Source organism: Lolium perenne, chromosome 7 (genome assembly GCF_019359855.2).
Source record: "Lolium perenne isolate Kyuss_39 chromosome 7, Kyuss_2.0, whole genome shotgun sequence".
NCBI classification, from domain to species: domain Eukaryota; kingdom Viridiplantae; phylum Streptophyta; class Magnoliopsida; order Poales; family Poaceae; genus Lolium; species Lolium perenne.
Window position 1 is genome coordinate 155,097,486 of NC_067250.2, and position 72,089 is coordinate 155,169,574.

General features: G+C 45.6%; 2 protein-coding genes across 3 annotated transcripts; both read right to left on the reverse strand.

Moving 5' to 3' along the window:
- Window positions 1–12,200: 12,200 nt before the first annotated feature.
- LOC127300941 (ribonuclease E/G-like protein, chloroplastic) lies at window positions 12,201–31,358 on the reverse strand. 2 transcript variants are annotated; one of them, XM_051331135.2, is made up of 14 exons: window positions 31,057–31,358; window positions 30,021–30,124; window positions 27,517–27,701; window positions 20,804–21,110; window positions 19,487–20,709; window positions 18,226–18,543; window positions 18,073–18,114; window positions 17,545–17,669; window positions 16,898–17,045; window positions 15,668–15,740; window positions 14,579–14,691; window positions 13,631–13,750; window positions 12,634–12,789; window positions 12,201–12,533 (listed from the first exon to the last, which is right to left on the reverse strand). In XM_051331135.2, exons 1-14 carry the CDS (start codon window positions 31,215–31,217, stop codon window positions 12,357–12,359), a joined length of 3,252 nt encoding a protein of 1,083 aa, XP_051187095.1. In that variant the 5' UTR covers window positions 31,218–31,358; the 3' UTR covers window positions 12,201–12,356. The 2 variants fall into 2 exon arrangements, with proteins under 2 accessions (XP_051187095.1, XP_051187097.1); XM_051331137.2 differs by lacking the exon at window positions 27,517–27,701 and having other exon boundaries at window positions 31,057–31,197.
- Window positions 21,254–27,473, reverse strand: LOC139833073 (uncharacterized). Its single transcript, XM_071823225.1, is given in 4 exon segments — window positions 21,254–26,119; window positions 26,121–26,146; window positions 26,148–26,639; window positions 27,465–27,473. Coding segments are annotated over 4 exon segments (900 nt in total). The 3' UTR covers window positions 21,254–25,746.
- Window positions 31,359–72,089: the final 40,731 nt, after the last annotated feature.

Sequence of the window (72,089 nt, forward strand, 5' to 3'; positions counted from 1 at the left end):
ATCAACACCGTACGTGTGACCGAGTGTGGAGGTGCTGCCCGATTGTGCCACCGTCAAGATCTTCTACGCACTTTTGAAAGCGACAAGTAATCGACTACATCAACCATGAGATTTATCTCGTTAACGCTTAGCGATCTTCGAGGGTATGTTGATCTTCGCCTCGTTGCTACCATCTACTAGATTAGATCTTGGATTGTTATTCGTTCTTGCGGTAGGAATTTTTTTCTATGCTACGAATCCCTACAGCAAGGGGCTTGTCCTTGCTCCACTTTGGGCGACCACGACCTCACTTCATTGGGAACAACACCGAGTCGGCAGTGTCACCCGTCACCCCATGCGCCGGGTCCCTGGAGCATGAGTCCATGGACGCGGTAGGTGGAGGCGTGGTCGCGAGGAGTGTGAATAGGGAAGTGGAGATGGATGACGGCAAAACATGCTGGCGAAGAGGCAGAGTGAATGACGTGACTGTGCACCCGTCAATCTTTATGAAGCGCAGAGGTAGTTCCCGAGACGACGGATTGGACTTGACGGTTCCACGACCGAGGAGGATCCGACGGTCTGTCCCGATGGAGGCCGTTTGGGATTCACGGCTGAGCTAGGAATAACTTGGGCGATCCGACGCGAAAAAGCGTGTCTTGACGCATGCCACCACATGGACCCGCAGCTTGTTGGGTCCATGACCCTTCGTTGTTGGGCTCGTGCGGGCTAGGCCCCTAGGGGCTACTGTCGATGTTATGGAACCCAGAGTACCATCTACACCTGTTGTTGGGCCCCCGCGGCGGCCCTCACTAACAGAAGACAAGGAGCACCTCTCCAAGAGATAGGAGGTCTCCACGAGGGGTGAGACATCTTGTCAAGGGACACCTCGCGAGGAGTCCATGACTTAACCGTTTCGAGGCTACCATAATGCCTCGCAGAGCTTTCCTCCGCGAGAGGTATCCGAATATGTCGTCCAGATGCCATTACAAGCCAGTCGTGTAGGAGAAACGCTAGTGGAGGATGACGCACACGGAAGAGGAGTGAAGGTCCAAGTTTTCCCGCAAAAAGCTAGCTGGTCGTTGCCCCCTTTCCAAAAGATACGGGTGGACGGTGCAAGTACAACAGGGGGTGTCGACATCGTCCAAAACCACCCCCTGTGAGATGAGCCGATTGGTGTGGCCATGGACCAAGCCCATGGTTAGGTTAGGGACAGTTGTCCCCCTCCTTGGGCCATCCTGTGGTTTCCCCTCTGCCAAGTTTTCTTGGGGAGGAGGGCCAAGGCCACTATAAAAGGAGGGACAACTGCCCAGTAGTAGAGGTCGATCTGATCCTGAGTAGACTCCCCCATCTGATCCTCTTCAGATGCTCTCTAGATGCCATCATCTTCCACCTAGAGCAGATCCCACCTAGATCTAGGGAAGAGAAGGACCACCACCTTGTACATTAGACTCCTCTTGGAGCAAGATCAGTACAACTCCGAGGCAGGACGTAGGGGTTTTACCTCACCACGAGGGCACTGAACCTTGGTAAAACACCGTCTCTCTCTCTCTGCTGTGTCATTCTCACGCTGCTCTTGCCCCGCCATGTCGATGTTGAGCTCTGGGCGTTTCTTCTAGACTCTGGTGGTCTGATAACCTCAAGGGTCTCAACGAGGTACCTATGTTCTTCTCGGATACCGAAACCCCGACAGAGGGTCAGGATATAAGACCACAACTATGTAACGTGGAGGCCATCAAATGAACAGAAGTGTATTGCTGTCTCACATCCTTGGATCGTCGAATGTGCAAGAGAGGAAACATCCCTGTGGTGCAAATTCAAGTGCAATGGGGAAAGTTGGCACCTGCAACTGCTACATGGGAAGACTATGATATTCTTCGTCAATGCTTTCCAACTACACCAATCTGGGACGGGGCTTCATCTCAAAGGGGTGAGCAATGTCACACCTTGTACTTTGTCAGATACTGATAACACATGAGCTTGTATAGTGTGTCATGTAAACCAAGCAAGTGGGCCATGGGCCTTGCAAGTGTGAGTGGCCTTGGGCCGTGTGTGGGAGGGTCAGGATATAAGACCACAACTCTGTAACGTGAAGGCCATCAAATGAACAAAAGTGTATTGTTGTCTCTCATCCTCTTTCTCTGTTTTCGCCCTCTTGCTTGCTTATTCTCACCTCGTACTCAAATTCTCAAACCCGACTTATACTCTTTCTGGAAGCCTCTCCCATCCTCTCCCACCGCCTCCTGTTTGAGAGTCGAGCAAGCGAGCATGGCTCGCTCTCCTTCCTGCTCGGTGGTGCTGTCGGTCGATGTAGCGAAGGGAGTGCAGCGCGGTTGCACCTTGTATTTTTTTTAAAGGATACGTCATGGAAAGACGTATCGGAATCAAGAAGAAAGGCCAGAAGGCTTGAGATACAACGCGCTCGGGGCACAGACGCCCGCGCAACGCAAACCCCACTACCCTCAAGGGGCAGCACACACACCAAACCGGAATACTCGCGGCATCTCCACTTATCTACTGGCGCAAGAGATCCTCTGAAGATCCCATCCACTCTCCACAGCTCCGCCTCATTGGCGATCGATGAGAGCACCGCAGCCTTGGAAGGTGCGACCCTTTCGAACACAATGTCGTTGCGATGTCGCCAAAGACACCAACAAATGAGGGCTACTCCTGTCCAGAGGTCGCGATCCCCTCCTGGTCGTCCACGCTTATCCTGGAGCCAAGCCACGAAGCAAGAATCCACATGCGGCATCCAGGGCAACTTTCCCCACCAGCGCTGGCAGGTTGCCCAAACTTCCCGGGACAGCACACAGCCCATGAGCAGGTGATCCAGCGTCTCCTCACTCTGATCACAGAAGGGGCATGCAGCCGGGTGCGGAAGTCCCCGCCTACTCAATCTGTTAGCAGTACAACATCTGTTCCTGCTAGCCAGCCAGAGGAAGACTTTGCAGTTTGGTGGGGCCCTCGAGCACCAAATCTGAAGCGCCCCTGGCATATCCACCCTAGCTCCAAACATTGCTCGGTAACCGGAGCGCGCAGACTAGGAAAGATCTTTCTCCCAGCCCCATCTGAAACTGCCATCCACGCCCTCGTTTAGGGCAACATCCTCAAGTCTATCTGCGACGAGAAATAGCTCCTCGATTGCTGGTGCATCAAGATTAGGCGGGACGTCATCCAGCCAAGCACCAGCCAGTCCTTCTCGCACCTTGCGCATACACAACCAGCGCTTTGGCACCGCCTTCAGCAAATTTGGTGCTATATCCGTCACCCGGCCTTCAGGTAACCATCGATCTGTCCATAAGAAGGTGGACGCCCCATCTCCTAGCACCGAGAAGGTAGCACCCTCGAAGAGCTGTCGCACCACTTGTGGGACCTGGATGTTCAGCTCCTTCCACGGCTTTGAGTCATCTACTCATTGAAGCCACAGCCACCTGGCCTTCAAGGCAATGTTCATGTACCGGAGGTTGGGGACCCCAAGCTCCCCCCATTCTTTTGGGGTACAAACTTTGTCACCAAGCAGTGGCCACCTCTAACATCCTTGCGGCCCTTCCACAGGAAACCTCTGATAATATTTTCAATGGTTGTGAACATCTTCGCTGGGATGTCGAGGGACATCATAGAGAAAATGGGGATCGACGAGAGGGTCGCTCGAACAAGTTCAAGGCGCCCACCCCTGTCCAGAAGGGAGGCCCTCCAACCTGGCAGCTTGTTGGCCACTTTATCCACTAGGTACTGGAGTTGTGAGCACCTTGTAAATAGTATGATTAGATCGAGTCCCATGTCCGCTTTTGGTCTAGGTGTTGTTGTGTCTAGCGTTATGTCGTTGTTCTGGAGTGAGTCGTCATCGCAGACGAGTAGCGATCGGCTGCGTTCGATGGCGCTGTTTTTTGCTGGTGGTTGCCGTATGCCAATACTTCAGCGGGAACAAGCCATCGACATCTCCCCCAATAAGCTCGTCCAGATCCATGCGCTGGAAAGAATCTGCTTCCCCTTCTTCTACCGGCAAGATCGAGGATTTCATGGAGCAGAGAAGACTAAAAATTCTAGATCAGGTTCGTGTCTAGTTGCGGTGGTTTCTTGGAGAGGCCTGGACAACTGCAGATGCGGTTGTTGCCTAGCCGCATCCAAGTTACCGCTGAATTTGTTGGGCGAAAGGCGGCCTTTTTTTAGCTCATCCTCACCAGATCTTGGTACAAAGCTACGCCGCTCGCTTGGGGATCTTCGCAACGATGGATGGGCGATCTTTGCCGCTCCGGTGACTCCTCTAGCCGAAGGGCGTCCTCGCGCGGCTACGGTTTCCTCCGACCGCAGCTGATGTAGCCCTACCCAAGGTCGACACTACATCAAGACCGACAAGCCCTCCTCGTGGCCCAATGACACGAGCTCGAGCCCAAGCCATACACCAAGAGGTGAATTCGCACCTTTCCACGTATACATTTGATACCTCTTTGGATGGCATGCTACTTCATGCAAATACCTTGTGTTCAATCAGGTACATCGGTCAAGACGCAAGCCATGGAGACCGAGCCAATGGAGAGGGAGCTGGAAATGAAGAAGATGGAGCTACAGCGCCCCAGCCGGAACTTCCGCCCCCCAGGACCGGAACTTCCGGACAGATGCCTCCCAGATGCCTTCCAGCGCCCAGGAAAAAGGATCCCGCCGGAACTTCCGCCCCGAGCGACCGGAACTTCCGGCCACCGGAACTTCCGCCCAAGTTCCGCCCTAGTTCCGAAAATACGCCAAAACGTCCCGGGATGTTACTGCAAGGAAATCGGACATTTCCGGAACTAGGCCGGAACTTGGCCGGAACTTCCGCCCCGACCGGAACTTCCGGCCTCCAGGACCGGAACTTCCAGCCTCCAGGATCGGAACTTCAGCCCGACCGTAACTTCCGCCCCCTAAGGCCGGAACTTCCGCCTACCCGCGTTTCAGCACCAAAATTGGCAGATTCAGCATGTAACTTACCCCTTCGCCCCACCAACTATAAATAGTCTTGTTGGCTCAGATCCGAGATCCAAACTTGATGTAAGAGAAAACATGAGCTTTGCTGCTTCCTGCGGGAAACCCTTCTAGATCTACCAATCTACGAAATTATCTACTCTTCTACGTAGTTCATCTCTTCCATTCTAGGAATTCTAGTGTTTTGGATCTTTTGCTTTTGCAATTCTATCTATTTGCACTCTTTTCCTCTTTGAACTCTATCAATTGATATTGCCAATCTTTTGTGACAGATTCTACTCCTTGTGGGTCTTTTTCTTGCAATTCCATTGGGTTGGTGTATCGGGCCAACGAAGAACAACCGGTTGTGTGTGTGTGTGTTGCGTTTGTATCTTCGATCCACCCCGCCTTCCACCCGTGTTCTTCGTGTTCTTCCACCTCCCCCACGAATCCCATCCAAATCCGTGAAGATCGGGCACACCCTTGGGCTTAGCCCTTATCATATGGTATCAAGAGCACCTTGGTTGCCACGGATTTTACCCCCACACCCCCAAAAATTTTCTTGAGAAATTTTTCGAAAATCCCAAAAAATAGCCTCAAATTGGTCTTGGTTGGATCTCTCGATTTGTTGAGTTTTTGGTGGTTTTTATCCAATAGAAACTTGTCTTTGGTGTTGATCTACAATTCCCCCACCTTCCCAGAACTTCTAGTGCCAAATTTTCCGCGAAGTTGAAGATTTTCGGCCCGGAATTCCGCCCAAATCGATGAACAGCCCGCAGATCTGATTGCGACCGGAAGTTCCGCCCGGAAGGACCGGAAGTTCCGCCCCCAGAGACCGGAAGTTCCGCCTAGCCGAATTTTTCATAGCTAACTTCGTTTTTCGCATTGGTGCTATCCCTTTTGTGTTTGGACTTCGGTTTGAGTGCCATACAGCTACCACAAAGCTTCCGCAACATCGACAACGACGACGGCACCCCGAAGATCCAAGCGGTTCATTTGACACCTCCACCACCATAGCAAGTTCAAGGTCGTCGGCCACCATCATCAAGTGGTATAACTTGCCTCCTAACTTGTAGCCCTAGCCTCTTTTGCGTACCTTTCCTATCGAGAGTGGCTTTCTAGTGTTGCGAATCATTGCGCAAGCGTCCCGACCGTGAGGGTGTGCGTGTGTTGAGCAAAGCTACGAAGCAAGCTCGTGTGAAAAGATAAGCAAAAGAAGTGTGACATACTTACATAGATAGTATTATCCTTACATAGTGAGAAAAAGAAAGAAAAATACAAAAAGGAAAAAGTGTGTGAGTGACACCTATACACAAAAGAGTCCAAAGCTTTTAAGCAAAAGAGAGAAAAGAGAAGAGAGGCGTCTTGCGCAAATCTTGTTGCTTCTCAATTTTGCAACCAAGCCACGGTCTCTCTTGAGTTAGCGTGACATCGAGCTAGTAGTCTTCGTTAGGACCATTTTGTTCGTGCTCATTTCCTAAGTCACGCTAACCCCATTTTATCCCACGCATGTGTTCCACATTGTGTATGCCTTTTGTGATCACCGCTTTTGACTTGTGCCTTTTGGATCTTACCCACTTTTGACAATAGAATTTTCGTTCGGTTCTTCCATTTGGTTTTCCACATCCATACCTAACACCATATAGAGTTTTTTTTTTGTGTGTGTAACCGGTTGTTCCTCACCTTGATACATCTTTCCAATTTTGTTGTGAGTCTTTGACTTACTTGTGAGTTTTCCTCTAACCCTCACAACATAGTTCTTTTTTTAGTTGTAACCATGTCTAGTGGAGAGGGGAACCAACTACCGATGACACGGCACCAACATTGGATAGCTACTCAAGCCGTCAACAAGAGTATCCATGACCTTACGGCAAGGATCGATGAGACCGTCGCACGCTATGAAGAACGAGCTCAAGTGCAAAGAAGGGACCTCAATGTCCAAGTGCAAGACATCCATGACAAGCTTGATGCTCAAGGCCATGATATGAGGGAAACACTCGCTACTCAAGGTCAACAAAACATGGCGAGCATGAGAAGGCAAGAAGAAAGGTTGGCACGCCTTGAACAAGCTATTGCCAACATCGCCAACAACCGAAGCCAACACTCAAGGTCTTCGCGCTCTCATAGTTCAAGACACTGAGCTTCATCTCCGTCTTTCCATGGTTCTAATGAAGACCCACACCACCATAATGTGGATGCTCAAGTACTTCAACAACAAGCTCGAGATGTGGAGCAAGCACGTGCTCAACTTGAACAAGAGAGACTACAACAAGCAAATCGCCAAGCTCAATTCCAAGAAGAACAAGAACGTCTTTGTCATGATCAAGCTCTCCTTCATGCACGTGAGCAAGAACGTCTTCGCCATGAACAAGCGGCACGTCAACAACAAGGGCAACCTCGCCCATCTCAAGTGGCCAATGCTCAAAGGAATCCACCTCATGACGCCGAACAAGAAGTGAACCAAGAACTCCAAATCATCAATATTGATGCTCCGCAAGATGATGGCACAAGAAGAAACAATATGGACAATAGAAGACACGACCCTCTCAATTATCGAGCTTGTCAAGCACCTCATGCTCATCAAGGTGAAGCAAGGCACCACAATGAAGAAGACTCCTCAAGTGAAGCTAGTGTCATGCCACACCCTCGGCAACCTCATGGAAGGCGTCCTCCTCTTCCAAACCGCCACAATGGAAATGAGGATCAACCTCAACAACCTCGCAACCATAATGAGGATGAAGATGATGCAAGACCACCTCCTAGACGCAATGACCGTAATGAGGAAGAAATCTTTGGGAAGCTCAAATTCACCATGCCCAAGTTCCAAGGAGAGGAAGACCCCGATGCATATTTATCTTGGGTACTCAAGGTTGACAAGATCTTCCGCATCCACAACTTCTCCGAAGCAAAGAAGGTGGCTATGGCATCACTTGAGTTTGAAGGATATGCAAATGTTTGGTGGGAAGAAGTAAGATGAGAGAAGTGCACCACAACCAAGAGTGAGATGAGAGAAGTGCACCACAACCCATCCACCAAATTGCACTATGTGCTCATTTGCAAGGGGCCACCCTCGGAGACTAACAACTTATAAACACTTCCTTCGTCTTTGTTGTCTCTTTTGAAGGATTTCCAAGATGTCTTCCCCGACGAGCTTCCTCATGGACTACCACCTCTTCGAGGAATCGAGCACCGCATCGACCTCATACCCGGTGCTCCCCTACCAAACCGCGCCGCCTACCACACCAACCCCGAAGACACAAAGGATATTCAACGCCAAATCCAAGATCTCCTCCAAAAAGGGTATGTACGTGAAAGCTTAAGCCCTTGTGCGGTTCCGGTGATTCTCGTTCCTAAACCGGATGAGTCGCAACGAATGTGTATGGATTGTCGCCCCATCAATGCCATTACCATTCGATACCGCCATCCCATTCCGCGTTTAGATGACATGCTTGATGAATTGTGTGGTGCCACCATTTTCTCTAAGATTGATTTACGTAGTGGCTACCACCAAATCCGCATGGCAATAGGTGATGAATGGAAGACGGCATTCAAGACTAAACTTGGTCTCTATGAATGGCTTGTCATGCCATTTGGTCTTTCAAATGCTCCATCTACTTTCATGCGACTTATGAATCACATCTTGAGACCTCTCATTGGCAAGAGTATGGTTGTTTACTTTGATGATATTCTCATTTATAGCAAAAATCTCGAGGACCATGTGCAACATGTGAGAGAAGTCTTATGCATATTGCGCCGCGAAAAGCTCTTTGCAAATCTCCCCAAGTGCACCTTTGCACAAAGCAAGTTGGTTTTTCTTGGATTTGTGGTTTCCTCCAATGGCATTGAAGTTGATTCTTCCAAGGTTGAGGCCATCCACAATTGGCCCACTCCTACCAATGTTGGTCAAGTCCGAAGTTTTCATGGACTTGCCGGTTTCCATAGACGCTTTGTGAAAGATTTTAGCACTATTGCTTGCCCTTTAAATGAGCTTACAAAAAAGAATGTTCCGTTTGTTTGGGGAAAGGCACAACAAAACGCTTTTGATGAATTGAAAAAGAAACTCACCGAAGCACCACTCCTCATTCTTCCCAATTTTTCCAAAACTTTTGAGATAGAATGTGATGCGAGTGGACTTGGAATTGGTGGTGTCCTCATGCAAAATGGAAAACCCGTGGCATACTATAGCGAGAAGTTGGATGGCGCACGCCTGAACTATCCTATATATGACAAGGAACTTTATGCTTTGGTTCGTGTTCTTGAAGTTTGGCAACACTATCTTTGGCCAAAATAATTTGTTATCCACTCCGACCATGAGTCTTTGAAGTATTTGAAAAGCCAACACAATTTGAACAAAAGACATGCAAAATGGGTTGAGTTCATTGAGTCCTTTCCATATGTAATCAAATACAAGAAGGGCAAGGACAATGTTGTTGCGGATGCTCTTTCCCGCAAGCTCACCCTCTTACTCACTCGTTTGGATATCCATGTTTTGGGTCTTGATGAAATCAAAGACCTCTATGCCTCCGATACCTTCTTTGGCCCAATTTTTGCAAAGTGTTCTAGTCAAAGGGGCATTGATGATTTCTATTTGCACCAAGGATTCTTGTTTAAAGCTAACAAACTTTGTATACCCGAGTCTTCTCTTCGTAAGTTGCTTTTGCAAGAGTCACATGGCGGTGGTCTTATGGGACACTTTGGGCGAGACAAGACGCTCTCCTTGCTATCTACCCATTACTATTGGCCAAGAATGAAGCGAGATGTGGAGCGCCTATGCAACCGTTGCACGACATGTTTACAAGCTAAGTCTACAACCAACTCTTATGGTCTTTACACACCGTTGCCTATTCCTTTTGCCCCTTGGTCCGATATAAGCATGGATTTTGTGCTACGATTGCCTCGAACCAAATATGGTCATGATTCAATTTTTGTAGTGGTTGATAGATTCTCCAAAATGGCTCATTTTATACCATGCTCCCGAACGGATGATGCTTCACATATTGCCTCCTTGTTTTTTAGGGAAATTGTGAGACTCCACGGTGTACCAAGAAGCATTGTTTCGGACCGAGATGTCAAGTTCATGAGCTACCTTTGGAAGACACTAATGGCCAAGTTCAACGTCAAGCTTTTGTTCTCCTCATCCTCACATCCACAAACCGATGGCCAAACCGAAGTGGTGAACCAAAGCCTCTCCACACTACTACGAGTCCTTGTCAGGAAGAATTTAGAGTCATGGGAAGATTGCATCCCACATGCGGAGTTCGCCTACAACCGTGCTGAGCACTCTACAACAAGGAGAAGCCCATTCATGGTGGTCTATGGGTTTGAACCACCTATGGAGATCGACCTACTTCCTCTTCCGCTACATGAACAAGTAAACATGAACATCGACAAGCGAGCCAAATACATGAAGAAACTACATGAAGACACAAGGGCAACAATCGAGGAACAAGTACTTCTTCAAGCCACTAGACTCAACATGAAGAAGAAGGCAAGGATCTTCAAGGAAGGAGACTTAGTGTGGTTACACCTTCGCAAAGACCGCTTCCCTCAAGAACGAAACTCCAAGCTCAAGCCTCGAGGCGATGGTCCCATCAAGGTCCTCAAGCGCATCAACGACAACGCCTACGTCATTGACATACCAACGTCCAAGTACTTGGTGAGCAACACATTCAATGTGTCCGACCTCTCACCATACCATGAAGATGAAGAGACCATAGAGTCGAGGACGACTCTTTCCCAAGGGGGGGATGATGTAGCCCTACCCAAGGTCGATAGTACATCAAGACTGACAAGCCCTCCTCGTGGCCCAATGACACGAGCTCGAGCCCAAGCCATACACCAAGAGGTGAATTCGCTCCTTTCCACGTATGCATTTGATACCTCTTTGGATGGCATGCTACTTCATGCAAATACCTTGTGTTCAATCAGGTACATCGGTCAAGACGCAAGCCATGGAGACCAAGCCAATGGAGAGGGAGCTGGAAATGAAGAAGATGGAGCTACAGCGCCCCAGCCGGAACTTCCGCCCCCCAGGACCGGAACTTCTGGCCAGATGCCTTCCAGCGCCCAGAAAAAAGGATCCCGCCGGAACTTCCGCCCCGAGCGACCGGAACTTCCGGCCACCGGAACTTCCGCCCAAGTTCCGCCCTAGTTCCGAAAATGCGCCAAAACGTCCCGGGATGTTACTGCAAGGAAATCCGACGTTTCCGGAACTAGGCCGAAAGTTGGCCGGAACTTCCGCCCCGACCGGAACTTCCGCCCTCCAGGACCGGAACTTCCGCCCGACCGGAACTTCCGCCCCCTAAGGCCGGAACTTCCGCCTACCCGCGTTTCAGCACCAAAACTAGCAGATTCAGCATGTAACTTACCCCTTCGCCCCACCAACTATAAATAGCCTTGTTGGCTCAGATCCGAGATCCAGACTTGATGTAAGAGAAAACATGAGCTTTGCTCCTTCCTGCGGGAAACCCTTCTTGATCTATCAATCTACGAAGTTATCAACTCTTCTAGGTAGTTGATCTCTTCCATTCTAGGAATTCTAGTGTTTTGGATCTTTTGCTTTTGCAATTCTATCTATTTGCACTCTTTTCCTCTTTGGAACTCTATCAATTGCTATTGCCAATCTTTTGTGACGGATTCTACTCCTTGTGGGTCTTTTTCTTGCAATTCCATTGGGTTGGTGTATCGGGCCAACGAAGAACAACCGGTTGTGTGTGTGTTGCGTTTGTATCTTCGATCCACCCCACCTTCCACTCGTGTTCTTCGTGTTCTTCCACCTCCCCCACGAATCCCATCCAAATCCGTGAAGATCGGGCACACCCTTGGGCTTAGCCCTTCTCAGCAGCTCTCAACCTTAAAGCTTCATGCCCATGTGGCGGCCATGTTTCTTCTATTTGGAGGCCAAGGCTGAGTGCCATGGCATCCTCCCCGCCCCAAGTGGCACCAAACCCGGTGGCGACGCGGTGGACCCCAAGCAGAAGGATGGACTTGATCGCGTTTCTGGTTTCCAGCTGAAGGTCCATTCTGTCAATGTCCAAGGACTTGTTTGTAATTTCTTTTATGTAATGGGCCCTGTTGTAATTCCCTGTGTATCACCGCTTCCCAATTAATGCCGTGGTCCTTCGGGACACTTGTTCAAACAAAAAAAATTCTCAAACCCAAATCCCAGTTCGTGCTATCTATCTGGTTTAGGTCGTCACAGAACATCACTTGGTATGGGTTGGATTAGGTGCGGCCTTTGCCCCACTCTCACCTCGAGTCGCAAGCTACAAAAACAACAAAAGTACTTGTCCAAACTAGAGTCACATAGACGTGAATATCCGGTATTTGTGATCGCCGTCCGAAAAAAGCAAGGCCCACAGAAAATCTGCTCTTACTGATCTGGGAATTTTTAGTTCAGTTCGTTGCAAAAACAAAAAAATACACTCTTCTTTGCAAGAAATTCACTTGGCTCGCTTTGCACGGCTCATCCATTTCTTAATAGGAAAGACGGACAGTTTGGATCTTCCTGCGTCCCTGAGAGGTGGTGAGTCTGCTGGTGATTCCTTCTGCTCGTCTGTGTCTTCCTCGTCGGAATATGGTAGCAATTCAAATGCACCACGTGTAAAACCTCGAGCAATCTGAATTATTTTCATTTAACCAAGTGAGTGCTATTAAAACTATCGTTACTAAAGATTCATGGCGGGTGCAAATGGAAAAGGAAACATATGAATACTGTACCTTCAACAAAACCCAAACTTTGAGGGAGCTGCTAAGGAGCCCTAATTTAGTCTTCTTGCCTGATGTCAAGTACGTGCACATCTCATGGTCCACCCTAAGCAAAAATCTTGGCCATGACTTTGGTTTCTCTGGATCGAAATTATGCCTACAGGTGGCCTGTTTCAATCAAAAAGGTGATAATGTTTCTTGTCAATAACTGACTAGAACACTTACTAAACTATGGACCTGAAGTTCTATTTCTAGAACTTTGGCTATAATATAAACCGTGGCCAGAAGAAAAAGGTTAATCATAATCCCAAATGAAGTAATATTATCAGCAGACATAAAACAAAGCATATGGTATCACCGTATCAGTTCGACGGGGATCTTCTAACGTGGGCAACCCTGTCGTGCCCTGACTCTGGGCCACTGACAGGTGGGTCCTACATCTGGTGGGCCCCACCTGTCAGTGGCCCAAAGTCAGGGCACAGCAGGACTGACCACGTCAGAGGATCTCTGTCCGTATAAGTTCCATGGGTCATCAATACTGTTTCAAATTATGTCTAGAAAATTTGGTAGATCCAGTTGTGCGTATTCATAATATTCCCGTTGTATGAGGGGTTTTCTGCATATTTGTCACACTTGAGGTATCTAGTTATTTATAATGAAGTATATCAGAAATGATAGCGATATAATTTATTCATCTATATGGTACATTGGAACATGGGAGTACGTACACATAGGAGTAGAGTCATTTTCCTATATATATTTGGTATAATTCAAATAAAATCGCATATATTTTGGGTATGGTGCCCCATTGGAGCTTCCTATATATATAGGTATAAACTATCATGGAAGTATTTAACCTATATATGCATGTTCCTATTCCTCTAACAATACCAAACTAAAGTGATACAGTGAGAACAGACAACAAACAAGCATATGTTTTTAGAACTTACAACCCTAAAACCCTAAACCCTAAACAGACAACAAACTAGCATATGTTTTTAGAACTTACAAGGCGTCGGCAGATTTCACGTTCTATCTTAGAGAAGGACGTATCAAGAGCTTCAACACGACCAATACCATGGCAACATGAACAAGGCTCACTGATCATGAAAGTAACACTAGGTCGAACCTGCATACCCACAAGTATATAAACATTAGCGGCAACAGAATAATTGAAGGAGGGATGTCAGCATGACTCAAAAGTAAAAAAACAAATAATAGTAGTAAGTATGTTGTTAGACAAACATGATTTCAGCATTACAATATTTTTTAGGTCATTTAGATAATAAACTTATCGTTATTACTGATGGACTAACTTTTGTTTGCAGTATCCAAATGATGCATTTTTATGCTTTGTGATTAAAATCCCCATATATCAGAAAATCATGATATACCATAACGATAAGAGGGAGGACATGAGAAAATAGAAAACTTGGAACAAGTAAAGGTAATGTCTGAACATGTACTGGCAACATGAACTTCTGAATCACACATCCATGTCCACTAATTTCAACATAGTGAATAGTTATTCTCGTTAAAACCATGGCATATATTGTTTGTCAGAGTTTGCACCCTAAGAAGAATGGGTTAGGAAAAAATTGCAAATCAAAATGATGGATTAATCAGCTCAGGAGACATAACTTACAATTTCTTGCACTTGAAATCGTGAACTTCAAAATGAAAATATACCATAAGATTAGTGTGTTCAATTTTTTCGTTTATTTAGGCCTTCTTTCAATACCCTTGGTTTGAACATCTTACTATAGCCCAATATGCAATACTAGTGTCAGCATGCTACCAAGCTGACCCAAGCAAGAACTATTTTGCCACTAATAACTCCAACTAAGAACCAACAAGATTTCTTGCATATTCTTATATGATTGAAGTTTTAACGGTGTACTGTTGGATTAGTGTCAGCATGCTGACAAAGTGTCAGAAGAAGAGGTCATGCACATACTCTTTTTCTAGTTATTTCCATCAAACCCAGCTTTGACAATTCTGAAACACCAACGGTTGACCGGTCCTTTTCTACTGCTTTCTTCATTTCTTCATACACTAGTCTTTTGTTTGCTGAGGAGAAATCCTACATTAGACCAAGGATAAAAGAATAGCAAGGAAGAAAACATGCATAATCTTGCAGACATCAAGTGAAAATAGACATAATCTGACAGGACGTTATCAAGTGCAAGAAATATTGATTAAATAACCAGGAAAGCATCAGCCTCGAACATAACAACATCAGAAGAAAAATGAGAATGGCATAATAGATTCAGGACAATGTCAGCTAACAACATAACCAACCACTATGAAGGATGACAAACTGGTACAAGGGGAGTGCTCTCTATTACCTGTACCAGAATTCATTCAGAGCATAAGCGGAGCTCTTAAAACTTCATTAAGTTTCAGTTTTGAGATGAATGACACTTTTTGCATTACCCAAATTCGATAATGCATTTCCCGTCAAAAGAGAAATAGTCGCATATGGAAAACTCAAGACATACAATTCCTAACTTTTGCAAAGATCCAGATAAGATACCCAATTTTCTTATATATATATAGTGAGTGAAATTCATCTATTTTTTTGTTGAAAGATCAACCAACTTTACCAGCATCCAGTTACATATTATAAAAAGTAAACATGAAAGCATCTATATTCATACAAGAAACCCCACACCGAATCTTACTGACAAGTGACAACATTGATATGCATGTGAGATGTGACTGAGTACAAAATGCTGGTCAATAAAATCTTCTGGATGATCGTTACACTAAAGAGTAGAATTTATAATCAACAAGCAATATCCTATTTTATGTGATAGCTAGCACATGATAACATGAGAAGTACAGCTCACAGAATGATACTTAAACAAAAAACTACATTCCAGTAAACTCCAAGAAAATATTGCTGACAAACAGTACTAGTTTATGATTCAAAATTTATCAGATAAATGTAAGTATAATGGAGTGAGAATCTAAGTATAATGCACAATCCTGGATATCCATTTAGATGACCCTTAGTTCTACCAGAGTCAAAGTAATATCTTACAATCATCTATCATATCGATAAAATCAACAACAATGATGCCACCAATATCCCTCAAGCGCAGCTCACGAGCAATCTGTATTGAGGAAATTTCAAGATCAGCAATCAAGTTCATTACTCTAGTAATTTTGCATACTTGGTTGCTACAAAACACAAGTAGGAGTTGCAGGTATGTTGTCATAATGCAAAGCAGTTTTCTGCAGGCTGATAACTGGTATAGCAACGCAAGTACAATATCAGTAATATATGGTACAGTGTCCTAACGAAGGCTGACAGTTTCAGTTGAGAAATGAGAGATATACTGTGATGTTCACTGCTCATCTTAAAAGACAGAAGGATGAAGTAAAATTTGGGCCCTAAGAGATGATTGTTTATGTAATAGTACATGAAACGAAATAAAGAACAATTCCTTCATGAAACATACACATTGATACCACTCATGATTTTTTTTTAAGTGCGACTAGGCGGGCGCTGAAGCATGCCTAGGCGTTAGGCGACAGCAGAACGCCCTGCGCTTAATTGTGGTAGGCATGCCCTTAGGCAAGATAGGTGCTAGGCAGAGGAAAAACTAGGAATCTACGCCTATCGCTTTTTAAAAACCTTGATATCACCTCTCACAACACAATCACCTAAATGACAGTAATTCTGTAAAACTTGCAACATGACAAAACCCTAATACTACATTATTACTTGCATTATGACTTCACACATTCTACCCAAAAGAGTGCAATCTCTTTTGAAGGTGCAAACATTACGATTGTGTGAGCAGCCCACTCTTTAGGTCATCCTCCTTGGGATTAGATAACCAATATATAGAAGAACTAATGCAGATATATGGCACGAGCATGTGATGCACTGATACTAATTATAGCTAACAATATGGAATTAATAGACTAATGGAACATAACCAACAGCTTGGAAAGGTGCTGGTATAAGTAAAAATTACTAATACAACAGCTCTAGGACATACGACAATTGTAAACAATTGACTGCTAATTTGGAGTCAATATTTCCTCATAACTATGTTTACTCGTTACAAGAAGCAAGACCAACAAATGTAGGCAATCTTGCAAACCAGTGCTGTAAGACAATGAAAGAGCAAAGAATTGCGTCTTAGCAATTGAAGCAATGAAATTGAAGATAAGTGACCGCAAAACTACATAGAAAAAGTGATGACATGGTTCCGAAGCAAATATACGGTTTTCCCACAGAGAAATAGCATAAAGCACATACTTGCTTTGCAGCTTCCAGGTTGACATCTAAAATAGCCTTCTCCTGTGACGTCCCTTGACCAAACATACTGTGACCACCATTGACATCAACAGAAACTAGAGCTTCAGTCTGTTCTATAATTAAAGAACCCCCATTCTGTAGCACAACCCTGCAACAAAGTGAACACTATCTGTAATAATGCAGCCATTTATAACCATCTCTAATATCGATTTGATCAAACATTTATTGTCTGCTTCTCAACAGATTTATATTCCATAATTACAAACACCTACTTCACAAAGACTTGTTGCCCATCATGGATCAGCAATTACAAAGCCAACTTCTAAGTTAACAAAGACTTATACCTACAACACCAAGCCACTGTAGTTGTCACACTCTGCCATTTGAGTTAGTTTCATTAAATCAATTCGTTCTTGGTTAGGAAGTGATACAAGACATGGTTACAGCAATGCAAAGATGACTTCATCACTACCCCACAAATTCAAGCTCCCTGGTCCACACATAATAAAGCTATACTTTATCAATCTTGAATATACAGCTGGACATGCAGTTTTGTTCAGTGGAACGGCTCCCAACTATCAGACGCAGCAAGAAAAAACATTAGGATCTGTAAAACTACATCAGTAATGCAGGAAGAGACATTATACCTTTTGCAAAGAATATTGTCGATCTCCTTTTCAATTTTATATTCATCGAATATAGGAGTTCTTTTCTCATAGAGGTCAACTCTATTACACAGCTCAGGCGCAACTTCTTGGAGATAGCTTGTAACCTAAAAATGCAAGATAGAAAACATTTTTTATCTGAACGGGTCTGGAAATGTGAATTTATACTCAGAAAGGAAAATGTCCCATAAATGTAACAAAGCTAGGGCACTCATGTTTTACTTACATGTTTAATATAACACTAGTATGCTAATAGTAAAATATGAACTGTATAACTATCCTTTTTAATTAGTAGGCTTATGTGACAGAAGAAACAGTAAGCAGAACTATTTGAGAGAAACATGGTTCCAAGTGTCGACTTCTTAAACTGCAAACAGACATATAGAACTCAACCTCTGCCTAGAGTTACACAACCATATAGCAAGGATCAAAGTGAAGGAAAATAATTACAAGAAATATTTCTTCAAAAGTTTAAACGACTATAAACATATCACACATCAAGCTAGTCACCTCATGGTAGGTACGAGGGGAATCCACAACCAGCCTCTTGACCTAAGTGAAAAATACCAGATAATCAGCATTCAGTAAAGCATTTGAAAAGTGAACTCGTCATAAAAATCTATTAGTTGTGCTGTCTATAAATAGTATACGAACTTAGCTCACCTTCTCATTAAAATCATCTTGAACTATAGATAGAGCCTGACCCTTTGATCTATATAGAATCACAGGAACAGCACCTTCCACACCTTCCTCAGCAGCTAAGGCAGCAGATTGAGCATGTTCAATTATTCCTTTCCAGGTAGATAACAAGCGATCAAGATCCTTCTGCAATTCTTCCCATGAATGGCCAGCAGCAACTGTACGAGCCGTCAGAGTAAATCCAGGAGGACGTAATAACTTTGTAACCCCCTTCAACCGGGTGCGCTCTATCCCGGTAATCTTTTTTGACACTCCAACTTTGTTACCACGGGAAACCAATATCTGCAATTTATATGGAAGGGATGGTTAAGAAAATAATGATAGGTAGCTGAAAAATATATCGTATACCTGCACATAATAGCACCCATCAGCAGAACATACTCCTATTCTAAATATAAGACACATAAGTATGTGCGCGGTCAAGATTTTAAAACTTTGACCACTAATATACGTGGTGGATGGGACAAGAAAGAATAATATCGTTGTATTTTTCGTGCAACATATTTCTATGTCTTATGCCCTTTTACTAATTTTGTATGCAGATTATAAGTCAATCGTAGTCAAAAGCATGCATTTGTGATCATGAAAAATCAAGCACACCATTCATTTTGGAATGGAGGGTGTATGATGTAGCAAGCTATAACCAATTTCGAGGTGTTTAATCTATTTGCTTTTATGTGTACTATACATACTATTTAGAGACTGTCTGAATAAGGGTTGGAAAATGCCCATAAGTGAAATTACTTCGGTAAGTTAAGATCATTGTTTCCTTCGAGATCAAAAGTCAGAAAGGTTTCTTGCACAATGAAGCAGGAAATAGCCTTTTATAGCATGTCTTGCAAGTGCATATGTTATAGCAGCTCCTACATCTTTGATTTTTTTTCTTCACACTTTTCATGTCCGCATATTCTTGCAGCGGGGTGCAGACACAAATAGTTGTCCACACCTGAACTAGCTAGGCTGTATTCGGAAATGAAGGATAATTTTTGCTGCATTGAAAATGAAGGATAACTTTAGCAGTCTAAGATCATCTTTTTGTGTGGCTGTTGTACCAGGCAAACAAGAGATAATAAAGGATTCAAAATGTAATGCTCAACAAGCATGAGATAGCTAACTATATATGTTTAAATAAAGGTCGTATGCATCATTTTGATGCAGAGGCCGGGGCTCCGTTCCCCATGTCGAAAAGAAAAAAAAACTAACTATATATGTTAATCTTACATACCCAAAATCGGCTTCTTAAGCATGGAAATGGACTCAGTGTTGGACCTTTGGTACCCAACCCCTCCTTGACAACTTGAACCATAATTTTTGTGCCCTTGCGAACTTGAGACCACCTACATCCATTTGTATCATTGTTAGATTCCCTCAAAGCATGTTGAATCGAAGATAATTTCTTAATATCATTGGAGATCTCTGACTGTTCTCCTGCTAAGAGATCATCATTGTATTCGTCTTCCATGTGATCATCAATTTCATCATCCTTTTCATCATCACAACCAGTGACACTTCCGAATTCAGCACCACCAATCATCTTTATCTTAGAACTAGACACAAAGTCCATGCTTTGTCCATTCTCGCTAACATTGTCAGGCAGAAATGTTGATGAATCATCATTTTCTTCATGTGCGAACTCCTCATCAGCAATATCATCATCATCATCATGATCATCATCATCACCGTCGTATGTCGGATGGCTCTCATCATTATAATCAGAATCATTAGCATAACCTCCTTTAATGTCCTTGACAATTTGAGGATACACAAATGGATCACGGTTTTGCTTTATGCTCATAAGTGAAGGTCTCAAAATTCCAATGTCAACAAAAGCACCTCCCATATGAGGCACAAGTTTTGTTACTATACCTAAATAAATACTGTCACAATGTACATTGTTTTTTACAGGCTCCAGCAAGAGTTCAACTAGTTTCCCATCTTCCAATACAGCAATCCTCTGCATGCTGCATATAGAGGAGTTAATTAATATGACTCTTGGTGAATGTTCACCAGTGGCAGGGATATGATCCTCCAAAGCTGCTGGGGTTTTTTCGATTTTTCTTAAATTTTTTATAATATCCTTTGCTTCTATTTTGCTTTTAGTTTTAACACCAGGTCTGTTTGATATCAGCAAAGATTGATATAACCATGGCTCCTCCACAGGCTGGTCCTGTTCAGGCATGTTTTCTGTTACTTCACTCGAATCCTTTTCTGTATTCAAGAACTTCCTTCTGTCTTTCTTGAGTTCCACTGGTGAAACAGAGTTCTCTGCTGAGACAAAAGATCCAATAATCCATGGCTCCTCAACAGGCTGATTTCTCTCATGTTGGTCCACATTAACTTTAACTGAATTTGGTTTTTCAGCTGTAGTAAAATCATCATGCACACTGATGGATGGACTCTGTATGCCTGATGTTGTGCCATTCCCAAGTCTCAGAATAATATGCGCACCTGCCAATCAACTGGACACATTTAAGTGTTCAGCAACTCTAATGGGGCTCTATTAATACTTACTAAACGAAAATGTGTGGTAGTGCAACATTACCTACCGATGAAGCCCGATCCACCACATCTATAACAGAGTGGGATTTCACAATGCTCTCACACTTCGCACTCTCCTCAATTTGATCTTCATGAAAATCAGCTTCCATCAGCCAAGATCCCCGAGGAGGATGAATACCTGCCACACTGGTTTTCATCCACAGATCTTTCACAAGGATGACATGTTTTTTCCGGCTAACTGAAGGTATCGATAAGGAACAGTCAGGACCAGGCCTCCATATGATATCATCAGAGGAACCTTTTTCCTCTCGAACAAAATAATTATATTTGAAATGCACCCCATATGGTACCTGAAAGCATGAAAAAAATAACAAAAAAATACTAATCACTATAAATGACCGTCATGTTTATGATAATAACAATGAAAATACCAGGAATGCCAATGAAATTATGGCATTTGACACAAAAACATTTCCTCCCTGTAGAAAACCTGTTTGTAAAGTGGTGAGTTCAAAATGCTAGTTGGAAGGGTAACATACATGTCTCATCCTCCAAATATACGATGTTCGTTGCTATCACAAATCTATAATCAAAAGAATTGTGCAAAGTAGTAAAACCTAACCGAGCAACACAAAAAAAAAAAACATGAAGCCATGACCAAAGACACTGGTTAGAGCAGCAACACCCATAGCATTTGTTGCTCTACACCATTGTTCCTCTCCAATTTCTAGACCCCCATAGCATATTGGGGTTCAAACCAAAAAATTGCTCCCACCGGCGACCCCCAATAGGAAATCCACGTCAGCACGAGCCCCAAACAGGCGCCAGCAATCTCCAAGTGAACCCGGTACTTTTTTTTTTTTTTGAGAAAGTAACTGCGTGTTCAAAGTCAACAGTACAAGAACAACACACACACGCAGAACACCCTAGAAAGACCTAGGAAGGACAGGTGTCCAAGAACTTTGCAGAAAAGACCTCGCAGAAAAGAGAAAAAACAGAAAACGCCTTGGAGGCTTCTGCAACCAACTTCCAGATCGCCCGCCGCTGCTCTCCGCCAACGCCGGAACGCAGGCCGCGGGAACAGCCGAAGATCCAAAGGAGCTCCATCGCGCTGAGGCTTTACGAGCCGAAAATGAGGTCCACCCCAAAGAGCGAAACCGTGGCGGTTGTGGCGCATCGGCCGGGGAACATCCCCGAGCTCCACGAATCCCGAATCGGAATCCTCCGCTCGACGCCGTCGAGGAAGACGAACGGATCCGCCTGCCGCTTGCCGCTGACCAAGCTCCAGATCGCCCATCCTCCGCAGACTCCTGTACATCTTCCCACTAGCCTCGCAGGGACGCCGGAGCGAGCGTCGCTGAGGCAGGGTCGAGGCAGGGGAACAAAATCCCATGTCGTGGTCGCCGCCACCGCCTCGACAACCACGACCGGGAACACCAACCACCATCAGCTTACGGACGACAGCACCATGAGCACAGTCGTCATGGCGAATGAGCTGAGGCACCCTTATTCTCCCCGGCGACACCTCCGCCACCACAGCGCCGCCGGACCGAAGACTACTCCTACTATCTACACACCGGAACCACAGAGCCGAGGTTCCCCCGCTCTCCCGCCGCCGAAGCGGCCGGCGGAGAGAGAGGGAACCGACGGTCTGGCCGGCGGCGGAAAGAGGAAAACTTGTCGCCTCCCTTTCGCCTATCTGATGTACTGTAGAAGAAGGGGAAAGGGGCGAAGCCTTCCGAGCAACACAAATCTATAATCAAAAGAATTGTGCAAAGTAGTAAAACCTAACCGAGCAACACAAAAAAAAAAACATGAAGCCATGACCAAAGACACTGGTTAGAGCAGCAACACCCATAGCATTTGTTGCTCTACACCATTGTTCCTCTCCAATTTCTAGACCCCCATAGCATATTGGGGTTCAAACCAAAAAATTGCTCCCACCGGCGACCCCCAATAGGAAATCCACCAAAAAATTGCTCCCACCGGCGACCCCCAATAGGAAAAATTGCTCCCACCGGCGACCAAAAAAGTGAACCCGGTACTTGGGGTGGCAATCGGGAGCACTGGCAACGCATGCAAGGAAACTCCACATCAGATTCTCTCAACTCCCCACTACAATCTCATATCTCCACCTGCCCCTCTCTCCTCTCTCCTCTATCCTTTTCATCACTTCCCAACCAACCATTGGGCAGCCATCCTCTCCGCCGTCCTCTCCTTCTCCACCCACAACAACGGCGGCTCACGCCCGACGCATCCCCGTGCACTCTATCCGTGGCTTTGCGGACCGCATGCTTGACCTCCGCCGGGTCAACTTGCTCTACCTCTCGCTGCTCGACCTGTGGGGCTCCCTCGATCTGCTCTCCCACCTCGAGTGAAGAGACAATTGGTGCCTTCTAGACATCATCTTAATGAAGAGTGAAGGTGAGTGGTTGACCAAGACAAAGTACAAAGATTGGATTCATGTTGGTCAACACACGGAGCATAAATGATAACTCGTGGTAATACAAAGCATTTGTCAATTGTGCTTTGTGAACTAACCCATGATCCATGTATTTGGTGTTCTTATGTGGGCTAGGCATCTTTCCATGGGCTTGAATCAGAAGGAAGATCTCGTATAGCCCATGAAAGGATGACAGCAAGTGGTGATCGTCATCAAGGTTGAGAAGTGCAAGTTCAAGATAAGCATCTCGAATGAATTATATGCTTGAAGCTTGCCATCGATTTGAGGATTGTGGACATGTGAAGATTGTTAGCCTTGCTAGTTCACAGGTAGTGTGTGGGAAGTAGTCTGTGATGCTTCCAAAAGCTTGCTGCAGCTTGCATTGCATAGTGCTATTTATAGGATAAAAGCTATAGGTACAACTTCTAAAGCCTTCTAGAGCTTTCTTCTACCATCCATCCTTCTATAGCTTTCTACTACTAGAGCTAACCAGAATTTGCTACTACCTAAGACTATGGATAGTACTAGTAGAATACACTAGAACATACTAGTACCTACAGTACTACTAGAGCTCGACTTCTTGGCTAATGCTAGGGCAGACTTGCTGTCCACCATTAGCTCAACTGTCTCGGCTTTTCTTCCTTGAAGTTCTCCAAGAAGTCGAGCCAGCCAAATTCCTTGAGTTGCTGCAGTTGTGGCTGCTACATATTCTGCCTCACATGAAGACTGAGCAACCACCCTTTGCTTGAGAGATTGCCAACTCACCAAGAGTGCCGCTCGTGCTCTTCCTGGTGTCAATGTCCAATCAGATGTGCCTCATTTGTCTTCCGTTGGTAGTGAAGACCATAGTGGGTCGTGCCAGCGACGTAGCGAAGAATTCTCCTCACCTCCATCATGTGCTCCTCCATGGGTCGTTCCATGAATCGACTCACGAACCCAACAGCAAATGCAGGTCTGGCCTGGTGTGGACGAGGTAGCGCAGGCTGCCAACTATTGCCGATACTTCGTAGCGTCCACTTCGTTTGCTGTACTTTCACGGCTCAGCTTGAGCCAATCTTCCATTGGAGTGTGTGCTGGATTGCATCCTTCAATTCCTCCCAGCTGAAGGATGCGTGAGGCATAGTGTGCTTGACATAGGCTGATGATATCGTTATGTTTCTAGACTTCAATTCCAAGATAGAATGACAACAATCCAAGGTCACTCATATGGAATTTTGTCTTCATCTCGTCTTTGAAGCTCTCAATTGCTCCCTTGGATGAACCTGTGATGATTAGATCATCCACATATACTCCAATGAGCAAGATTGCGTCGCCCGGTGATGTGCCGGTAGATTGTGTGCTCCTGCTCGCCCTGCTTGAAGCACATTTCTTTGAGCGTGCAGTCGAGCTTCGCATTCCATGCCCGCGGAGCTTGCCGCAAACCATAGAGGGCCTTGCGCAGCTGTAGGACATTTCCTTCTTCTCCGGTGACAACGAACCCCGGTGGCTGCTTCACATAGATCTCCTCCTTGAGTTCTCCATTGAGGAAGGCTGATTTTACGTCCATGTGGTGGACGGGCCACCCCTCCTGGGCAGCCAAGGCAAGCAGCAGCTGGATTGATTCCATGCGAGCAACGGGAGCAAAGACTTCATCAAAGTCTATGCCAGCTTGCTAGACGAAGCCGCGAGCGACCAACCGTGCTTTGTGTTTGATTACTTCGCCGGCTTCATTTTTCTTCAACTTATAGACCCGTTTGAGGCCTATTGGTCGATGGCCGTGTGGCAGGTCAACAAACTCGTGCATGGCTGCCTGCCATGCCTTGCCGCGCTCAACTTCTGCGAATGAGCACGGCTCCCTCGTGCTGGCCAAGTGTAGCTCGAAGCCGAGGTTGCGCGGTGCGATCCCAGGCATTGGTTCTTCGCCAATCAGGTTTTCAACCTTGCGATAGCATACTGGTGTGTCGCCATGCGCAGCATCCAGTCGGTCATCATCACCATCATCAGCTAGTAGCATGACGAATTCCGGAGTTGATGCGGTTGCAGCACTTGCTGTTGGAGCTGATGGAGGTGTGGGTGGTGCGCTGGCTGAGGCACCTTGAGTCCCATGTCTTGAGGACACAGATCTGTCCCCTGCTGAACTGGACACTTCTCTAGGCACACTTGTGGCACTACGGCTGATATACTCCACATCGAAGTTGCTCCTCGAGTTTTCGCTGCCATTTGCTGCCCAATCCCAGCCCCGTTCTTCGTCAAAGATAACCTCACGGGCGATGCGAACACGCCTTGTGGCTGGGTCCAGCAACCTGTCTGCCTTTACTCCATCCTCGAGCTCATTGACGCTGCTTGTCCCCAGGTAAGCCTTTGCTTTCGGCTCATCGACTGTAGTGGTGCTATCTTGCACCACAACGATTGGGGCTGGAGCGACATTCTCCCGCACCACCATGGTAGCAGCTAGAGCGTCACTTTGCTGCACCAGCATATCTGCAGCTGGAGCAATGCTTTGCTGCATCACCATGGCAGGGGAAGGAGTGGTGCAGACCTGCGCCATGAGTGCAGGCTCCTCATCATCTTCCTCTGCTTGGGCCAAGTATGCCTTGTTTCTCCTTGCCCCAATGTCCATGACGACCACAGTTGCGGCATGTGTCATCGCGTGGGCTGTCCCTAGCCGCTGCACGATCGTCACCGCCTTCTCCACCCTTCTTACGCGGTTGCTGTCGTCGTCGATGTCCGCTGCCACGCCTAGGTCTGGAAGAGCTGCTTCCTTGGAGCCCCTTCATCCTCTCTACCCATTGCTCCTCGGTGAGTAGGAGCTTGCCCTGCTCACACGCCGGCTCAGGCGACTCGAGGCGCTCCTCAGCTTCCTTCAGCCGGCCGGTGACTTCCTCCAATGACATGTCAGAAGTGTCAAGGAGGGTCTCAATCGCCAGGGCAAGGTGCCACAACTCGCAAAAACCTCTCGACGACTTAGAGTTTCGTCGATAGGTGCTCCGAGCGTGGGGAGGCTTGTGACGAGATCAGTAAGGCGTAGCGCGAAATCATCAACAGACTCCCCATCGCAGAACGAGATCATCTGAAATTCCTTCTTTAGCAGTTGCACCTTGCCCTTCCGCACGCGGTCTGAACCGACACGCATGGCTCGAATTGCCTCCCACGCCTCCTTCGTTGTCCGCTTGACGGTCAGTCCAGCCATCATTTCTGGTGGCACCGCTTGCAAGATGGCCTCCAGCGCCATTCGATCTTCCTGGAAGTCGTCGGCGCCCTCAATTTCATCCTGGATGCCCCGAGCTTGCAGCTTCACCTTCATGAGGAGGCTCCATTCGGTGTAGTTCGTCCACGTCAGCATCGGGTAACTACCGCCGCCAATGTCCTTCACAACACGCTCAACCACGACCCCGCGCCTTCCTGCATCATGGTGGCACGGTCGTCTTGGTGGTGGTGAAGGGGAAGGACGCCGCGGCTAGCGAGGCGGACTGCCAGAAACACCTCGAACTGGAGTTGACATTTCTCAGGATCCTAACTTCACCAACGCTCTGATTGTTAGCCTTGCTAGTTCACGGGTAGTGTGTGGGAAGTAGTCTGTTTGTGATCCTGCCAAAAGCTTATTGCATAGTGCTATTTATAGGATACAAGCTATAAGTGCAGTGTGCAAATGATTGAGCTCCCTATTAGTGGTGCGATCAAGCTACTCAACTGAAAGCCCCTCTTGATAGTGCTACATGGTGCCAAATAAAACAAGAAAAAGATCGAGTTGAGGAACATGCCAACTGGTTGTAATATGGGAGGACTGAAGCAACTTGAAGCATACACATATGTAGGAGAATTTGTTGAATTGCAAGAATTCTTTGAATATAGTAGTAGAAGAAACATGCTACTACAATAAATTATAAATCAAATGATAAATCATCATGACCTTAGACCATTCACGGAAGACGCACTAAAATAGTCAGCCATAAAAGATAAAATATTGTGGCTGGCCTCAATGCTACATCATAGAGGAAGGAAATGGAAGGAACAGGGTACCAAAAAAATTAAGCTACGCAAAACACTTGAAATGTACAGCGGGATATAATCCAATAATTGTCATATTCTGAAAAAGGTTCCTGAAACTTTTTGGTTCTCCTTGAAACAATAATATGGTTCAAACATAAACATCATTTTTTTTAAAGGGACAGTACACACATCCATACAGAGGCATGTTTTATTTATTAAGCAAGATCTCTTCCAGAACACTTAATTCACTTGTAATGTACTTTGCATAAGTCCAGTTTGTTTGCTACTTGACCTTGACCATACCAACCACGGCCCAAAATTATTCCTGTTAGAAGAGAAGTTACCTTTATTTCAGCCCTCCATTCATTTTTACTTTTAATAGAAGGATCCAACTGAACAGCCATATCAGGTTCCCAGCAACCCAGGGTAACTGGATCGCCTGTTACGAAGATTATGTAACCATCCAGAACATCTGCTTTCAGGTTCCATGATATCGTACAGAATCCTTTACAGGTTATGGCCGAGTCATCTGTGAGAAAGAAACTGGGGATGATATAAACTTCAAAACATCCACAATCTGATAGAGAATTTTAGGTGCACATATTTTTCGACCATATAGCTACAGCTTAGCTTAAATATATCAAAAGTATAGATTATCACTAAGGTTGAATAAAATGCATGGTTTTGCTTAATAAAAATTTAAATTTAGCAATTTTACAAGTCGAGACAATAAGATATTTTGCCAGGATCACCAGCTTTGAGGGGGAGCGCGGCCATTTGCACTCACGCACCCATTGAGCTGCACCAGGACCTACGCTCCTCGTCCGCAACCACCTCATCAGCACTAGTGCCATCCTCCTCACCCACCACAGCCATGGAGGCACACCCGGGCTACCATCTTCGCCCACTCAGGTGGTCCCCCTTGCCGAGCTGGTCGGTGAGCCGCGCACCCCCACTGCCAACCCCTCCACCGCCGAGACATCTCCATATTTGTCTTCCTGTGCTCGGCGGAGATTGACAACATGGAGACCATGACCTCTAAGGTCACCAAGGCAGTGATCGCATCCCTTGGCATCGGCGTAGATGCATTCAACATCCATGTCCATGCCCCTGAAGACTTTCTCATTCTCTTCTTCGACGACACCACATGGCAGCACTCCACTGACCATCATTGTCTCTGCTCCCCTCATTTCCATCTACAACTTAAGCCATAGGCACGCCACTCGCAAGCCTCGCTTTCGAGCCTGTGCTTCCACGTGGACATCGAGTTGGAGGACATCCCGGCGAACGCCTTGAGCCTAGCCACAGCTGAACCGGTACTCTCTCCATCATGCTGGGTTTGGAGCCCGAGAAAAATGCACAAGGTGGACATCGAGTTGGAGGACATCCCGGCAAATGCCTTGAGCCTAGCCACTGCTGAACCGGTACTCGCTCCGTCGTGCTGGGTTGAATCGTTGGAGCCCGAGAAATGCGCAAGGTGCAGGAGCTCTTCCATCACTCCACGATATGTATTGTCGACGACGGTGGCTCCACCTACTTCTAGGACTGCGTGGATCAGAGGGAAAGGAGTTTGCGAACTCACTATTATCATTTATAGCCACATCCCTCCACATGACAGACGGATGCACAAGGTGCAGCAAGACCTGCTCAACCGAGCCTTGGTGAGGGACATTCAGGGAGCTCTGCACGGTCGGCATGGTGCATACGTCGAGCTCTGGCACAACGTTCCCCCACGTCTCTCTCAGCCGTCAGCCAGATTCAATATGTTGGTGCTGGAAGAAAAGTGGAGATTATTCTGCCAAAACCTGCTACCTGGCATAGTTCGGGGATGCGCTGATCTCGCCACACTGGAAGCTCACTTCGCGAACTTGGGCACTGAACAAAGTGTGTCTCCACACCTGGCTTGCCGGCGAGAGCAGCTGCTAGACTTCAGACAGGTTCGCTCGCCGTGGCTTGCTGCATTTCTCATGGTGCACTCTCTGTGATCAGATGCCTGAATCCATGCGTTATCTTCTAGTAGACTATCCCTTCTTGCACCAGGCTTGGCATGAAGTGCTCTCTCATGGATGCACTCCACCGCCTCTCGCCCACAGATCGGTGATGAATTCCAGACCCGGTGGAGTTCTACGATTCACCTCTCCCATGCGAGTAAGCGGCGTGGTTAGCTTTGGTCGTCATGCTAATTACATGGCAGATCTGGAAGCATAGAAATAATTGTAGTTTCAACCGAGCCTCGTTCGATATCCGCCGCGTGCTACGCACCGTTTAGGACGAAGCTAGGACCTAGCATGACCCAGTGCCTCAGGGTTGCGAAACATAATCCCTTTAGAGTAGTGATGTCGTGTTGTATCTGGGTGTGTGGAACTCTCTGAGAGCCGCAGTTCTATAACACAAAGCTCACCCTGCTTTTATTGAAATGATACAGGAGGCTTTCGCGTATTCACAACAACAACAAAAATAAGATGTGCACTTCATTGAATGTTCTATTTGCATAATAGACTTGAATACATTGAAATTGGCAAATGAAAAGCCACATAATTCGAGATGCATACACCTGTTTGAGAAGATGTACCCATAATTTTTATACACTAAACTACAGTTGATACGGAATAAATGCCAACTTCCATCGATATTTCATTATTAAATTAATATGTGACTTTGCGTTGGCACAGCAGATGGCAAATTCAATGAGATAACCAAACAATAAGATACAGAATTACAGGCTAAAAAACGATATTTAATTTCCTTAACTGCCCATAAAAGTGTCAAGTAACCTATCCATCCTTTCCCAACTTGTACATAGTACCAAAATGAATTTAAAAGCATTCAACCTAAACAAAGAAATTACCACGTCCTGTAGACATGAATGCCGTTGGGGAATGAGACAAGTTTGCTTCCACTTGAACATTTCCACTAGCAGCTTCCGTCAATTGCACTGAACACAAACTGTGCCTGAAGAAATATGAGTTGCCAGCAATCAGAGGATGACAACTGAAACCTCCGTCAATCCAAGCAAAAAAATACCTTTCTAATGCCCACTCGAATGAGAACAATAGATGAAATCACGGTATGGGTCTTCTTTACAATTTTCTTAAAAATCAATCGATGGATTCTTTTTAAAGAAGGTAATGAACTCTTCTTAGTTCTTACTGCCTTCGATACAATAATGTGAACAGAATTTGGATCGCTGTTGGACAGTGGATAGACTTGCCCATCGTGGATTGCAGCATCAACCTAGCTGTGTCCTTTGCGACCAGTTCATGGAGACGATGGAGCGCATCCTGGTCGGCTGCCCGTACTCGCGGATTACATGGCACGAGGTACTCTCCTGGACTGGTGGCAGGAGGCTGTCCTGGTGACTCCAACGGCTGCCCAAAAGGGAACTTCCTCAGTGATTATGCTCACGGCTTGGTGGCTGTGGAAGCGGCGCAACGCGGTCATCTTTGAAGGCGCACGGCCTGACCTCGGTGGCCTGCTCGACACGATTAAGGCGGAAGCCAGATCGTGGGCGGCAGCAGGAGCCTCAGGTCTTGCAGCGATCCTTCCTCCGGCGGCTTAGCTGTAGTGTGTTGTGTTGTACCTGGGTGTGGCCTCTCTAGGCTTGTAAACAACTTCTATCTATCAATGAATGATTTTGCATTTTCTCGAAAAAATAATGAGAACAGAATTTGGAGAACATTATTTCACAGTTTCAGAATTATTAGGGGGAGGAATCAAAGAATTGACTCGCAAAGAGTCAACCATAAATACCATCTGAACTATCACACTACCAATTTGTGAGAAACATGGACGGAAGCAGGCCACTAAGTACAATCGCACAAAAAGATTTTTGTATCAGCACGATATTCAGACAACCAACACAAGGACAGAATCCAGGAACAGACCTTCCCCGGTGGCCGGTTAGCGCAGAGCTGAGACCGGTGGCGCTGCGCCGGTAGCCATTGGGCGGCGACGGAGCGGAGATATCAGTGGCGCGCGGGGGTGCCCGCATGGTACCGAGAGGGGGAGGAGGCAGAGGCGGTGGGCCCAGCGCGCGGGCAGCCATGGCAGGGCATCACAGGGGCGAGGTCTCTTCTCCGCGTGAACCCACCACCACCATTTGATCTGAGGATAGGGTACTGGAGGAGGATGTTGGGGTTTTAGGGGGGAGTGGAGGTGAGACGAGCCTGCTACACACTGAAGATTGAGAAAACTGAATGGGATAAGACGAGGGAATTTCTCCCTTTTTTATTATTCAGTTCACTCTAAGAGACGGATTTACCCTCCACCCAAATACATAAGGCCTTTCACAATACTATATATTATATATTGAAGTATTTTTTAGAAAACTATTATATATTAAAGTTAACGATGGTACGTCCACCTTGTACTTTGCGCTTTACACGTTTTCCCAGTCTAATGGTAGTCAACGTTAGCAGCACCGTGGAATTTCTTTTAGGCAACGTCGCCGAAGTAGTGACAACATCTGTCTGTCAAGTTCCCACTTCTCACGCGCCACCTAGGGTTGTTCATGTGTCGCCACTCGACCTCCTCTCGCGTCAGGCGCTGCTCGTGTGGTTTCCATCCTAATCGAGATCTGCGACCCCACTCATGCACGGCAGCACGCATGGTTCCACTGCCAGCAGTCATTGAAGGAGGGAGGCGAGTAGGCTCCGTAGCAGACGTGGCAGCGCGACATGGCTATCAGATCCCCTCCCGCTACTTCGGTCCTGCTAGGGCAGATGGGAAGAGGGCTGGCGGTCGTGGGGCTGCTGGCAGTGCGATGAGGATATTCCATCTATTGATACACCCGTTGTGTCTAAAGATATACAAATACAAGGACCTATCGCGCCAAACAACTTAACTATCAGGTACTTTCATTTATTGAAACTATTCTTCACGTACATGAGAATATGATGTTATCTAAATCAGATGTGGGTGTTACTCTTAGCAATGATAGACCTAGCATGAACAAGAGGGACACACATTGGAGCATGATCGTGCGTGAAGATGGCAGCAAGCAAAGAGGACGCCACAAGTGTAGGTTTCAGTCCATTGAAGACGCAATAATGATGAATGAAGACTTGGATGAAATATTCAAGATTATACTTCATAGTTTTGTGTCACCTTTATTTTTGGGCCACGCTCATGTTATTTTCGCAGCAATTAAAACAACCAGTCTTTAAGGTCCATCTCTAAGAAGGAAAACCCATCTAGGATGGATTTCGACCACCCATACCTTGACTGGTCGAAACCCCTTCATTTCCCCTTATATACCCCCTCGTAGTCGTTATTAGAACTCGAATTTTGTTTAGACTAAAAGTTAGCCATTGATGGAACTCTCGTGTACTTCTTTTGAGGCCAACATGATGCGATCTAAGGCTATGTGGGTTGTCCGATCTCACAAATTTGACCAAGACCACAAGGGGGTGAGGGATGAACACGATGAACAACACACGCACAAATAAGCCAATACAATCTGGTTTGCTCTCAACTGCCCGAACCATCGTCCCGATAGGATCACTCAAGGAAAAGACACAAGGTAGAAGTCCCGAGTGAAAGATCGGTATGCAATCGGTAGAAGCACAAACATGAAAGAGTAGTAGCAAAGTAACTTGTTCTGCTAGAATCATGCAACTGAAAGACCAATCACATAGAGTTCCTTGATACAACTCATAGATTTGTGTCTAACATAGGAGGGGTTTTCGGGATGGTGGAGGCATAAACCTTGTTTCATCTCAATTCATCTCTAGTGTGGGGGCCCAGACTAGCTGTCTGAAAGACCCGTTATGCATACATATTCACGATCGTATGATCAATATGTCGTGAAGGCATAACCGAACTGGTATAAAATACAACATCCATTACAGTGCCGAATAAAAAGATTACAGCGGTCACATGACCAAATACTTACATAAGAGCCTCAATGGCAGTAGATCAATAACCACACAACGGAAATACTTGAGACGAAAACGTTCGCAAGGTCCAAGTCATGCCATAACCCTACAAGCAACTGACTGGGAAGACGTTCCTAGCTCGCATAGACATCGTCAACTCCTTCTTCATCTGCCGAACTCCACCAAGTTTGGCCAAGTAAATAGCCAGGGACAAAGCCATGAGTAAATTATGAATTGTACTCGCAAACCACCTTAGAGAGAAGTAAACGATATGCATATTTGGCAGTAGCAAGGAACAGACACTATTCTAGGGTTACAAGGAGTGAGGGATAGTTTCTCACGAGAGTATCACATAACTATATCTTTGTTGAAAACCTTTTTGAAAACAAGTTTCTTTTGAAGACTAATAGGTAAGGATGAACCATTTTCCTTTCCATCCATCTCAGTATGACCAAAACAATTTTTCCAACTTTCCACCGTACCTCCAAGGTAAATTTCCACCAGTCCCACTGGTATTCCTTTGTACCTCCCAGGTACACTTCCACCAGTCCCACTGGTATTCTTTTCCAAACCCTTTGAAAAACACTTTTATAAACAAAAACTTTCTTTAATGTCAAGCAACTTCCATTCCCACGTACATAACCGCAGACTTGGCTATTCGAATAGTTTTACACTCTGCAGAGGTTGTACACTTTCCCCACAACTATCCGGGAATCTATCGTTTGGGTATCCTCCCTGCATATCACCTATGCCACGAAAAACTCCCGAACATAACCTTTCTCCTACATCCCCTGGTTTGGGTCCTTCCCTGTGGGCTATTCTTCCCGGCACTGGCAGCACACCTCCACCCTTGAGTGTGTCCCCAGAACCACGTCGGAAGACCCACAGTATCGTCCGGTCGTAGACAACTACGATGTATTGGCTCCTCCCATGAGCACAACCCGGCTTCAAGGGCCATACTAGATGCACCATCATAGAAGTTATGAGGTGTCCCGCACCAGGTTCAATAAACTACGGGTTAAGCCCCGTGCCCACGTTGGGGTAGTGAGGTTGCACTGGCTAGGTCTGGTTAGGTACTCAGTCACCATAGCTTTTCGAAAACATTTTTATCTCCACTTGCCTCCAAAAAATTTCTTTATAGAAACCTTTCCCTTTCAAAAATTTCTCACTTGGTCAGGGTTGCCCCATTCCAAGGTTTTTCAAAAAACTCCCTTTCTTTAAAAACTTTTTCCACAAAGCATTTTTAAAAGGGCTCCCAACCTATAGTCCGTCTTTCTTCGAAAGGGGCGACAAAGGGGATCAGGTGTTAAGCACCTTATCACTAAGTGGATATTCAGTAGGTATCAACAAGGGAAACAACCGTAAGAGTGGAATATTAAAACTCCGAGTGGCATAACCACTCACATAAATAAATAACAAGACATGCAATTTATAAAACTTGTAGTAATGCAAGAGTAAGACAATATGTGTAAGGTATGCATCAAGAGGTGGCTTGCCTTGGTTGGCTATTTTTCCCTGGACTTCATCTTCATGAACCATCTGCTCTTCCTTCTCCGGTAGTACACGCATTCTAACATCGTAAAATAAAAGACGAACAATCAATACATAGCCATAGCATCAACCACACACACAGGCTAGTAGCAAACCACTCAATCAGAGACACTAAACACATCGAATAAATGACACCTGGGGCAAGAGCGTTATTTTATTTATAAAAGACCTACTTTTATTGCTACCGGAAAAGACCTTGACAAAACCTTTATTTGCTAAAAAGGCTATGCCTCACATCAAAGTATAAACTACACAAGTATTGGTGGCTAATGACCTTTGGAAACCACCAGAGGTGATATGGGGCCAAAGTTCATTTAAACAATTTTAAACAAAAGCAAATCAATTCCCCTAGTGGTAAATATGCCTAGAATCCTATTTATTAGTCAAAATCTCTCAGTACCAAACCAGTGGGAAACATTTATACCTACTGGTAGGTTTATTCTGGGAGAGTTCAACAAAAATTGTTTCATGCCAAAAAAAAATTATAAAATAATTTTAAACAATTTTATGAAGGCGCTAGAAAACTATCCATCTTCAGCAAGAAAACTTCATATCACTGGATAGCTATTCAAACAAGGATCCACACAAAATTGGTTTCCCAATTTTATGAGTTTTAAAATAATTACTAAAAAAATTACACTTAAAAAGGGATCTGTTTTGGTTCAAAAAAAAACCTAAGTAAATAATTATAGCTTTTAAATAAAACCCCTTTAGTAAGGAACATCCTAATATGATAGCTAACCCTAGAAATTGGTTTGGGTGCAAAATCATTTTTGGTTTTCAAAATAAAAATCACCCAAGTCCAAACTGGACCGATCTTATCTTCTAAGGTACACAAAAACCAGGAAGCTCCTGCTAAGGTATGATATACCAAAATGAATCTATTTATTAACACAAGATACCAAAATTGGTTTTGTACCAGAAGGATCTACAGAACTCTCATAATTAAATAAACAATCCAGAAGCAACATTTCACAAGATTAATTGTCAACACAAATTTATAGAAGAAACTGGAGGTGGTTAAGAATTTGATTAGCAACATTTAGAAATTTGTTTCATGAATTTTGGATGCATGTGGAATATTTGGTGATTTAAAAGCTAGTGAGGATCTGCAGAACATTTATTTTTGCAGAAAAAGGAACAAGGGTCCGGCCAGCGCAGTGCTGGGCTGGCCCGGTGACTGAACTCGCAGCAGGCCGCAGCCCAACATGGCCTAGGCGTGGTCGGGCGCTCACAGGCCATATGCGAGCAAGGGGCCGCATGAGCCCGTCGATCTCCGATCGGACGGCACGGAACGCGCCCATCGGTGACGACGCGCACCATGCAGCGCTGCTCCGACGCAACGACAGGGGGAGCGTAGGCTTGCCGAGGAGAGGTCTTGGGCGACGTTGGCGATGCAGGGAGACGCGGGGGAGGGGGCGGGTTCGAGATGGCCAGACGAAGTTCGCGACGGTGTCAAGGACGTGCTCGCGGGGCTTCTGTCCGCCAGTAAGGTCGATGACGAGGATGAAGACTCTCCTCGCGGGGCCGCAGGCGACGATGGAGATATAGGAAGGGGCGGAGGTGATGACGTGGTGCTCGAGGAGGCCCGCACAGAGTTCTCGCACAAGCCGACGGATCTGCATGCCGGCGGAGAGGTCAACGAGGGGTTTTGTGGCCGGCGCGGATGGAACTCCATTGATAACGACATGCACGGATGGGGCGAGCTCGGTGGTGATGAAACCGAGGCTGGGATAGTGTGTATGCGCATCCAAGCATCTTAGGCATGCCTGAGGTGCTCCAGGGCGTTGACGCAGACTCAAGCGAGAGAGACATCGAGACAGGAACCGACAGCGACGGCTTGACGATGACGATCCTAGTGAACTCCTGGCAGAAAAAAGGGAGCGTTCAAATTGAGGAGGGTGTGCGGCCTGGAGCAGAACGAGAAGAAAGGCATAGAGGTGGTGGCGGCCTCTTCTACGATGAGGACGGACCGACGAGCTCGGGCTCGACCATTTCCTTTGACGAGGAAGGAAAAGAGCAGGGGTTCGCCTCCTGTTTTTGCCCGGAAGGTGCAGAGGGAGTAGGGAGTGGCTGGAGTGAGCCTGAGCCGAGTTAAAAAGAGAGGGAGATGGTGCATGGCCTATGGCCATATCTTGGACATTGCAGAAATCCCGTGTTCGTGTTGGTCGGACCAGCGGTGCAAAGAGGTGCAGCGTAGAGAGTTGAGCCCAGTGCGGCTAGGGGTGAGGAAAGGTGTGTGATGGGATGCTCGAAAACCGACATCCTATGATGCAAAGCAAAGGTGTTTGATACGATAGAGATGATGGGTAGGGGTTTCGGTAGGGTGTTAAGGTGCTGGGGAGGACTATTATATCGTGACTTGCAACACTGAGGTGTTGGATGGGACTAGAGAGGATAAGTGGGTTGGAACGCGAGGGGCACCCATAGATGAGGTGATCACGTGCAAGACGAGCATGGGTTGGTCGTTGTGGGGCAAGGGCAGCCTCGGGACCACGCGTGGGTAAGAGATGGGTGCAGGGGATCCTGTTGGCGCGGCCTAGAGGGACGACATGGTCAAATGCTGCTGACCCACTTAATGGTGTCCACCGGGAGAGAGAGAAAAGAGAGGGGACAAGAGAGGGGCTAGGGTTGCGAAATAGGGTGCAGGAGGGATTAGGGGTGTCTCCACTCGTCCAAGGATCTCATGGAGAAGAGAGATAGGCCCGAGAGATTAGCAAACCTTTGCCAAGATTTGGCATATCGGCCTCTCCATGCTTCCAAACGCAAATGGACAAAAAAAGATTGCATGGGTGCAAGGTAAGGTGACGAAGAGAGAGAAGAGTAGGTGAGGAAATGGTTAGAATATGATCCGGTAAAGAATATGAGAGGGAGGGGTACATGGCTAACGCAAGGCCATTTCATGGCATGGCCGGTTCTTCCTTTTGATCACCTCAAAGAGTCAGGAGAGAGTGCACCAAGGCCATGCAGATCGATCAAAAACGGTGCAGAGCGAGGTTGGTACAAGGTGATCTCGGAAAGGAGCAAAAAAAGAAAAGGAAGTGACAAGATAAAAGGCAAGAAATGGTGCATTCATGCATGGATCAAGATCGAATTTTGAATTGTGATTTAATTATTCCCAAGCAAAGGCATGTGTTCAGAGGTCGGAAATGTGTAATTTTATGTGATGAAGACGATTCCCAAAGTTTGTATTTTAATAAAATTGGTTTTGAAGAACTTAAGTGAGCATGTCAACTTTTCATCTGAAAATAAAAATAAGAACTAACTTTTGAAAAGTTTCGAAAATAGTCTAACTAGGGTTATTCTTAGAAGGGTTCCACATGCTAAGGATAGCATTGTAGACTTGCTTCAAATTTATTTGATGAGGAAACGTGCAAGAATTGGCATAGTTGCCATCCCCATTTATGTTGTAATAAAATAAATAAATAATTTTCTAGAATTTATTTTGAAAAGAAAATGAGGTGATAGCATATCAATCACTTTTCCTAGTTTTGTTGGGGAAAATATTTTGGAAAGATTTTATAAAACTAGAAAATTGGCGTTGTAGTGAAAAAGAAGAAGAAAAGGCGGTTTTTTGGACGTTGGGGAAAATTGGGAGGGAAACTCCAATTTTTGAAAGCTTGATTTGTGGCCATAGGGCATTGGTTTTCCTTTAAGGATAAGGTTCTAACAGTGGGTGAATGAACAAAGATGTCGCCTAGAGGGGGGTGAATAGGCAGGTTGTAAAAACTTCTACTTGAGGGCTTAATAAGGCGAAATAAAACTAAGGTTTACTTGTTAAGCACAAAGCCTATCAAATAGGGTTTTCCTATGTGCACCAACAACCTATGCTAAGCATGATGAGCACCAAGGTGATAACAAACTAGATATAGAACATCAAGCACGAAGGCTATCACAATGTAAAACGCATACGTAAAGGAGCTCGGTTGACACTAGTAGGAAAACCCTTATAGGCGGAGCTTAGTTCTGTGGCGCACCTCGAAAAATGCGCCACAGAAATTTATTTTGTGGCGCACCAGGCAAGGTGCGCCACAGAAATAGCTTAATTTTGTGGCGCACCAGCGAACCGTGCGCCACAAAAACTTGGTGGGCCCCACAAGCTGTCACCCCCAATCATTGGTTTTACTATTTCTATGGCGCACGTACCACAATGCGCCACAAAAATAAGCTATTCTGTGGCGCACGGCGATAGTGCGCCACAAAAATAAGCTATTCTGTGGCGCATGGCAACAGTGCGCCACAAAAATAAGCTATTCTGTGGCGCAGTTTGCCTGGTGCGCCACAGAAATAAGGTATTCTGTGGCGCATTGTGTTCGGTGCGCCACAGAATTAGCGAACCAGATATACAAAAGTGAGCCAACCTCCCACCTACCACACTACACAAGCCATTCTTCTTCCTCCATCTAGCTCGTCCCCCCTTCTCTCTCATACCATTTTGGCTCTACTTTTCACTTGCTTGGGTATTTATTGCACTTACTTTGGTTGATACTTAATTGGAGTTGAGGAGAAGGCTCTCCATACTCTCTCCTCCTCTCGAACTCATCGATCGCGGTCTCGTCTCGGTATCGAATCTAGAAGGTGAGTAGTTGGAGGAGACATACATATGCTTGGAGGAGACATGCATATGCTTGTAGATCTTGTGTGGCCGTCGTGTGTATGGATGCTTGTTGCAGGTGAAGCGCTTGTGTGTGTGTGCCGGTGTGGTGCATGGATGTTTGCCGAAATGTTGATTCATTTCTGTTTCGGCAAATTTTGCACTACCCATATGTCCTACTTTGAGGAGAGGTCATGCCGAATTTTTCCGCTCCATGTAATACCTTGAGGAGAGGTACGGCCCATGCATGTGTGTGCATTTGGTGCGGTTCTAATTTCCCGTTCTATGTATACCATTTGCAGGCAAGCATGGTCCTCTCGATGAGTTCCGCTCGAATCTCTAGATACAAGATAGACGCGAAGGAGGACATGATTCGGAACAATAGGCGCCAGATAAGATGTCCGTGTCGATCATGCAAACTCGAGCGCTGGATCAACCCTGATTCCGGACAACTGGAGGAGCACCTGCTGAGGCGCGGTTTCATGCAAGACAACCAGGCGCGGCCGGCCCCATCAAATGGTGCGGATGAAGACCATGTCGAGCGAGATGACTATCATCATGAAGAAGACTATCATCATGCCGACGGGGACTATCATCATGAAGAAGAAGTCGGCGGAGAAGATCATCATGAAGAAGAAGATGCCGGTGGAGAACATCATCATGATGAAGAAGAAGATTCCGGCGCGACCCCGCTAATTTCGGCCTTGCGGGACTCTCATGTTCAAGATCTTCTCCTCCAGGAGACGAGCAACGATAGAGTTGCAGCTAGAGATAGAGCCAAGCTGTCGCAAATGGAGAAAGACGGGATGACTCCGATCTTTCCTGGGTGTCGTCCGCAGGATACGCGCTTGCATGTAACGCTTGATTACCTGCAGATGAAGACGCAGAACAAGTGGACCGATTCCAGCTTCAGCAAGAACTTAAAATTCTGGCACGATCGTCTCCCGGAAGGGAACACATTGCCAAGTAGTACCGAGGAGGCCAAGAAAGTCGTGTGTCCCCTTGACCTACCGCACGAAAATTACCACACCTGCATTAATGATTGTGTGATTTATAGGTGCGAGTACAAGGACAGAACCACATGTCCGGTGTGTGGCCACGGACGGTACAAGGTTGGGAACAAGAAGGTACCTCGAAAAGTGGTATGGTACTTTCCTATCACTCCCCGTCTGCAGCGGTATTTCGTGGACCCTAAGGAAGCAAAGCTCATGCAATGGCACGCGGAAAGGCGTGAAGCCCGAAGAAGATCCGGAGATGGGCTATATCTTTGACACACCCTTCGAACGGCTGGACAAGTGGCAAGCATTGGACATCGCCTTCCCTAGGTTCGGGGGCGACGCAAGGAACATCAGGCTAGGTATGAGCACCGATGGACTCAATCCGTTCGGCAACCAGAGTAGCACGCATAGCACCTGGCCTGTGTTTGTATGGCCTTACAACCTACCCCCGTGGCTGTGCACCAAGCAAAGGTACAAACACCTGAGTATTCTCATTCAGGGGCCGAAACAACCAGGTGTCGACATGCATTTGTATCTCGGGCTGCTGAAAGAGGAGTTAGACACGTTGTGGAAGACGCCACCCCGTACGTGGGACGCCTACACTAGAACTTATTTCGATATGAGAGCCGCGTTGATCACGACGGTCAAGGACTATCCTGGTTACGCATATGTATCTGCCCAGGTCGGCCACGGATTCAACGGCTGTGTGAAGTGCATGGACGATACCCCGCATCTACAACTACCAAGGGATCCCGGGTCCTCGAAAACCGTCTACCCAGGTGCTCGAAGGTGGCTTCGCTTGGATCACCCGTGGAGAAAACGCGGTGATCTGTTCAATGGTAAAGATGAGCCCGATGGACCCCCACACCCGAGGAGCGGCGCAGAAATCGATGATCTTCTGAAAAATTGGAAGGAGTGCCCAGCGCCGGGAAAGAAGCGACCGAAGCCAGAGCCGCTGCTCGGTGTATGGAAAGCGAGGTCTGTTTTCCACGACTTGGAGTACTGGTAGGTCCTCCACACGCCCCACAGCCTCGATGTCATGCACATTATGAAGAACGTTACCGAGAGTCCGCTTGGCACTCTTTGCAACTCAGAAAAGTCCAAGGATGGACCGAAAGCAAGATACAATCTTAAACATTTTGGCATCAGGAAAGATCTTCAAGCCCCCGATACTGACGACGATGATGATGATGATGATGATCGGACGGAAGGGACTCAACGTCTCCGCAAAAGGGCTAAGAAGAACGCGGTGCAGCTTCCCGCTGCCTGCTTCACAACGAGTCCGGAGGAGCTCGAGCAGTTTTTCAGGTGCCTCCTAGGAGTGAAAGTTCCTCACGGTTACTCGGGGAATATAAGCAGATATCTGGACGTAGCGAAGAAGAGGTTCACTGGGATGAAGTCTCACGATTGCCACGTGCTAATGACGCAGATACTTCCCGTTGCGATCCGAGGCATAATGGATGAGCACGTCCGTGATACGCTGTTTGGCCTTTGCAACTTTTTTGACGTTATCACCAGGAAGTCGATCGGCGTGAGGCAGCTCAAGATGCTACAGGATGAGATCGTGGTGATACTATGTGAGCTCGAGATTTACTTCCCGCCTGCATTCTGTGATATATGCGTCCATCTCCTTCTCCATGTCGTTGAAGACATCAAGCAGCTCGGCCCAACGTTCCTCCACAACATGATGCCTTTTGAAAGGCAGAACGGTGTCATGAAAGGATACGTTCGCAATAGGGCCCGTCCAGACGCAAGCATGGCCAAGGAGTTTCTAACCTACGAGTGCATCTCCTTCTGCCAGAATTATCTAAGCACCGAGGACGACGAGGATCATGTTGGTCTACCCCCCAGGACGCACCTCGGGAGGCTCGCTGGAGTCGGTCACCGCGAGGGCTACCGCTCAGTCCATGTCGGCATTGAAAATCGACGCGACGACTTTGACAGGGCTCACCGGGTCGCGCTAAAACACTTAAAACTGATCGAACCTTTCGTGCAAGAGCACAAAAGCATGGTCGAGCAGAATTACATCGATATGGGCCGGCCGAGGAAGATGGGAGACGTAACCAAAAAGCACAACTCCAGCTTCACGCGTTGGTTCAAGCAAACTCAACTGGTTGAAGCACTGAGAAAAAGGCCTTCTACCGAAGATGAAAAACTCATATACACCTTATCACAGCGACCCGCGCATAACGTAAGGACCTATCAGGGGTACGACATCAACGGTTACAGATTCTACACCGACGAAAAGGACAGAAATAGTGAAAATCAAAACTCAGGAGTAACTATGCTGTCATACGCCGATGACGAGACCCATGCGAAGGTCAAGTTGGTAATGGTAGTGCTGGAGTACCGCTACACCATGCCCCCCTTTCAACCTCCGGGCACAGACGAAGGCGACGTTTTGCCCCTTGGGGATTGCACCTCATGGGTTATGAAATGGCCGAAGAACCAGATTCGTCTGGGGGGGGGTCTTCCGAGTGCTAAGAAAAGCACCGGCGCCACCTCCCCTATCATCCGGCCCAAGATCGCCAGCGCCGACGACACCCTTAAGGAACCGGCGGTCGCCGCCCCCACTACCCTGAAGGAACCGGCGGTCGCCGCCGCCACCCGGAAGGAATCGACGATCGCCGCCACCACCACACGCCACAAACAGTTGTTGGGAGCGCTACCGCAACGACCGTCAACTAGACGCACGGTACGCCAAGCGGCGGCATCGCAACCGCCACCACCTAAGGTCCAGGACATGGCGCCACTTGATGGCAACGATGCAGATGATGATGATGACATCGATGCCTACATCAACACTGGCGCCTGCAGCCAAGATATGTACATGCCTCCTATGGATGAACAAGCCTTCCGCACACACGGCGATCAACTTGGTCGTCCCCCTACAGTGACGAAGCAGCGCCTGGTCTTCACGGGTCTTTCTCAGGACACTCCTCCGGAGGCTGGCAATCCAGCTCAAGTCAAGCCTGCTACCATTTTCAGCCCTAACACGCTGCGTAAGACGATCATCGGGGAACCACCCAAATCAACCCCAGCGACCTCAGAAGCACCACCAGCACCCGAAGCACCACCATCAGCACCACCAGCACCCCCAGTAGGTCAAGTGAAGAAGGCAAGGAAGAGAGGAGCCAAGATGGGCGCATCTTCGAGCCAGCCTGCTCCTAAGAGGATCCGGGCCGACGACATGGAACCACCTACACCGGATGGCTTGCCCCGGTGTCATGAAGCTGGTAAACCGATACTGCCTCCGGACATGGAACACCTCGCAAGTGGACCAATGCTCCCTTTGCAGAACACTATTATTTATCTAGAGAGCGTCCTTCTTAAAGAAAAGGATCCAAATTACTCGGTGTTCTCGGTCAAGGTGCCGTCCGACCAGAACTTCGTCAATGAAGACCCCGCGGATATCTTCTTCATAGCGTTCGAGGACGTCTTCAACCTATTTCACTCGAAACGGCTCGACTATAACTTGGTCCGCCTATACGCGATCAATCTTCAGATGAAGATCAACAGAGAGAGACCCCGCCACATCGCGGTAGCGGATCCCTACTACATGCGCGATAGCCAGCTCCAGGACGGCTCAAGGACATGGACCAAGGCGGTGCGATACCTCTAGAACTTCATGCTCATGTACAAAGAGAGCAACACCATTCTTCTGCCTGTCTTTCCCGAGTAAGTACACATCCGCTCACGGCCGTCATAACTTATGCTTTCTTATATATTTCTTCCATTGCCGATCATTTCCAACATTCCATTTCAATTGCATGTGTTGAGCAGGGACAAATACTGCACACTCATCATCCTAGATCCGAAGTGGTCACTAGCCCAGTATTTTGACTCGTCGAGTACGACGACGGAGAAAGACTACAAGAGAATAAGGGGTGTTCTCGATGAGGCTATCCTTGGCTACTCCAAAAATGGAGGCACCTTCGACAAGAATGGGCAACATATCAGGCCGGACACTAAAAAGCCCGGGTTCAAGCACGTGATCGACTTCCCTTGTGTCAAGCAGCCAGCTGGCAGCATTAAGGAGGCCTTCTATGTCCTCCATCACCTTAAAGGGATTGTCGAGGATGCAGAGATGATGTCTTTGCCACCTAGTAAGCGAGACCCCATTAAAATGTCGAGGCAAATCAATGATGATGATCTTAGAGAAGACTTCCATCGCATCCAAGTAAAGTTCTCGGAAATTATCTTACAAGATGTATCCAACGCATCGGGGCTCTTACACCAACTCAGAGGGTTGTCTAAGAGGGATATCGAAGAACGCCTACATAGGTAGGGTGATGGAAGGACGTGGACGACGAAGGACTTGTACAAGCCGTTCCCGGAGCCGCTCAAGAAGACGTCTCGTTGACCGAGGCCGGTGTGCCTAGCATTACTTAGAATCGATGGACAATTTGTACCGTGTAGATAAACTAAACTTGCTTAATTTGCTCGAAACGGTGGTCGTCGTTGTTGGACTTCAATTACTATTGTAGTCGTTATCGTTGAACCATATTACTTATGTGATACCGATGCTATATGTCTTTTAGGTTTATTATTATTTCCTTGCTTTAATTCTTGTGAATATGTATGCATGTGAACCCTCTAACTCTTTCCATTGCGTTATATACTAATATGCCTTGTGTCCATAGAGATGACATACTACGTCGTGTTCGAGGGGCGGGTTCCAGGAGTGTACGAGGAGTGGGAGGAGTGCAAGAAATAGGTGCACAATTTCAGCGGCAACTGCTACAAAGGGTACCCGACTAGACACGAGGCGGTTGCCAAGTGGAGGGCGCACCAAGCGAACAAGAGCAAGATGAAGACCTTCCTTGTGCTCTCGCTCTTGCTCACCATCGTCACGGCGGTACTCTATTTCATCTTAGTGTAGGCGGCGGCCGGTGTCACTTCGTTTGTATCTAGAGATGATGAGAACTTTCTTAATTTGCATGGATTATGAGTTGTATGGAGCTATATGTATAACTCGATCGGGCTCTAAGTAATGTGATGATGATGTGATGATTATATATGTCCATATTATATCTGTCTATATTATATCAGTATATAACCTGTATACGGTGTATAAAACCAGTATAAAACCTGTATAATACACCAGGGAGTACAAAATCGAGTATACCTGTAGATTGTTCTGTGGCGCACCAAAACATAGTTATGTGGCGCACCTATTTCTGTGGCGCAGCTACATCTCATGTGCCATAGAACTACTTATTTCTGTGGTGCACAGGACCCAGTGCACCACAGAAACCTTAATTCTGTGGCGCACAGCCAGATGCGCCATAGAAACCTTATTTTTGTGGCGACGTTTCTGTGGCGTACCTCCCATGCGCCACAGAAGCCCATTTTCGTGCGCCACTGATGAGGCTTTTCCTACTAGTGTGAGAAGTAATCGGTGCACGAGGAGACGATGATGTATCCCAAAGTTCACACCCTTGGGTGCTACGTCTCTGGTGAAGCGGTGTGGAGGCACGAGGCACTCCAATGAGCCGCTAGGGCAACCGTATTCTCCTTGAGCCTTTCCACCAAAGGGAAAGCCTCGATCCACTAAGGGACCCATGAGGGTGGTCACCGAACCCGTGCAAGCTTGGGGCAAACACCCAAGTATCAAGCTTGAGGCAAACTCCACAACACCGGAGGCTCTCAAGTACAAGCCCACAAAGGCTACAACACGCCACACACGGCAATAAGGCCACCAAGGCTCCAACGCGCCACAACCCACTTCAAAATCACAAAGCCTACCACACTCCACAAAGGCAACAACCCACAAAGGCTACTACACCACAAAGGCTACCACGCCACAAAGGTGACAAGGCCACGAAGGCAACAACACCACTAAGGTTAACAAGCCCTCTAGGGTTTCAAGAACCCTAGAGGGAACTCACATGAACTCACACGAGACCGAAACCCTGGAGAGAACCCAAACTGATGCACCTAATGCAATGGCTAAGAACACCACTAAGATGCCCAAGTTCTTCACTCCCAAATTCCAACAAAGCTACAAAAGCTATTGGGGGAATAAGGGAGGAAGAACAAATATGAGGAGGAATACCAAATTACTCCAAGATCTAGATCTAGCAAGATCCCCTCACTAGGAGGGGGATTCACTTGGTGGAGCACTAGATCTAGATCTCGTCTCTCCTTTCCCCCAAAAAGATGCAACAAATAGTGGGGGGATCAAGAGGGGGATCAAGCTCTTGAAGGTCAACAATGGAGGAGAGAGAATATATGGGAAGAGCTAGCTTGGACGGAGGTGGGCGAGAGGTATAAATAGGGGGCACAGAAATATGGCTGTTGGGCAGGAAAAAAACAGTCAGATTCGCGACCCAACCCGGTACTACCGTTGTCGAAGCGGTACTACCACTCGCAGATAAAGCAGCACAGAAATAGGAAAAAACGCGACCCAAACCGGTACTACCGGATTTGGGACTGGTAGTACCGGTTGAAGCAAAACACAGAGCAAAAAATAAAAGTTGTGCAGTAGAGAGAGGGGCAGCAGCGCAGCAGGACAGCAGATGCAGCAGCGCGCAGCAGAGCAGCGTGGGGCCAGACGCGCACGCGCGGGATCGAGCGTAAGCTCTCCCGCGGGTCAAAGTACCTTGGTTCGAGCGCTCGACCGAGATTTCCTGCTGGCCGAGCGGCACGTGATGGCGCCTGGGCCGACCAGGAGGAAGTGGCCCACGCAGTAGAGGGAGGGGCGGCCCAGTGCGGCGGCAGCCCAGGTAGGGCAGCAGCTTGGCTAGGCGGGTGGGCCAGGTGCGCGGGTGACAAGGGATTAACTTGTCAATGCCTATGGGTTGTAGACTAGGGTTTAGTTGGAAGTAGAGGGCAAGTAGATCTCGAAGGTTTCAGCCGAAAAGTACTCAACGATTATGAAAACTAGGGTTTGAGAGACAATGATTCGATGCTTTCTTTGTCCCTCGACTCCCCCTTATATAGGAGGTGGAGCCGAGGGATTCGTGTTGTACAAGTTACAGAGCCCGGGAAGGTTTACAACTCATCCCGCAAGATTACAAACACCACCTCTATTACAATTCTAACTTTCCTTAATATCAACTTGGGCTTCCGAATCTTCATATTCTTCGGGTCGTGGGCCTTCAGTAAACCTAGGGTACTATCTTCGGCAGGCCCATTGGGGATGCCTATGTCAGTAGCCCCCGAGATTTTTCTTGAATCGCAGAGTCAGGGAAAATCTCCACTGTTTATTTTTACTCGACAACTTAAAACTTCTGTATATTTCTTTATATGAATTTATATATTGTACAGGGATAATGGTAGTTGGGGCTAGTTCATCTGATGGATCAGGTACTAGTTAACTGCTCTAGTGGCAATCCGCAAAAACCTACTTCAAGATCATGTCCTTGGACATGATCTCGGGATACTGGTGTAAACTTCGACAGGTGCCGCTTAAGGTCTTACCATTCTGTCGAGTCCCAGTCATATTTATCGGGTACCTAACGCGTCCGTTACGATTTTTCTTCGTATCTGCTGATACGGATAAAAGTAGCAAACCGATGTCAGAGACGGCGCCACGCCACACAGAACGGATCTGGGGTCTTACCTTCGCAAAGTTTTGCGGCATTCAGAAATTGTTCGCAACTTTGGCGTTCTGAGAATATATTGTCGAGTGCTTATTCGGCTGTTGGAATAGCACATTTTATTGAGTCAACGGATGACTTTATATTGCTCTCCCGATGGGAGTATATGTAGAGTTAGTTATAACTCGAAATATACTCTTTTGCTCTTCTATCTTTCCTCTTCTTTTTTTTATAATTTCATCGGGCACGCGGACAGCGTTCCCGATGGGAGTAGCCCCCGAGGCTACAGCCAAGGACTTGTGCTTGGGTGTAGGCTCCACGCCTTATGCTGCTATATTTTCTTTCTCTCCCAAAGTTTTCAAATTTCTCGGGTGCGCGAACAGCGCTCCCGATGGGAGTAGCCCCCGAGGCTATGAGCAAATATTTGTATTTGATCATGGGCTCACGCCATTTCTATTTTGTCTTTCTTGATCTTTTCATTTTTTCAAAGTAGCCCCCGAGCATTTGATCAAAAACTTGTATTTGATCAAAGGCTCTCCAGTATTTTTCCATGTCGCCTTTTTATGAAGCTGCTGAGTCGAATTTTTCTCCTGCTAAAGTGACGTTATTGCTGACGATAGCCACGATTGCAAGTCCAAAAATCGCGAGAAGTCTTCTCCCGCTGCCTTGCGGGCCCAAATTATCCATTATCTTGACACGTCGTGCAAGTGGGGGACACACGTCCTCCACTTTTCCTGGCGCACGTACTGTAACTTCCCCAAGGTTAAAATACTTTTTTACCCTTGTTCCACGTGGTTATCATCTGCCGCACACTTTTTCCATCCAACGGTCCGCCACTTCGCCGCACCTCTATATAAGATCCCCTTCTTCTTCCTCGAGCACTTCCGCTCGCGCCGTTCTCCTGCTCTCCTCTGCAAAACTTCCTCCTGCGCCCCACAACTCCTTGAGCTCATCTTCTCCAAGCTTCATTCCTGCGCCATTGTTAATGCCACCGCGTAGGTTGACCAGACACAACACGCCGGAATCGTCGATGGCTGCCGTAGATCTAGGAAGCGCGGAGTGGGAGAGATCCAAGATCTCCACCCAGGACATCAACCTCTTGAAAAAACTGGGGATCAGCAAGAAGCCCAAGGCGCTGTGCTTCCCTAGTGAAGAAAGCTACCCAACCCCTCCAATGGGGTATCGGGTAAGTTTTATCGACCATCTCATCCGCGGCCTTTCTGCCCCCATTCATCCTTTCCTTCGAGGATTGCTTTTCGTTTATGGTCTGCAACTTCACCACCTCACGCCCAATTCTATCCTCCACATTTCCATTTTCATCACCCTCTGCGAGGCCTTCCTTGGCGTCCAGCCTAACTGGGCGCTATGGAATCGCATTTTCTTTTGTCGCCGCAATGGCTCTCCCAATATCGCCTATAATATAGGCGGCGTTGTTATCTCCGTTCGCCCCGAAGTCGATTACTTCGACGTCAAATTCCCTGACTCAGTTCAAGGGTGGCGCAAGAAGTGGCTGTACATTCAGGAGGAGAAACATGGATGCGCTGAAGACAACATTCCTCCTTTCGACGGTGCCGAGAAAATCTATCGCCGCCGCTCCTGGGGTGCAGAGGCTACCGAGGAAGAAAAAATATCGACAGAAGCACTGATGACTCGCATCCACGAGTTGCAAAACACTCGCGGCAAAGAGCTGTCAGGTATCCAAATCACGGCGTATTTCCTTAGAATCGGAGTGCAGCCCCTTCAGGCTCGCAAATACCCTCTCTGGAAGTATGCTGGCGACAAGGATGCAGATCGGTTGTCAGCGGATTTAGAGGTCAAGGACTTAGAAAAGCTTGTCCGAAAAATCTCCTCCCTCAGCAAAAAAGATCCTGTCCCTTCTTCTTGTCTCGGAAAACCATTCAGCGCCACCAATGCGCTCCCCGAGGTAACCTTTTGTCGACTTTACTCATTTTGATTTGCCATCCTTTACATATCTCTTTTGTTGACATCTCCCCTTGTTTTCATATAGAACCATTCAGATCTTGTTTCGCTTCCTCCCCTTCCTGAAGGTGGGGAAGTCGAAGAACGTGCTGTTGTCAACGAAGACAACCAAGATGCTCATGTCCCTGCTAGTGAACCCGCAGGTTCTCGAAAATCTGCGGGTTCTTCTGAAAAGGAAGCTGAATCGGAGGGTACCACGTCGGCACAGTCTCCCCTCCTGCTGTTTCTCCAAGGAACAAAAGGAAAAGGGCTGATGTCGAAGATTCCAGCACCTCCAAAGCCGAAGAAGCTGCTCCTTCACGTCAGAAGGCAGCTTATGATCCATACCTTGAGGCCCTCATCAGCTCGTAAGTCGTCTTTTTATTTCCCTTTATTGTTGTACTCGAAGATTTTTGTCTATCTTGCTTTTTATGCTTCCGACATTTAATCACAGTGATGACGAGGAAGAAGTACCAGCTTTTGATGTGGCTGCTCGAACGAGTACGTCACATACTCTAGTTGTTTTTGAGACGCCAGTTGAAGGAGAGGAATCCTCGCCTCCTCAACAAAACGTCGACGCTCCTACTCCTCCTTCAAGCCCTCTTGTCCCTTCACCAAAAAGGACAAGGGTTGAAACAATCACGGAGCCTACCCTGCAATTGGGTAGCTCCTCGAGTCCTCTTTTGGACGATGTAAGTCCGTAATTTCTTTCTTTTCATTGTCTATATTCTCTTTATTTGCTCCTTTATGCCGTTGTGTTTTTTCTCATACCTATGCTTTCTTTCTTTTTCCTTCTTTGACAGCCCATGATCAAAGAACTTATTCGCATCGGTGCCCAATTCATTGGGTATCGCGAGTACGCCAGCAAGACCGAAGGTAATGACTCCCTGCTTGCTTTTGTTCGTGGCTTCTTGCTCCTGTGTTATCGATATGTTGACTATTTTTGACTATTTTGGCAGAAAAACTTGCAGAGGCCAACAAACTTGCCGAAACGCTTGCTCAGAAATTAGAGCAAAGTGAGGCGGCTCGCAAGAAGGCCGAACTTGATGGTGGCAAAGCTAAAGCGGAGGCTGATAAAGCCAAGGCAGAAGCTGCTGGTGTCGAAGATCTGCAGAAAAGGCTTCATGCTGCCGAAACTTCTTTGAACGAGCACAAGGCCGCACAGGCTGCTCGTGAAAAATCGATCATCAAGCGCTTGAACTCGCAGAATCGGCGCTTTGTCGGTAAGTTTGTCGATCTATTCTGTCCTCTTTAGACTTACTTTTCTTTACTTGCTTGTCGACCAACATATATTTTCTTCGACAGGTAAAACAAACCAAGAATTTGAGCTTGAAGATCCCAACAACGATCCTCTTCTCGACGCACTCTCTGTCCTTGAGTTTCATGGAACAGAAACTCGTGAAGGTATTGAACAGGCTGACGCAGGATTGTCACGGCTGTTTCCCTACTTCTTCCCGAAGAAAACGGAACCCAAGACTTTTCTTGCTCTTGCCAAGGACTTCAATCCACCAGAAGATCTTGGACTGAAGATGCGCCAAGAAAACATGAAGATTGTTGTCGAAAGTACTGTCGCCTTGGTCGCTGACAGCCAGCAAACTATCGACTGGATGAAAGTAGGCGACACAGAACAGATGGAAACCACAAAATGGCGATCGCTGATCAGGGCGGCAAAGCCCAACACGAAGAAAATCCTGGCCTATCTCGGAATCAAGCCATCTTCGACTCCTAGCTCATCGAAGCCGGAGGTCTAGTTGAATGCCTATTCTTTTTATTTTTTTTATTTTTCCTGTTTCTTTTGCCGTTGTCGCCATAGTAGCTTTGGCAACAATATTCGCAATAGCCCTTCTAAAGAACTTCTCCTGTAATATCTATGTAAATTTTCTGAAGATCAATGAAATTCTATCTTGCACTATCATTGATCCTGAGACTTTCTTTTCCAGTTGATATTTGATAACTACTCCGCCAATCCTTGTTCTGCCGATACTTCGCCTGCTTCTTCTTTCTCGAAGAAAACCCTTGTCGAAGATTCTTCAAGCAAACATTTGTCGCAAGATTTACAAGAACTTCGCCAACAACTTCAATCCATGAAGAAACAAACTCTGGCGATGATGGAGCAATCTCGAAAAGCATCCGAGAGAGAGAATTTTGCTCTTCAACAGGCGAAAGAAGCCATAGCTGCCAAGGACACTGCTATTTCGGAAGCTGAGAAAGCGGCGACTCGAGAAAATAGTATGCTCGAGCTGATGACTGAAGCTAGTGTGGATATGTTAGGTATGTTTTTCCAACTTAGCACTGCTTCTGCTTTTTGCTGTACCTCCCCTAAAGTTTCTTGCTCTGTCGCTTAATAGGTTCGGTTCTTGATGCTGCTGCTGAAGATGAGAGAGTGAATGTGAGAACTAACCTCCTCGTCAATCTTTCACTTAACCATGGCTGTCTTTTCTGGGCCACTCCCGAGCGAACCCAACAGATTGTCAGGTTTCAAGATCACGCTTGTCAGGTTCGTGAATTTCTTAACTTCTGCACGAGAACCTTGACTCTTGTTTACAAGACTCTGTTCCCTCGAGACGAAGCTCCCGAAACTCTTCTTCGATTGATGGAGAAATTCAGAGATGCCCCCCGTATTCACAATTTTGTGCGAGCTCAATTAACTGCTGGAGCAAGATTCGCCATGATTATGATACATATTTGCCATCCCAAATTGGACCTGACGACGATTGTCGCTGACTGCTTGGCCAAGAAATCGCAGCGAAAAAATAACATTGACTTAATCAATGAGATGGTGACTCCTGTGGCTGAGGCGATGATGGATGAACTTCTTCAGATGGATTCAGAATTCTTCGTCAAGGAGGCCTATGCTGAACACAAGACAACCAAAGGTTTATCCATAGATAGTATATTAGGCCTTAACTAAGCTGTACTTATACTGCGAGAAGCTATGTCTATATTTTTGTCGAGCTCTTTTGTATATTGTGAAGTGTAGTCTATATTGTGAAGCCCCCGAGCCTTTGGCTGAGCTTGTACTGTTGAAGATTTTTCTTTATTGCGAGAATACATATTTTTTGCTATCCATGGGTTATGTGCCCCCGAGTGTCTTGGTGGCGACGTTCTATATTTTTATTGCGAGGTTTTCAGACCAAAGCAATAGAATTTTGATGAGTATACTATATTTATTGCTGTGAACTCTTGATTGTCTATTTGGCGAGGTATTTTTGTACCAAGGCGAAATATTTTTGTAAGTCTGGTTTGTCTATTTTGTGTATATTTTGTTACTTTGAAGGCTTTTTAGCCCCCGAGCATGTCGAAAAACCAAAAGTATATCTCCACTATCTTTATTATATTGCAGCACCGCGAGCCCGCCTCATTAAAAACCTTTCCAGCCCCACTCGGTGCCCTGAAAAGGAAAAGAGTGCGTCTGAAAACTCGCGGGCGTTTCAGTACATTGTATTTTTACATAGTAGGACTATATTTCGACTCTAGGCGTAGAATCGCCTGAGCTGCGCCACGTTCCAGGGGTTTTTCTCGGGAACCCCTGTCTTCTTGTCCTTGATCCTGTATGCACCTCCTTCGATTACTTCTGTGATGACGTAAGGGCCTAGCCATGGCGACTCGAGCTTTTCAGTACTTTTTTGATTTAGCCGTAGGACCAAATCTCCAACCTGGAAAGATCTTGGCCTCAACTGTCGACTGTGGTAGTTTTTGAGGTCCTGCTGGTACTTGGTAACTCGTGAAAGTACTTCATCTCGAGCTTCATCGAGTGCATCTACGTCGTCCTCCAAAGCCTTTCTTGAAGTTTCCTCGTCATACTCTGTCACTCTTGGAGAATCATGCTCTATCTCAATTGGTAGTACTACCTCAGCTTCGTGGACAAGGAAGAACGGAGTTTCTTGTGTCGCCGTATTTGGTGTTGTTCGGATGCTCCATAAAACACTTGGCAATTCTTCTGGCCAGGTATGTCGAGCCTTTTCAAGCGGTCCTAGCAAGCGCTTTTTGATACCGTTGCAGATGATGCCATTGGCTTTCTCGACTTGGCCGTTGGTTTGCGGGTGCCCAACTGACGCAAAGTGCAATTTAATGCCTACTTCTGCGCAGTACTCCTTGAATTCCTTGGACGTAAAGTTACTGCCATTGTCTGTGACGATGCTGTGAGGTACTCCAAATCGAAAGACGATACCTTTCACGAATTTGACTGCCGATTCTCCATCTGGTGAATTTATCGGCTTTGCTTCTATCCACTTGGTGAACTTATCGACAGTGACCAACATGTACTCGTATCCTCCTGGCGAAGCCTTATGCAATTTTCCCACCATATCGAGTCCCCATTGGGCAAACGGCCAAGACAATGGTATTGGCATCAGCTCTGCCGCCGGAGAGTGGGGTTTTGCGGCAAATCTTTGGCACGCGTCGCAGGTTCGTACTATCTCTTTTGCGTCCTCAATTGTTGACAACCAGTAAAATCCAGCCCGAAAGACCTTGGCTGCAATGGCTCGACTGCTTGCGTGGTGACCACATATTCCCTCGTGTACGTCCTTTAAAATGATTCTTCCTTCTTCGGGTGTGACACACCTCTGCAGCACGCCCGAAATACTTCGTTTGTATAGCTCCCCTTTGACCACTGTGAAGGCTTTGGATCGTCGAATAACTCGCCTTGCTTCAACTGGATCTTCGGGTATTTCTTTCCTTAGGATATACGATATGTACGCTTGCATCCATGGAACTTCTACCATCATCACTAGCTCCTGGTCCTCTTCTCCGTCTGGAACTTCTTTGAGAGGCGCCGAAGTTTTCTCCTCCCTCGTTTTCTTCTGCGCCTTTTTTGGCTTTGTGGATCTCTCAGCTATTTCTTCCCAAAACACTCCTGGTGGTATCGCAAGGCATTGCGACCCGATGTTTGCAAGAACATCGGCTTCGTCGTTGCTTAGCCTGCTGATGTGATTTACTTCGCATCCATCAAATAGCTTCTCGAGTTCATTGTATACCTCCTTGTATGCCACCATACTGTCATTGACTGCATCACATTGGTTCATAACCTGCTGAGCTACCAATTGTGAGTCGCCGAAGATCTTTAGTCGAGTTGCGCCGCAAGCTTTCGCCATCTTCATCCCGTGTATAAGGGCTTCATATTCTGCTTCATTGTTAGATGCGTTTGGGAACGTCATCCGTAGGACGTACTTTAATTTGTCGCCTTCAGGTGATATAAGTATCACCCCTGCACCAGCTCCTTCTACTCTCTTGGATCCATCGAAGTTCATGGTCCAGGTTCTCGATAAATCTGGGGGTCCTGTATTTTGTAGTTCCATCCACTCTGCCATGAAATCTGGCAAAATTTCCGACTTGATTGCTTTTCTTTTTTCATACGTGATGTCCCGAGGAGAGAGTTCTATTCCCCAAAGGGAGACACGTCCTGTGGCTTCTGGATTGTTCAGTATATGCGATAAAGGTGCTTCATTGACCACTATGATCGGGTGTGCCAAAAAATAGTGGCGCAATTTCCTTACTGTCGTGAATACTCCATATGCTAATTTCTGGTACTGCGGGTACCGCTGTTTTGAAGGAGATAAAACTTCACTTATAAAATATACCGGCCTTTGCACTCCATGGAGTTTTCCTTCTTCTTCTCTTTCAACGACTAGCACCGTGCTAACCACCTGGGGTGTGGCTCCGATGTATAGCAGGAGAGGTTCCTTCTCTTTCGGCGCCACCAGAATGGGTGGTGTCGAAATTGTACGCTTCAAATCCTCGAAGGCTCTATCAGCCTCTTCGTTCCACTGGAATTTCTCCCCTTGCTTGATTAGAGCATAGAACGGTAATGCTTTTTCTCCCAGCCTGGCGACAAATCTGCTTAGAGCTGCGACTCGCCCCGTTAGCTGCTGTATTTCTTTCAACTTTGTTGGCTTCCTCATTGTTACGATAGCTTGTATTTTATCGGGATTTGCTTCAATCCCTCTTGCTGAAACTAGAAATCCAAGAAGTTCTCCTGCTGGGACGCCGAAGGAACACTTTGTCGGGTTCAATTTGAGGCAGAATTTATCGAGGTTGTCGAAAGTTTCCTTCAAATCCTCGATTAGCGTTGTCCCCTTCTTTGATGTTATAACGACATCATCGATGTACACTTGCACGTTTTTCCCAATCTGTGTCGCCAAACACTTCTGCATCATCCTCTGGTAAGTTGCTCCCGCGTTTTTCAGACCAAAGGGCATTGTTCTATAGCAAAACACGCCGTAAGGTGTGATGAACGCTGTTTTGACTTCATCTTCTTCTTTCAATCTGATCTGGTTATAACCAGAATATGCGTCCAAGAAGGAAAGACGTTCACATCCTGCCGTGGAGTCGATAATTTGGTCGATCCTCGGGAGGGGAAAGTGATCCTTTGGACAATGTTTGTTGAGACACGTAAAGTTGACGCACATGCGAAGGACTTTAGTGTTTTTCTTCGGCACCAACACTGGGTTTGCTACCCATGTGGCCTGTGTATGCAGCTCTTTTATAAAACCAGCTTCTTGTAGTCGATTTATTTCTGACTGCATAGCTTTGCGGTTTCGCTCCGAGAAACGCCGCAAAGGTTGTTTGATTGGTCTCGCTAGTGGATCCAAATTTAGGTGGTGCTCGGCAAGTTCCCTGGGTACTCCTGGCATGTCAGCTGGACACCATGCGAAGATTTTCCAGTTCTCACGGAGGAACTTGACGAGCGCGCTTTCCTATGCGAGGTCCATGTCGTTTGCGATGGATGTCGTCTTTTCGGGTCTGTCGGGTGAATCTGCACCTCCTTAGAATTTTTCTCAGTGTTGAAAGTCGATTCTTTATTTGGCCTTCCAACATCTGGTAGCACGTCGTAGTCAGTCGTGAGTCTCGACGCCATATACTCTACTTGCATCCCGAAAGTTTCTGACAGTCGATGAAAATCCTTATCACACTTATCGGCTAGGGCAAAGCTTCCTTTGACTGTGATTGGTCCCTTAGGTCCAGGCATCCTCCACAATTGGTACGTGTAATGTGGTACCGCCATAAACCTAGCGTATGCTGGTCGTCCCAACAAAGCGTGATACTGTGATGGGAAATCTACGACTTCAAACTCCAGCCTCTCGATTCTGTAGTTTTCTCGGGTCCCAAACTGAACATCGAGATTAATCTTCCCCAACGGGTAACTTGGCTTCTCTGGTGTGATACCGTGGAATCTCGTGTCTGTTGGTTTCAGGTTTGCTAAGGATATGTTCATCTTCCTTAATGTATCTGCATACATAAGGTTTAAACTACTGCCACCGTCTATGAACACTCGAGATACGTCAAATCCTGCAATTACTGCTGGTAAGATGAGTGCTGATTGCCCTGGTCGAGGGACTTGCTGTGGATGATCCGTGATTGTGAAGCCAATACCTTGTCCTGACCAATTAAGATACTCGACTGTTGGTGGAGGCATCTTCTCTGCCATGAACACCTGTCGCGAGATTACTTTCTGAGCTCTATTGGATGGCCTGCCTTTTTGAATCATCGAGACCGCTCCATTGGAATTTGGATCTACATAAGGCGGTGGTGCAGGTGCTGCCGCAATTCTGAGCTGGTGTCGATTATCGTCCGTAATTGCGGGAGGGGGTGGTAGGTGAATCTCACTCCTGGGTTCTCGAAGATTTATGTGTGCTGCCTGAGCATTGGCATGCCCTGCCCACCTTAGCATTGCCTGGAAATTTCGACAATCCTTCTGCAGATGTCCTGACTGTCTTTTTCCGTTGCTATCGAGGAAAAAAATGCATCTGACACGGCCCGTTCATCATCTCTTCGGGAGACACGAAAGGCCTCTGGAACCTTGGCCCACTATTTTGCCTATTATTTCGAGAGGCATATCTATTTTCGCCTCATTGCTCATTGCTTCTCTGGTAATCATCTCTGTTGTTTCCTCCGGCGCTTGCTCGAAAGCCAGCCGAGATTTGTCCTGCAGCATCATAGCTCGAGTACTGTCGAGGAAATCGTCGCCTTGGTTGATAATTTTGACCGTGGTCTTCCTCTGGCGACCTATGCCATTTGTTGTGAACAGCATCTTCTCCATCTGCCCATCTGTTTGCTATTTCCATTAGTGTGGATACTGTCTTTGGATTGGTCCTCCCCAAGTCCTCGACAAAATCTCCACGCCTGATTCCTGGGACGAACGCATCTATTGCTCTCTCGTCAGATATGTTTTCTGCCGAGTTTTTGATGATATTCCACCTTTGGATATACTTTCTCATTGGCTCGTCTGGCTTTTGTCAGCACGCCCTCAGTTCCTCTAATGACACAGGTTTTTTGCATGTGGACCGGAAGTTCTTGACGAACACGTCCTCGAAGCTATCCCAGCTGTCGATAGATCCTGGAGGAAGTTTCTTTATCCAAGATCGCGCGGCTCCACTCAAATGCACCTGGATGCTTTGCATAGCTATTGCTCTGGTTCCTCCTGTGAGCTTCACTGTCTCGAGATAATCAACTAGCCAATCCTCTGGATCTTGAAGGCCGTCGAATTTCTTGAAGTTATCAGGCAACTTGAATCCCGAAGGGACTCGAGTTTTTTGAACTCTTCTCGTGAAGCATGGCAGACCGCACATATCCTCGCCGTTTAGCTCTGGGGAATGCCGATGTTCCCTTCTGCTTTGTCGCGCTCTGTCGACCCTTGCTTGTGCTGCCGTGTCCCTTGCTCCACTTGGTCCTTCGGGAGCTGCTGTTGTTGCTGCCGCAGGTCGTGGACTATTTTGCCTTGCTGCTCCTTCGGGAGGTGTTGATGCAAACGCCGTTCCCATGGCTCCAACTCCTGCTATTGCCATGTTATACAATGCCTCCCTTGGATCTCCTAGGGGTGGCCTGGATGCAAGGATGAAAGCTTGTGTCGCCATATACCCAGCTTCTGGTGTCTTAGGGATGATGTTACCTCTCGTGTCTATCGACATAAAAGACATGTCGAGATTTTGAACCAAGTGCTCTCTTTCTCCTTCAGGTACGTTTTGTAACCTTGATCTTGCTCTGTTCCGAGCTTCCCTGTGGCTATCACCCGAAGTTCTAGATTGTTGACTCAGCTCTGCCCTTCGCCTACTTGATGCAGAGGCTGCCTCCCTTCTTCTGTTTAAAGCAGCTGTCTGTTTTTCCAATTCCCTTGCAGCTCGTGCGAGCCTATATTGATATGCTTGTAACTCTTCTGGCGTGGCTGTGGTAGCCATTGGTTCTGAACCATCCATAGCTCTTGCGGCTCTATCCCATGCTGCTTGTGGAAGTTGAACTCTATCTCGCGGCTGTGACCCGATATATTTGTTGCCTAGGCCACGTCGCAAATCAGAGGGATCAACGTATGGATTTCCCAAATCGTCGAAAGCCTCCGATGTTTCCTCCTGATCATGGCTTGGCTCTCCGATGACATAAATCTGATGATATTTTGCATTCAGATCTATGCTAGGTTTGGTGACACCATCATGAAGATTGGTGAAGACCTTGCCCACTGTAGTGGATTTGTCAATGGAGTTGAAGTTGTCGACACTGCTCGAGCCATCGCTTATATAGGAGTCCGCAGATGACTCGAAGGACATGTCGCTGAAAATCTTGGCGAGCTTTTCGCTTGCCCTGGTGCTGATGAAGCGTGGCGATGAAGTCTCCTCTTCGCCTGACTTAGTCGACGATATTGAGTTCGAAAAATCGGAATCGACCGCCGAAAATCCCGACGAGATCGGAACTTCGAGACGATACGTTCCCTCTTTCTCGACGCGAAAGTGGAATCTTCCGAACGTCATCTCCATAGGCTCCTCTAGATACGCATATGCATCCAAACGGGAGGGCGGGTGAGGAACAAAATCGACAAGACCAGTTACGATCTGTTTACCTCGATCCATCGCGTTGCTTGCTGTTGATGAAGTCGACGATCTTGAACGTGCCATCGAGACCAGATCCTTGACGCCTCTAATCCCCACAGACGGCGCCAATTGACAAGGGATTAACTTGTCAATGCCTACGGGTTGTAGACTAGGGTTTAGTTGGAAGTAGAGGGCAAGTAGATCTCGAAGGTTTCAGCCGAAAAGTACTCGACGATTATGAAAACTAGGGTTTGAGAGACAATGATTCGATGCTTTCTTTGTCCCTCGACTCCCCCTTATATAGGAGGTGGAGCCGAGGGATTCGTGTTGTACAAGTTACAGAGTCCGGGAAGGTTTACAACTCATCCCGCAAGATTACAAACACCACCTCTATTACAATTCTAACTTTCCTTAATATCAACTTGGGCTTCCAAATCTTCATATTCTTCGGGTCGTGGGCCTTCAGTAAACCCAGGGTACTATCTTCGGCAGGCCCATTGGGGATGCCTATGTCAGCGGGTGGGCCAGCTGGTTGGTCAACGGCCCGGTGGGAGACCGTGTTCGCTGATGGAGGTGGGAGAAGGGAATAGGCCAGTAGTTCCGGGTCCGATACTGGTTCGGTACCGGTCCGGATCCAGTAGCTCTCAGAGATAAAGCCGGTACTGGGCTAGTACTCACACGGAAGTACCGGTCAGCCCACTAAAGCTTTCTTTCTTTTCTTTTTCAAATATGATGCAACTATAAAATCCATAACTTGAGTTAGGAAACTCCAAATGAGGTGAAACAATTCTTCTGGAAAGAGGGCGACAAGAGCTATCTCCACACATGGTGAAAACATGGAAAAGAGTGGAGGATGATTTTCTTATGGATTTAGAGGTGCAACCTCTCAATACGATAAACCGGGAAAATCATCCAACTTAAACATGCAACATGAGATGCATCTGGAATCCATTTCCGATGAGCTAGAGCTTATCATGAGAATGAACACAAGCTCTAAAACATCTCATGGATAAGAACCAAGAACAACCAAGAAACATGATGCAATGCATGCAAGGTTTGATCTCTCTCCGATGATGCGACCCACTATCCTATCAAGCACAAACCTTATCTTTGCGCAATCCACTCGAACCGACAAGCTCCGTCTTCATCCCTCTTCATCATTGTACATGCCACCATCTTCATTCAACATACACGCCACCGTCTTCATCCATCTTCTAAGCATGCCACCATTTTCATAGCTTTTCATCTTCTACACCGTCTTCATCTCTCTTCGACATCATCTTCATCTGTCTTCTTCATTATACTCGATCTTCTTCATCTTGCAACCTTAAGACCAATCATATGGCTATGGACACATCCTAAGATAGATTCTCTATACAACCATTAGTCCATAGGGATTGTCATCAATTACCAAAACCACACATGGGGGCTCCATGTCCTTTAAATCTCCCCCATTTTGGTAATTGATGACAATCTCTTTGAGAGGCTTTTAAATAATAAAATTAGCGAACAACCCAAGTTGAATATTTAGAACAAACTCCCCCATAATATAAGCATGTGTGAATGAACTTGAATTTCATTGCATATATCGGCAATTAAAGCCTAGTGAAGTATCCTCTAAATATTCAACCATGCAAAGCAACAAATGCAAGCATGAATGGCAAAAGCTTAAGAACCAAACAAAAACAATTCCCTCAAACCCTCCAAACTTCTCCTCCATTGGCATCGATTGCCGAAATGTACGAAAGGTTCGGAAGGCCAATATAGTGAGACTTCCTCCATACAATGTGCATTTCTCATAATGTGAGTGAAATCAAATGCACTTATTCAATGATGAATATTTGGAGGGAATCAAACTATATTGAGGATCAAATATTGCAAAAGGATAAGAAGGAGAGGAAGCTTCGACAAATGAAGCAAGCAATCCAATGAACCATCAAACCAAATGAAAGATATTATGATAAGATCAAGAAGGATGCTCTAAGCAATATGTGGAAGGTCCCCCAAGGTTTGTGCACAAGATAAACAATTTGCATTGAAGAATAAGGTGCACAAACATGGCATCATCACTCCCACAAGATCACTCAAAGCAAAGGTTACCAAGTGAAATAAAGATTTATGATAGCCACACATGAGCACATGTTATAATATTAATTTGAACACAATGTGCACACCATGGAATCCTCACCTCATTGTCATTTAAAGCACAAACATTTGCAAGAGATCATATATAGTGATTAAGCATCACTTGGAATATAACAAATGGTTGAGCATCAAGTAAGAGACAACATAAGATAAGGATCAACCAAATGGATGTGTGGGAGGCATGACAAAGCATATTATTAGACTAACGCAAGGATGAGCATTGAGCGTCACCATAGTCTTCAATGAATGAGATTGCTAAGCATAGCCATATAACACAAAAGGTTCTCTTAAGATATCAAACGAAAACCAAAAAGAAACACAAGCTTAATAAGAAGCAACTAAAAAAACAAAGCTTGTGCCAAAATCAAATATGAGTGCGTGAAGATGTAAATAGAATAAAATGAGCACTCATATTAAATTCTTTGTAGAGCCACCAAAGAGTTAAACAAGAATAAAAATAATGGACTCCAACAAAGATGGATATGAAAATAATATGTATCATCTCTCATGTATATAAGTTTCTCCAAGTGGACAACATCACAAAGATATTTAACCATCAAGAAACATGAAAACACAAGATAGATACAAGAGAAAAAGAGCAAGATATCCAAGGTGAATTAATACGATATACCAATGAGATATTTGCTTTATAGCATGGCCAAAGGCTCAAATTTATCTTATTGTATATTGAGGAACTTCAACCACAACCACATCAAAGACATCACAACAACCACCAAGGGAAGGAGCTAGTTGAGATGCTTTGAAAAAAGGCAACAAGTATCAAACAATGAAAGACCAAATGGAAGAATCAAAATTTGCAAATTCCTCTTTATTGCACATGTGAGCATATTGAGCAAGAGATATGCAATTCAATTGCAAGGTTGACATATTTGTGATTAAGTGAATCATAAGCATGATTTTTTATATTCCCCAAAATATGCTCTCATCTCAACTTACTCATATTTGCAATAAAGTGGTTTCATTTAAAAGTTTTGCAATACCAATACATTCTCAAACAACGATTCATGCCAAAGATAATCCACATGGTTGGATACAAGGTAAGCATGCATGGAGTAGATTGATACTTGTCACCCGGATGCAATGGTGTGATGTAGTAGATATGAGTTTGCCATAACATCATAGCTCATCTCCAATAGTCACTTGGCCTTTACTTCTTCCTTATGAGTGAGACGAGCATCCAATGCATCTACAATGTACCTAAGACAAAGATCAAGTACAAAATGGTCCCCAAACTAATTGGGTTGAGTAGTTATTGCAACTACAACACATATGACAAACTCCACATAAATATGTTCATATAGATATTAATTTGAATTTCATGCACAACTTAGCCGATTTAGGATTATGGTGGAGTTTTCCCTATGCATTGGATCAACGAAAGCAAACATGCCATAAGATAGACATAACGTAAATATGCATGCAAGACTTTCAAGAACCCAAATGGAGATATGACTTGGACAAAACACAAAATACAACATGATGATACACAAAGGTGTGACATGTCAAAAGGGTGTCCAACCCATATCCAAGAATCAAATCAACACAATATTGACCCCAAAGTTCAACAAATGAACTAAACACAACACAACGAGCAATATGAGAGCCAAAACACACATGCTCAAGTACTTATCTCATTTTAAAAAGCTAAAACCAAATAACAAGTAATGAGATAACCAACTCCCAAAGAAAGCAAGGTTCCAAATAAACCAAACCCTCAACACTTTTCATGATGGCACAAAAGTACCGAAAAGAAAAGGTTTGTCTTCCAAAGTCAAATTCTTGAAACAAGAGAGTGTTCTAACAAACATAGTAAAGCTCCCCCAAAATTAGTGCACTATTTTGGATTTTGCATTTGAATACAAAATTCACAAATGCGGGATCATTACTCTACCGTTTTTTATCAACTAAAAAGGTTCAAGTGAAATAAGGAGATGCATAAGAAGCAAGGAATACACATGGGAGTCAAACCCACAAAGAAAAATTCTTGGAAAGAAATAAAGCAATGGAGCACACAAGCCAAGTGTGAGGATGATCCAAAGACATACCACATAATATGTTATTAATTGTCCAAGGACAAGAGATATATCGGAAATATTTTCTTATGGTGGTTTGAGGATATATCAAAGATCACCTTCACAACTAACAAAGCATATGGTAAAGGATAAGAGTTAACCATAATGCAAATGGAGATTCTTGAGAGCTTCAATTTGTTACACCAACATGCAAGGCAATGAGTAGCATAACTTGAACACATAATTTTCCAAAGAGTATATAAAGCTAGCAACACAATGTGGAAAACCATGTCAAGAAAAACTCTCACAAACAAAATCCAAAAGAATGGCAATAAAAGAATTTTACGCAAAATGGGATTTGTTTGAGCAAACATGTCACATAGGAACAAGATAATCTACAATATAAATTCTATGTGACACAACCTCAAGTGTTCACATTTTCCAAGTTTGTAATATGCACAAGGCATAATATTCCCCCATAATGTGATAAAGGCATTTTTCATACAAGAGGAAAATAAAAACCACTAGAGATAATTAATGGACATGATAGAATTTTAATTAATCATGTCACACATTTTAAGATTGTGAAATGCAAAAAGCATATCACTCCCCCAAAATTGGATAGTCCATTAATTTCTCACACGATCCAAAAACTAAGATCTCAACAAGATGCAATAGGCTCATTATAATAACAATTGTACATGATGTGCCACCCAACATATATAAGCATGATAGAAAGATGAGCAAGTAGGAGGCACAACATACACAACCACATGCAAGGTACAAAACCAACACATGTAAAAGGGGGCGGCTGATACGTCTCTGACGTATCGATAATTTCTTATGTTCCATGCCACATTATTGATGATATCTACATGTTTTATGCATACTTTATGTCATATTTATGCGTTTTCTGGAACTAACCTATTGACGAGATGCCGAAGGGCCAGTTGCTGTTTTCTGCTATTTTTGGTTTCAGAAATCCTAGTAAGGAAATATTCTCGGAGTCGGACGAAATCAACGCCCAGCATCTTAGAATCCCCGGAAGCATCCAGAACACCCGAGAGCCGCCCAGATGATAGGCCGGCGCGGCCCAGGGGTGGCCCGCGCCCCCCTGTGGTGACACCGCCTCGTTGACCCTCCGACGCCGCCTCTTCGCCTATAAGAAGCCCCTCGACCTAAAACCTCGAGATGGAAAAGCCACGGCACAAGAAACCATCCAGAGCCGCCGCCATCGCGAAGCCAAGATCTGGGGGACAGGAGTCTCTGTTCCGACACGCCGCCGGGACGGGGAAGTGCCCCCGGAAGGCTTCTCCATCGACATCACCGCCATCTTCATCACCGCTGTTGTCTCCCATGAGGAGGGAGTAGTTCTCCATCGAGGCTCGGGGCTGTACCGGTAGCTATGTGGTTAATCTCTCTCCTATGTACTTCAATACAATGATCTCATGAGCTGCTTTACATGATTGAGATTCATATGAGTTTTGTATCACTATTCATCTATGTGCTACTCTAGTGATGTTATTAAAGTACTCTATTCCTCCTGCATGATGTAAAGTGGACAGTGTGTGCATCATGTAGTACTTGGCGTAGTTTATGATCGTGATCTCTTGTGGATTGTGAAGTTAACTATCACTATGATGGTATTGATGTGATCTATTTGGTTATGTTGATCTATCTTGCACTCTAAGGTTATTTAAATATGAACATTGAATATTGTGGAGCTTGTTAACTCCGGCATTGAGGGTTCGTGTAATCCTACACAATTAGTGGTGTTCATCATCCAACAAGATGGTGTAGAGTCTAGCATCTATCTATTTATTTATGTGATCAATGTTGAGAGTGTCCACTAGTGAAAGTATAATCCCTAGGCCTTGTTCCTAAATACTGCTATCGCTGCTTGTTTACTGTTCTACTGTATTTGTACTGTCAGCAATATTACCACCATCAACTACACGCCAGTCCTGGACAGCAAAGCACTTTTCTGGTGCTGTTGCTACTGCTCATATATATTCATACCACCTGTATTTCACTATCTCTTCGCCGAACTAGTGCACCTATTAGGTGTGTTGGGGACACAAGAGACTTCTTGCTTTGTGGTTGCAGGGTTGCATGAGAGGGATATCTTTGACCTCTTCCTCCCTGAGATCGATAAACCTTGGGTGATCCACTTAAGGGAAACTAGCTGTTGTTCTACAAACCTCTGCTCTTGGAGGCCCAAGACTGTCTACAAGAATAGAAGCACCCATAGACATCAAGCATTTTTCTGGCGCCGTTGCCGGGGAGGAAAGGTAAAAGGCACTCATACTCCGGTTCCAGGTAACAGTACTTTTCTGGCGCCATTGTGTTTGTGCTCGAAGCTATTTCCTTTAGATCCTGCAATTGCATCTTTTTGTTTCTTGTTTACACTAGTTAGGCATAATGGAAAACAACAAAAATATGAGAGATCTTTATGAACTTTATCTTGAATTCGGACATGATGTGTTTGAAGAGAGAATTAAAAAACCCATGGAACTTCATATGCATGCTAATGGGAATGTTATTAATATGAATGCTTTGAACACTATTGTTGCTAATGCTATGGAAAATTCTAAGCTTGGGGAAGCTGGTTTTGATGAGCATGATCTTTTTAGTCCCCCAAGCATTGAGGAGAAAATTTACTTTGATGATACTTTACCTCCTATTTATGATGATTATAATGATAGTAATCTTTTGGTGCCACCTACTATGGAGAGTGAATTTGATTATGATTATACTATGCCTCCTACACTTGATGAAAATAATAATGATAGCTACTTTGTTGAATTTGCTCCCACTATTACTAATAAAATTGATTATGCTTATGTGGAGAGTAATAATTTTATGCATGAGACTCATGATAAGAATGCTTTATGTGATAGTTATATTGTTGAGTTTGCTCATGATGCTACTAAAAGTTATTATGAGAGAGGAAAATATGGTTGTAGAAATTTTCATGTTACTAAAACACCTCTCTATATGCTTAAAATTTTGAAGCTACACTTGTTTTATCTTCCTATGCTTGTTACTTTGCTCTTCATGAACTTGTTTATTTACAAGATTCCTTTTCATAGGAAGCATGTTAGACTTAAATGTGATTTGAATTTGCTTCTTGATGCTCTCTTTTGCTTCAACGCTTATTTCTTGCGAGTGCATCATTAAAACTGCTGAGCCCATCTTAATGGCTATAAAGAAAGAACTTCTTGGGAGATAACCCATGTGTTTATTTTGCTACAGTACTTTTGTTTTATATTTGTGTCTTGGAAGTTGTTACTACTGTAGCAACCTCTCCTTATCTTATTTTTGTTGCATTGTTGTGCCAAGTAAAGTCTTTGATAGAAAGGTTGATACTAGATTTGGATTACTGCGCAGAAACAGATTTCTTTGCTGTCACGAATCTGGGCCAAATTCTCTATAGGTAACTCATAAAATTATGCCAATTTACGTGAGTGATCCTCAGATATGTACTCAACTTTCATTCAATTTGAGCATTTTCATTTGAGCAAGTCTGGTGCCTCTTAGAAATTCGTCTTTACGGACTGTTCTGTTTTGACAGATTCTGCCTTTTATTTCGCATTGCCTCTTTTGCTATGTTGGATGGATTTCTTTGTTCCATTAACTTTCAGAAGCTTTGGGCAATGTCCAGAAGTGTTAAGAATGATTGTGTCACCTCTGAACATGTGAATTTTTGATTGTGCACTAACCCTCTAATGAGTTTGTTTCGAGTTTGGTGTGGAGGAAGTTTTCAAGGGTCAAGAGAGGAGGATGATACAATATGATCAAGAAGAGTGAAAGCTCTAAGCTTGGGGATGCCCCGGTGGTTCATCCCTGCATATTTCAAGAAGACTCAAGCATCTAAGCTTGGGGATGCCCAAGGCATCCCCTTCTTCATCGACAAATTATCAGGTTCCTTCTCTTGAAACTATATTTTTATTCGGTCACATCTTATGTACTTTACTTGGAGCGTCTGTGTGCTTTTGTTTTCATTTTTGTTTGGTTTGAATAAATTCATACTTGTGTGGGAGAGAGACACGCTCCGCTGGTTCGTATGAACACATGTGTTCTTAGCTTTTAATTTTCATGGTGAAGGTTGAAACTGCTTCGTTAATTGTTATATGGTTGGAAACGGGAAATGCTAAATGTAGTAATTGGTAGAATGTCTTGAATAATTTGATACTTGGCAATTGTTGTGCTCATGTTTAAGCTCTTGCATCATATACTTTGCACCTATTAATGAAGAAATACATAGATCTTGCTAAAATTTGGTTTGCATATTTGGTCTCTCTAAGGTCTAGATAATTTCTAGTATTGAGTTTGAACAACAAGGAAGACGGTGTAGAGTCTTATAATGTTTACAATATGTCTTTTATGTGAGCTTTGCTGCACCGCTTCATCCTTGTGTTTGTTTCAAATAGCCTTGCTAGCCTAAACCTTGTATCGAGAGGGAATACTTCTCATGCATCCAAAATACTTGAGCCAACCACTATCCCATTTGTGTCCACCATACCTACCTACTACATGGTATTTCTCCGCCATTCCGAAGTAAATTGCTTGAGTGCTACCTTTAAACAATTCAAAATTTATTACCTCTGATTTGTGTCAATGTTTTATAGCTCATGAGGAAGTATGTGGTGTTTATCTTTCAATCTTGTTGGGCAACTTTCACCAATGGACTAGTGGCTTCATCCGCTTATCCAATAAATTTGCAAAAAGAGCTGGCAATGGGATTCCCAGTCCCAAATTAACTAACAAAAATAGACACTCCTCCATGGTATGTGATTGTTGGACGGCACCCGAAGGATTCGGTTAGCCATGGCTTGAGAAAGCAAAGGTGGGGAGGAGTGTCATCATAATAAAACTAAAATAAAAGGCACTCCTTCATGGTATGAGATTGTTGGCAGGCACCCGAGGATTCGGTTAGCCATGGTTTGTGAAAGAAAGGTTGGAAGGAGTGCCACACAAAAATAAAATAAAATGGGAGCCGCTCTTTGAAGGTTTGTCTGGCAAGGGGGTTAGAGTGCCCACTACCATTCGTTGACAACAACAAACACCTCTCAAAACTTTACTTTTAATGCTCTCTATATGTTTTCAAAACCAAAGCTCTAGCACAAATATAGCAATCAATGCTTCCCTCTGCGAAGGGCCATTCTTTTACTTTTATGTTGAGTCAGTTCACCTATTTCTCTCCATCTCAAGAAACAAACACTTGTGTGAACTGTGCATTGATTCCTACATACTTGCATATTGCACTTGTTATATTACTCTATGTTGACAACTATCCATGAGATATACATGTTACAAGTTGAAAGCAACCGTTGAAACTTAATCTTCCTTTGTGTTGCTTCAATACCTCTACTATGAATTATTGCTTTATGAGTTAACTCTTATGCAAGACTTATTGATGCTTGTCTTGAAATTACTATTCATGAAAAGTCTTTGCTATATGATTCATTTGTTTACTCATGTCATTTACCATTGCTTTGATCGCTGCATTCATTACATGTGATTACAATAGTATGATCAAGGTTATGATGGCATGTCACTCCAGAAATTATCTTTGTTATCGTTTACCTGCTCGGGACGAGCAGAAACTAAGCTTGGGGATGCTGATACGTCTCCGACGTATCGATAATTTCTTATGTTCCATGCCACATTATTGATGATATCTACATGTTTTATGCATACTTTATGTCATATTTATGCGTTTTCCGGAACTAACCTATTGACGAGATGCCGAAGGGCCAATTGCTGTTTTCTGCTGTTTTTGGTTTCAGAAATCCTAGTAAGGAAATATTCTCGGAATCGGACGAAATCAACGCCCAGCATCTTAGAATCCCCGGAAGCATCCAGAACACCCGAGAGCCGCCAGAGAGGGGACACAGGCCCCCCAGATGATAGGCCGGCGCGGCCCAGGGGTGGCCCGCGCCCCCCTATGGTGACACCGCCTCGTTGACCCTCCGACGCCGCCTCTTCGCCTATAAGAAGCCCCTCGACCTAAAACCTCGAGACGGAAAAGCCACGGCACGAGAAACCATCCAGAGCCGCCGCCATCGCGAAGCCAAGATCTGGGGGACAGGAGTCTCTGTTCCGGCACGCCGCCGGGACGGGGAAGTGCCCCCAGAAGGTTTCTCCATCGACATCACCGCCATCTTCATCACCGCTGCTGTCTCCCATGAGGAGGTAGTAGTTCTCCATCGAGGCTCGGGGCTGTACCGGTAGCTATGTGGTTAATCTCTCTCCTATGTACTTCAATACAATGATCTCATGAGCTGCTTTACATGATTGAGATTCATATGAGTTTTGTATCACTATTCATCTATGTGCTACTCTAGTGATGTTATTAAAGTACTCTATTCCTCCTGCATGTTGTAAAGTGGACAGTGTGTGCATCATGTAGTACTTGGCGTAGTTTATGATCGTGATCTCTTGTGGATTGTGAAGTTAACTATCACTATGATGGTATTGATGTGATCTATTTGGTTATGTTGATCTATCTTGCACTCTAAGGTTATTTAAATATGAACATTGAATATTGTGGAGCTTGTTAACTCCGGCATTGAGGGTTCGTGTAATCCTACACAATTAGTGGTGTTCATCATCCAACAAGAGGGTGTAGAGTCTAGCATCTATCTATTTATTTATGTGATCAATGTTGAGAGTGTCCACTAGTGAAAGTATAATCCCTAGGCCTTGTTCCTAAATACTGCTATCGCTGCTTGTTTACTGTTCTACTGTATTTGTACTGTCAGCAATATTACCACCATCAACTACACGCTGATCTGGACAAAGAAAGCACTTTTCTGGTGCTGTTGCTACTGCTCATATATATTCATACCACCTGTATTTCACTATCTCTTCGCCGAACTAGTCCACCTATTAGGTGTGTTGGGGACACAAGAGACTTCTTGCTTTGTGGTTGCAGGGTTGCATGAGAGGGATATCTTTGACCTCTTCCTCCCTGAGATCGATAAACCTTGGGTGATCCACTTAAGGGAAACTTGCTGCTGTTCTACAAACCTCTGCTCTTGGAGGCCCAACACTGTCTACAAGAATAGAAGCACCCGTAGACATCAGCGGGTAACTTTTAATGTAAAGAAGTTGAGGTCTCGTTACCGCAAGAAGGTGCATGGTTAAAGGATGGAAGAAATAATAATCAATGACTTGACTTGAGGAAATAAGAATGATGAAGATCCCTTAATTCTTCATGAACTAGTCAAGTCTCCAATGCCCTCCAATCATACCTATTGATCAAATTTTGGCTTGTTGGTCCCCAACCAAGCTGGGTCCTAAGAAGTTAGTCACAATAGGCTTAGCAACCCAAATGGTTCTTTTTACGAAATGACTTTGAGTGCCAACATATTTGGCAAACACATTGCCAACCTTATCCTTACGAAGAGAATAAGCACCATCGATCAAGATAGGGTTGGATGAGTTACCAATAGTGCACAAGGAGGAGATGTGGCCCTTCTCACGGCATATGTAGCATGTTCTTCTCTTCTCCTTCTTCTCACTTCATTTCTCCACAAAGGTAGCCTTGGCTTGATCCTTCTTGGATAGCGGCCTTTCTTCAACTCGAGGTAGACCATGAGCTCCATCTTGAGGTAGACCTTGAGCTCCATCTTGAGGCCGCTTCCCTTCTTTCTTCTCGCCAAGTGGCTTCTTCTTCAAAGGGCAAGATCTAACATGATGCCCTTCAATCTTGCACTTGAAGCACACAATCTTGGCGGGATCCTTCACATGTCCTTGGCCCTTCTTCCGCTTCTGCATGGTGGACTTCTTCTTGTTGTTGGAGTTGAATCCAAGTCCACTCTTGTCATTGGGGAATTATTTCTCACTCAACATGGCATCAAGTTTGCTCTTCCCTTCATGACCATTTACCAAGTCCTTCTTAAAAGAAGTTACTTGGGCCTCGAGCTCTTTGACTTCGTCTACATGGTTAGTAACAACACAAGTACTAGAGGAAATGCAAGATTCATTGTTAGAGCAACAAGGCTAGGTAGGTAATTCACCACAAGATATAGCAATAACATGAGTGGGTGAATTACAAGCATTAGCACATGGATTGTTAGAGCAACAAGGCATAGAAGGTAGTTCACCACAAGATATAACAATAGCATGAGTGGGTGAACTACAAGCACTAGCACATGGAAAATTGCCTTTTGAGAAGTGGTGCTAGTACCGACATTAGGCTCACAAGATGTTACCTTTGTCATGATAGCCTCATGAGCTAACTTTAGCAAATCATGAGAGACTAGAAGGTCATCATGGGAGCTAAAGAGCTTTCCATGACTTTCTTCCAATTTCTCATAATTTCTTGTTAGCAAAGCAAGTTTAGCCCTTAGCTCAACATTCTCATTCAAGATGGATGCTTCACAATAGGTAGATTTAGTAGCGCAAGCATC

Coding starts and splice junctions, on each gene's coding strand:
- LOC127300941 (XM_051331135.2), bottom strand. CDS start 31,217: ATGGCTGCCCGCGCGCTGGGCCCACCGCCTCTGCCTCCTCCCCCTCTC. Junction 17,046..17,544: donor GACAATATTCTTTGCAAAAG/GTATAATGTCTC, acceptor ACTTTGTTGCAG/GGTTGTGCTACAGAATGGGG. Junction 15,741..16,897: donor ACCTGGAAGCTGCAAAGCAA/GTATGTGCTTTA, acceptor TCCTCAATACAG/ATTGCTCGTGAGCTGCGCTT.